Genomic DNA, 72,089 nt, shown 5'->3' with positions numbered 1-72,089 from the left:
GGGTGAGTACCTTGGTCAGGGAGTTCACAGAAGACTCTCTGGGAAAGTGACAATTAACATATGAAGATAAAATGGAAGTTGATGAAATCAAGAAGAGGGGAAATACGCAGAGGGACTTCGTGTATACTAGGCCAGTGGGGAGAATGGGATTGGGAGCGAAACTAAGAAAAACTGGTGTGGCCACAGCTCAGGAAGCAAAAGTAAGACTCAAGGATGTGAGGCTGAAGCAGTGAGAAAAGGCTGGGATCACGTTTGGCCAAATGGGCTGCATTAGGGATGGTGTTCTTCATTTTCAGAGCAAAGGGGAGACGTTGACAGGTTTTATGAATGGGCCATGTAATCAGTTTTGTATTTTGAAAAGAGAACTCTGCCAATGTGTAGGAAAAAAAAAAAAAAGGGTGGTTTGCGGAGAGAGAGCAGGTGCAAGATGGTGAATTAGGAGCCATTCCTGCAGGGCTTACCTTCCACTCAGGCTTACTTTTGCTTTCTGATCTATGACCACACCAGTTTTTCCTAGGTTCATTGATGAGTCCATTCTTCCCACTGGCCCTAGTGTATGTGCAGTCCCTCTGCACGCCATGGTATAAGGTAATGAAAACTAGAATTACATGCATACCAGTGCATAGGAGCAGAGGAATGTGCATGCAGGGATTTTATAGGAGTTAAAATCGACAGAGTTGGCCATGACAAATATACAGGTCCCCTTGAATGCCATGGCACTGGTCAGGGGAAGAGAGAGTTTTGGAAATAGGGTACTAGCACTGATGCCCAATATTGAAAAAATTAAGAAAGGAAACTTTGAATTGGGTTTATTAAGATACTACTAATTATTTCTATAATAATTTTAGTGAATTGGTGGTTGTGGAAATCAGATTACAAGGGTTTTAAAAGAAAAGTTAGAAGCAATGAGTATAGTCTTCTCATAACTATATTCATTTATTTAACAAAATTGTATTAAATTCTTATGAAGTAGACACCATGCTACATGCTGTAGGTGAATTGAAATCACATGATTTCCACCCTGTAATTTATTAGCCTAAAAAGTAGTCAAGAACTCTCACTGTATTTTCAAGGTTATTTCTGCCTATAATAACCCTATGAGGTAAATATTTTAACTTATTTTTACATAGTTACGAAGAGCAAAAGAGGATAAATAATTTACCTAACCTCACTCAGCTAGTCAGTCCAAAACTAAGATCTGAACTCAAGCAAATGAAAAGCTTTGCCATGCTGGAACCCAGTAAAAGAGACAGGTGCAACAGGTCCATCACTTATGCAGTGATGGCACTAACCGAATTATGGGCAGAAGCCTAAATGGGCATCAAGGGGTCAGGCACATGTGCTGGCTGTGGGACAATCAGGATTTGTCAAAAGATCTTTAGACTCAGCAAACAGAAGCTTGAAGGGGTTGCAAGGTCAAACGATTTTGATTTTTTTTCTTTTTTTAATGAGAGGACATTTGTGGTTTGGCAAAGTTGTATAGAGCACAGGCTCTGAAATTAAATAGATTTGAATTTCAGTATCAGTGATGTCGCATATTAGCAGTGTGACCTTGTCCAAGTTCCTTAAGCTCCTAGAATCTCAGGTTTCTTTGATGTGTAAAATGAGTTACAAATGGTATTTCACAGCTCTGATGTGATGGTTGATAGTTTTGAGGGATGTTGAAATAAGAACACACACATAAATTGAATGCCCCATAACATATACTCAGTAAATCCTACTTTCTCTCCCCCGCTCTCTTTAATTATTATTAATTTTTGCTCCCTAATTCCCCAATATGTTTTAAAGCAAAGATCAGAAATAAGATATATATGTATATATATTTAAAAGGCTGGTGAATTTAGAGAAGTCAGGAGGGGAAAGAATCACAGGATGAAAAGGAATTCGCTTTAGTGGAGGTGGAGAACAAATTTTTCTCTAATGTGGGAATAGTCAGTGAAGGTCTAGAGAATATTGGAGAAGTAGACTCCTGATACATGTTCTATGCCTCTCCCTCTGTTTCTCCTTCCCGTGTGCCAGCCAGCAAGATGTACTATGTACAGGAAAGCAGTATTGTTACTGTGGCTCTCTGGTTGTAGACCTGACTAATTGCTTTATAGTAACATTTTTTCATAGCAAAAGAAAACCTGCTCACTGAAGGATCAAGCCATTGACAAAATCAATTTGTATTTTAGCCTAGTATTTATATTCTGTGAATTTGGGGATTTAAATGGAGGTTACGGAATTACAGTTGTATAAAATATCTGAATTTTCAGGTAAACCTTATCTTTCCTCAGTTACCTACTTGTATTATTATTATTATTATTATTGTCAAGAAACTCTGACTTTAAGTAAAACCAAGCAGGAAAGCTAACGTCAGAAAAAAAGACACTGAGAAAAGAGGAAAATCTAGAGCTACCTGCCCTGCAACCACCACCATCTTCTGATCAGTGTGATCCCTATGCTTCTGTTACTGAACATGGAATATAGGGGCCAACTTAATCTTGGGACCAGGGAAGAAACACGTCCCTTAGACTTTAGGACCAAGGTCTTCACTTCCTCCTTGGGCCCCAAAGATGTGGGGAAATGAGACATGGCTAGTCTTGTTCCCAAGATATCATTAGGGAAAGGGAGCAGAAAACTCAAAATGAACTTCTTTTTTTAATATACAAATTTATTTTATTTTAATTTTACCACAGTTTTTCTTTGCTTGTTTTTTATGTCCTCATTTAATAAAATAAAAAACAAAATTCCATTTTCTTATTTAAACCTACAATTATGCTCACATTGAGCATAATTAAATAAAATTATAAATTTAAGCCAGGTACAATTATACCTGGTTTAAGTAAAATTCCCTTTCTTTGCAAATTTTGGTCAAAAATATTCATGCTAAAGTAAAAGACAGGTCTTCAAGCAGCTTTTCTAAATTACCTTGAGGCAATTAAACCCATCAATCTAGTTCCCATATCATAGGTCGTAGCTAAGGTCTCATGCCTAATTGAAAGTTCCAGCACAGGGATGTCCAAAGAACATACTGTAAGGTAGATACCCTGCTTTCCACGCTTGCAGCACACCCTGTGTGCTCTGCCTTCACCATTCCTTCCTTCTTGGGTCGTTGGCTCTGGGAAAACAGTGTTTGCACTCTTCCCTTTACAACCCTGCCCCTGACAAAACTGTTATTGAAAATTTGGAAACATGAAAACCTGCACAACACCAAATATCACTACTAGTGGTATTTCACTACTATGAAAGTGGTAAACATAATACTATATTTTAAAGGAGAAAATAAATCATTATCTGATTTTTGGAAAAGGTGGATCTCTCAGCTTTGAAGCAAAAATAATAATTGTGTAGGAATAGCCTGACCAATTCAAAGTATATTTGAAATATACTTGAAATCTACAACTTCTGCTAAAATGAAAAAATAGTAAAACTTAAGTTAAAATCCTTCTATCAAGTACAGTAGACCAAAAGTCGTCTTTGTGTGAAATGGTATCAAAATGTAGAGACAAAACAAATAACAAAGAAAAATTGCTTCGCCCAATAGGTAATGATAAAATACAAATAGAAAACAAACGTGGATCCTCCTTAACTTAGGATGGGTTTCCTGATAAACACTGTACGTGAGTTGAAAATGCATTCAATACCCCATAAAGCCAGAATAAAATTGAAAAATCGTAAGTTGAACCATTGTCTAAGTCAGGGATCTTCTGTACATGGGGGAATATTTTCATGCTTCTACATAGTAAGAAAATAGAAATAATGTTGACAAAGCTTTGGTATGGCTTTTAACTTATATACAACTCTGTTAACGGATACAACTGATTTGTAAAATAATACAACATAAAGATATTCATATCCTTTGACCCAGTAGTCTCTCCTCTGGGAATTTATTTTAAGGCAATAATTCAACATCCACAAAGTCCAAATGAATAAAAATGTTTGTTGTGGTGATATATAAATAAACAAGACCACCAAAATATTCAACAGTTAAAAATGGCTTATTACATAACATGAGCAGGAGATACTTTAGTGAGTCATTAAAATTATAATTACAAAGGTTTTGTAACCACATAGAAACAAATTCTAATAGAAGCCACATGTCTCCACCATATACCACGATTACCTTCTGAGTAAGTGGTATTCATTCTGGGGAAGGCAGTTTGTAGCTGAACACCTGGGTGGTATTGTAGGCTCGCCAAAGAGCAGGGACTGAATAGATCTGAATGTTCTATAGAATCGAGGAAAGAGAACCGGAAGTTTGCAGGGGATTCTCAAGTTGCTGACAACTGACAGAGGTTTATGGGTGGAGGCGACACAAAGAAATGCCATGGAAGGGATAAGATTGTCAAGAAGGGATTGCGGAGAACGTACTTATCTAATATGAATGTTTATTAATAGTTGTTTGCTATTGGTGCATAGCGTAAGCCCTCCTCTGTCTTCCTGTCAAAACTGTCAGAATAATTAGTGTGGATATGTTCTTTAGGAGAACTTCAGAGGGAAAACACAGCAGGCTTAATGAGGAGTGACTAAGACAAGGGTCGGAAGCTACTTCAGACATAATATTGATAAGGCCTTAGAAATTGTCTAAGTTTTTCCAGGCCTCCTCATTTGTGAGATGGAATAGTAGTGTATCTACTTTCAAAGGGTTGCTCTGAGGATCGCATGAGATAATACATAGAAAGCACTTAAAACAGTTTGTCATCATCAGTCATCATCATCATCATTATTATCATCAGGCTTTGGAGCAGAGATGGCTTCTATAGATTCAGGATCTAGGTGGCAGAAGCTGTAATCAGGGCCGTGGACCTGAATATTGGTCAATATTTTTGTTGCATCAAATCAACTTTTTTTTTTAAAGCAGAGAAAGTTCAATTTAGTATATGGCCTAAGTATTTAGTCTTCACTTAGAGATGTTTAGTAGATGATAATTAAAGCGAAGAAATAGGAAAATCAACAAAGTTGAACTTCAAAGCAAAGCAAACAAATCACCAAAATTGAACAAATATTAAATAATGAGAACCAGTAAGATAGGAAATATATTTGATCAGAAAAAAGGCAGTGACAACAAGCACGAAAGAGAAAGAGTAATATAGTTGTGATACCTAAATTTTATTTTGATTTCATTTTATGGTTTTTTTTTTTTTTTTTTTGAAACGGAGTCTCACTCTGTCGCCCAGGCTTGAGTGCAGTGGCGCGATCTCAGCTCACTGCAAGCTCCGCCTCCCGGGTTAACGTCATTCTCCTGCCTCAGCCTCTCGAGTAGCTGGGACTACAGGCGCCCGCCACCTCGCCCAGCTAGGGTTTTTTTTTGTTTGTTTGTATTTTTTAGTAGAGACGGGGTTTCACCGTATTAGCCAGGATGGTCTCAATCTCCTGACCTCGTGATCCGCCCGTCTCGGCCTCCCAAAGTTCTGGGATTACAGGCTTGAGCCACCGCGCCCGGCCTCATTTTATTGTTTCTCATTATGGAAGATAAAGCTAACAGAAACGTGATTGTTCAGAGAGTTGATCTGAGATGCTAAGATATCAATCTGAATTTTTTCCTGGAATTATGGAAAAGTGCCTAAAGACATTCTATTAGAGAGATAGAAAAGTGATTTTTAACTTGAATTTTGGTATTTTTCAAACTTGAAACATCACAGGACTTAAGATAATGGAGGATAAAGGAAAAATTATCATCAGGTAATGTGAATGTATGATTATGATATAAATGTAATCTTGAAAAGCCTTATATATTTTCACTTTTTAAAATCCTTTTCAAATTCTCTATTATGTTTATAAATATTGCAATTATTCTGTGTAGCTATTTAAACTTGGACTTCATGGATACAATTTTTCTGAACAGTACTAATGATCAAGTTCAAATCTCTGAGCAACTGGTAAACAGGTATTAAGGGCTATCCGCTGATTCTTAAATTGTATTGTTACATATAGGTCTGTTATGGATCAATGGAAAGAAAAGAGGTAGAGCTATAGAAAAACTACAAGAAATTTAAAATAATCCAAAACCTAGCTTATCTATATAATCTTTCCACCCATCTGATGGGAAAATACCATGCATATGAGCTTTATCCTTCAGCTATGCCCAAACTGCTTCTTTCTCCAAAAAATGCTTGAGAACCACTAGGTAAGCAACCACCACAGGAAAAGAACACTTTAGCATTAAGTCAAAACTTTTGAGGTTAACAGTGAGGTACTGACCTCAGATGGAGCCAAATTCCATGTGAGCTGACAATGTTTCTTGTGTTTGATCCTCTTTACAATAAGTCATTTGGCTTCCCAGTATCAAGTAAAGTCAAAAGACATTCTCCACCACTGTATCTCAGGAGATTTCATACTGGAAATTTCCTATAAAATAATTCTAATTAGGGTAGATGTATAAATATTTCTAAGTTAAAACAGTGCCCATAGCAGTTTGGGGTCACACATCTTTTTTTAAAAAGCTATTTTTCAATGCGCACTCAAAAGGAGGCTTTTCTTCTAGATGTGTCTATCCTCATACCTTCATCTGTGTGGATATCATCTATGTCCCTCTCCAAGTGTGTCCAGGAAGGGATGGTGCTGTGAACAGCTCATTGATCCAGGATGTGAGCATTTCCTCCCTGCCCAGTAGAAGTGTCTGGACACCCAGGATGAGACTGGCTTAATGGTTGAGGCCAACTATTTGTTCTTAAATGCACGCACCCGTATGCCCTCCCCCTACCATCAACATACACACTCAGAATTTTTTTGTAGATGCATTTCTCTTCCTACTGGTCTTTTGCAAGAGACCAAAGAAGCTGCAATTCCTACTCCCACCTTCAGATCCAATCATAATCCAAGCTCTTTGCATAGCTAGGGTTATAGGCATGCAATGCACCCTGGGGCATGAAACTGATTGCTCAACTGGAAATGTATTGAAGAGAAAGAAAAAAGAAATGAGCACATTAAATGCGTTTTGGTCTGGGTTTTGTCTCACTGTGTAGAAAGCTCAGGGCCTGCTGGGTTTCCAAAGCTTTGTATAAACTAAATATTACTAGAAACAGTACATCACAGCAGTCATTGCTCAGTACTTTTTCTCTTTTTATTCAGTAGGGAAAACTTGTCACTCCATATATCATTTACAACTTGCTGCAGTGATTCCTCAAAGTTAGAAGATACTGTACACTGTGAATAAAAACACAGGGAGGAAAGGGAGTTCTGCACTATAGGATTTTCATTGCGTAGCATTTCTAAGTAAAATGTATCTGACACCAGTAACAGAAAACATGCACTGAAACAAATGCCAAGAAAATCAATAATTGCAACAGTCACATGGTTAAAAGGCATGTACTTATGTGCTTTTTCTCTTAGTGCTGATTTTTCATTTCGTTTTTAAGATGTTACATTTCGTTTTTAAGAAATAACAAAAAACTGTGTTCATAAACTGCAAAACTATGCCCCTTAATCAGAATTCAAGTGTGGGATATTCTCAGTCCTCTGTTCCACAGTTGGGGACATACAAAAAGAAGAGAGAAAAAAAATGCCAGGAGACAACTGTCAAAGAACCAGTTCCCTACACTTGTTATTTTACTCCATGAAAAGTCACTGGCCATCACTTGGAAACCTATGGACTCTTACACAATACTCATACGAATACCTGTTTTCCAGTCTCAAAAAAAAAAAAAAAAAAAAGGAAGAAAAGAAACACCAATTTCGAAGACATGGTGGAAGGGAATGAAATGAAAAAACAGAAGAGTGGGAAGATAATACTCGAAGCAGGCCCTCTGATACAAAGTCTCAACTGAAGCCTACTTTTCCACAGGGGAAGTCTGAAAACTTAAAAGCAGAAATAGAAGAGCTTGAGGTCATTAGTACAAAGGAAAGAAGTCTCACATGCTTCAAGAGCCTCTGAAGGCATCAGTTTATACAGCACAGCAAAATCATTGATGTTCTTCATGTAATGTCATTAGGGGGATAAAAAGTATATTTAGTACATCCTGCTTTAGCAGGTTAGGGGATGTAGAAGAAACTTCAGAGAGATTTTTTAAATGACATGTTTAAATTTTTAAAGAGATTTTGTACTTAGTTACATGCAAAATCCCTTTATATGAAACTTTTCCCTCTGTGACAATGCCAAGAAAGCAAATAACTACTGTATATGTTAGTTGCATAAATATGTTGTAATTATATTCTCTTTAATTAAGATAAGCGAATAACACATCCTGGTCTGCATTTATTTGCCTCTGTGGTGATGGATGAGAGTGTGGGTGGGAATGGGCGTCAGCACATCATGGAGTTTATGTTCCCAGCTAGATAGCCTGGAACTTTGTATGACCCTGAAAAGTTCATTTAGTCTTGGGGAGAGTCAGTCCTAAGAATTAGCCCTCTATTCCCCTGGTAAATAACTCCTGCGTGTTGCCCATGAAGTGCATTTACACTCTCAGAGAGCTGTACTCGTGGCTCCAATGCTGTTCCTTCCTGTGGCTCTGGCTCCATTTCGGAGTGGACTTGTTAAAACTTTAGTAAACTTTGTTTCACTTCTGAGACACCAACCACCTCAATCCTAGAAGGAGGTGTTGTAGACATCATCCAAGATCCCCACCCTGCCCCACAGCACCAAATGCAGGCATGTTATGCAGCATTGACACCCTGCCCTGGATGCCTTAGATATGACTTCCTGAGGATTAAAAACTAAAACAGAAGTCCCTCCTGAAAAGCATACACAAGTTAAAGACACTAGCAGCCTGCTTGACCCCACCAATAATATCCTCAAAACTTCATGGTCAAACCACTGATCTTCCTGAGGTGGGTAAATTCTAAGGAAAATAATTTTGGTATATATTTCAAAAATTTAAAATGTGAGATTAACTGTGATTTTTATAGAAATCCTAATCTTCTTAATTATTTTGCTTTCCTAAAAGCTGCGCACATTTTTAAGGAGTATGTAATTTATCACACCTAACATAATTTCACATCATATATATGTGTATATTCCTTGTAGGTATATCCAATTTTTATATATAGTATATATACTGTGTATATTCTGTATATCAAATTTGCATTTTTGTTTTAACTCTATTGATTTGTCATATTCCCTAGTGACATAAATGAATTAATAGCTCTAAAAAATGGTTATTGAAGCATAAAACAGTGATGGAGATAAAAACACAAACAGCAGTCCCTTCTGAATGGCTTGTTAGTAGAAATAATAAATGGGACTTCATTTGTAAAACAGAATGTGAATGGATATGTTCTCAGAAATTGGGTTTTTGTAATGAAATCAGCCAAAGAAATGTAGAACTCTAAAATACATCATTATTTAAAAATTGAATTCTGTTGGGCCATGGAACCATTTTCTCTCACTTCACAATGAGTTAGCTGTTAACAAAATTTAACAAATGCGAACATAAAGTCATTGAAGTTTTCCTAAATTTTCAAATAATTACAAAAATTTTCAATATATAATTTAAAAGGCTTTTTAGTATAAACTTGTTGACGTTTTGCCACTGAAGAAAGACGAGAGCACAAACTAAGGAAGCATTATCCAGAATTACACTGTTCAGAGTAAAAACAGATACAAATGATGGTTACACTATTGGTGAAAAGTCTACAAAACCAATAGCAAATTAAAAAGAAATATTATACCAGAAAAAAATAATAAGCTACTGGTAAAATTTATTTATGAAATGATACTGTTGGATCTCAAAGATAAAAATATGTCAAGAAAATATTAAAACATGTCTATATTGGCGTGTGGAGGTGTGGGGGGTATGTATGTGTGCACGCACATGTATGTCTGTGTGTGTGTATGCCAAGAGAGTTAATACTACAATTGAATAGAATTACTAATTCTATGTGTTTTCAGCACATGTATAGGACAGGTAGGAAAAAAACTGCGTAGTGATTCCTGTTCTGTTTTTTCACAAAACTCATGAGAATCAGAAGAAAGATTTTTGTTTTCGGAGTAGTTAATGATTATCTTCTGTGGTGTGATATAGACTGTAACAGGCACCTTTGAGACATGGCAAGAGACCTTTAGCTATGTGTGAAGCAGGAAAAACATGTGACACAGGAAAATAGTGTGTCTACAAAGTCAGTCCGAACATTATTCATTAAAAGAGAATAGATGGTGGTCAATAATATTCCTTGATCCGTTGTCCTAGAATGGCGCTGACCCAAAGAACTTTCTACAATCATGGAAATGTTCCCTATTTGCTCTGTCCCACATGGTGCCCCTACAGACATATGGCTGTTGAGCATTTGAAATGTGACTGGTGCAACTGAGAAATTAAATTCTATTTTTTAACTTAATTAATTTAAATTTAACTGTTAACATATATCTAAGGACTACAGTATTAGAAAGCACATTTCTCTGAAATAGTAAACATATTTGAGTATGATGAAATAACAACTAGAGTGAGTCCATCTTTTCATCATGCAATGTGAAGAAATGCACTTAGTCAAAGACTGCTTTCCTTATAACTTCCCTGCTCTCTGAGGGAGAAAGATTTGAGTTCATGTGTTAATAAAGTTAAAATAACTTCATTTCACTGATGATACTAGTAGAGAGCATTAGTATGATTTTACGTGGTCTGAATAGTATGACACTAAAAATTCAAAGGAAAAGATGATGATTTTAAAATTGAGAGTAGGGTACCAAGTTTCCTTTCAAAATCCAAACAGTGGTATCAATGGCTTCCTTGTGAAGGATTTAACTTTTTTCTTAATACATATTTTCACTTTTGGGAGATAGAAATTGGCAATAGATGATTGAGATTATTATTTATCACCCAAAGCAAGTAGAATGGATTAGGAAACCAATTGCTGCTGTGGTCTAAGTTGAAACATTTGAGGTCAAACTTTACAGTGTGATATATTCATTTATTTTACATCTGATGTAGCTCTGAAAATAGTCTTTAATGAGATATATTAGTTTTTGTCTCATAATATCTATGCACACATTTGAAAATAATGCACATAGCCGATGAAGCTGTAAATAGTTGCTCCTATTTCCACATAATATATAGTTGAAAGTCAGAGGGTTTTAACTCAATAGAAACCCACTACATGTAGAATGTGGCCACTTGGCTACATTGTCCATCACTGAGCCACATATACATTGTAGTAAAGCTTTAAAATGAATAGGATATCTGGCATAGATACAAAATAAGTAATACTCTTTTTAATAATCAAGATAATGTTTACTGCGTAATTATTTTTAAAGCCATTATTACTTTAAACTTATTTAACTAAAATGTGATAACCTCAAATTGCCCTAGTCACCCACTATGTGGTTATTGGATTGCCAAAAATTTGAGAAACACTGCTTTATAACATATTTAGAAACATAAGCAGAACTAAGATTTATTGTGGATTTTTTAACCTTATCTGCCATTTCAGGAAACAGCCAGAAATCTCACAGTTAACTTAAACACCTCTTCTGCCCACGTATCCCATATTGTCAATACCCGTGTTCTACCAATTTTATTCAAACTCATTGCTTCATGCTCCATTTTCTCTAGCTTAGACAACTGCACCTTGATTCAGAAGTTTATTTTCTCCCAGTTGAGTTGCAACAATGGCCTTCTAACTGGCCTCTCAGTTCTCGTTCTCTTTTCTTTAAAATCTTTTCTCCGCATTATCACTATGTTTCTACTTAAAATTTGTTTGATGTTTCTCAGCACTGTTTACAAATCAAATGTAGTTTGGTGAAATGCCGTCTCTAGTAAAAATACAAAAAATTAGCCAGGCTTGGTGACAGGCGCCTGTAGTCTCAGCTACTCGGGAAGCTGAGGCAGGAGAACTGCGTGAACCCAGGAGGCGGAACTTGCAGTGAGGGGAGATTGCGCCACTGCACTCCAGCCTGGGCGACAGTATGAGACTCCATGTAAAAAAAAAAAAAAAACCACTGTGATTTTCTCTATGTTAGCAGTAAGCACTGAGAAATGAAAATGGTGAAACTATTCCCTTAAAAATCATAACAAAAAAGTATATAATGCTTAGGAATAAATTCAACAAGAAAGGTATAGAAGCTGAGTAAATCTGATTGAAAGAATATGAACAAAGAAAAAATTGAAATAGCATACCATGTTTTCAGATGGAAAAGATTAATACAATAAAAATGTCAATCTTCCTAATATTAATAAATGTACTTCAAGTCCCATTAAAATATTTATGGGGATTAGGATTTAAATTTGGTTTTGAAATTTGACAAAAGTCTCTTTTTAAGTTGATGAGAAAGAATAATGCCAATAAAGGCAAAAGCAATAATAGGGAATAAGAGTATACTAAATATTAAAACACATTATAAATATTCTGTGACATAAAGTTGGATGCTGACATAGAAATAGAAACCAGTGAGATCTAATGAAAAATGCAGACACAAATCACAATTGATGTGAAAATTTAATATATGACAAGGGTGATATTTTCAAAAGTGCTTACACAATGGACTGTACGTCTGAAAAGAAAAGTTGGAATGCTACCTAGAACTATAAGTAAAAGAAAAAATTCAGATAAATTGAGAACTTGAAAAAGACAACTGAAAAGAAGCTCTGAGACGATATGTATAAAAATTGAGAAAGGAGAAGACCTTTATCAAGACAGAAAATTAAGAAAGTATAAAAGCTATAAAATGATAATATTTTTCTATAAAGTGATATAAACTAGTATATGACAAATATTTACTATATAAAATCCTAGTTAAATTATACATTTGAATTCAAATACATTTGAATTTTACATGACAGAGAAAATAGTAATATTTAACATGAGACCACTTAAAAATTCACATGAAAAACTAATGAAAACAAGCAAAACTCACAAAATAGTAAACCCAAGTAACCAATAAGTGTGTCCCTAAACCCACCAGTAGTCAGATAAATGAAAAGTACAATGTCAATAAAATTTTATATATAGTTTAATTGGCACAAGTTAAAGCAATCATCAGTGTTGCTTGTTGGAATATGGGAAAAATAACCTCTTAATTTGCTGGTGAACATATGACAGTCTTTGAAGAAGTAATTTAGCAACAAAATCTAAATTTGAAAATACACATACCTTTCAACCCAGCAACTCTGCTCTGGGACCTATCTCATATAATTAAAATAGCTTGGCAAGATATGTATACAAGGAACTTTATTACAGCAGTTTTCATTGTGACATAAAACTGGAAGCAAAGATCACCATTAATAGCAGAATGGTTGAATAAATTATGGTAAATCCACATGATGGAATATTTTGAAGCCATTAAGAAGAATTAATTAAAGCTACTTGAGTTACCTTGAAAGAATCTTTGTGAAGTCTAGCAGAGAAATTGTACAATTGGACCTAATTCTTTTAATTGACCAGATGAACTTGAATAGAAGATGAATAGATGAATTTAGAAATGAATGTAGAATTATAAAAAGGTGAATGTATGTTTATACACGATTATTTCAGCATGGATAAAATTCCATAACAATACACACCAGTTGGTTAGACATGTCAACTTATTTAGTGGAAGAAAAGGTGCGAGTTGGTTGTTTATTGAATAAGTTAGTAAGTAAACTAAAGGTGGAAGAAAAAGGTGAGGAGAGAGTTTAAATAGATACCTATATAAAAGTATAGATATCAATAATTATCTGTTTTAAATCAATGACAATATGATGATAACTTCTGACCTATAAATGACATCTAATTGGTAAATTAAAAAATTGAATATAAGTAATGCATATAAAAGGAGTATATTATTTTTTTAAAAAAAGAAAAACAAAAAAATCCTATGGTGACACTCAGATACCTGCAAGAAAAAATCCAAATGGCTTACTATGCCATATAAAGTCATGCAAGAAAAGGGCCTGTTTCTCAAAATTCTCTCCTGCAATATCCCCTCTCATTTATTACATATGCCAGTAAGTCCTGAAGCACTTCTAGTAACACACAAGCACACGAAGACACAAGCACACAAAAGATAAGTCATTTTGTTAGTTTATGCCTTGATTGTGTTATCTATTATTGATCTTCATGTCTAGAATTGTGGCTAGAATAAAATAATAAATGCTTATTGAATAAGTTAGAAAAAAATTAGTGAATAAATGGATGAATGCTGTATTCTCAGCCAGGAACATCCTTCATTTATTTCTCCATTTGATTAATTCTTATGCCTTTTTAAATTTTAGCTTATGTGTCATCTCTTCCAGAGATCCTTTCCTGAACTTTCTTGAGGATTCCCTTCATATTATTTACCAGCACTTACACATTAGAGTGCTATTATCAGGTTTCATGTTTATTTCTCCCACTAGATATAAAGCAATTAAAAGTCAGTGTCTGGAAGTGAATTCATTTTTGGTTCCTTATATCCAGCACAATGCTAGTCATATAACAAATGCTCAATTAATATTTGCTTAACTAAAGTTATAAACTGAAGAAAGTAGCAGATTTCTGACTTTAGAGTTGTAAATATATTTCCATTATCTTATTTCAACATATACCTCAAAACAAATAAATTTACAATGTAGTACTTGACGTAAAAACAAAATAAATTACAGATGAAAAATTTTCAGAACTTATACAATTTCCCAGAACTCAACATTCAAGAGGCCAACCAACTAATCACGTAATTATTTTTCAGTCAATTTGAAAGAAATATGTATATACTTTTTTTCTTTCCAACTTTTATTTTTGGTTCGGGGGTATATGTGCAGGTTTCTTACATGGGTAAATTGGTGCCATGGGAGTTTGGTGTACAGATTATTTTGTCACCCAGATAATAGGCATAGAACCCAGTAGGTAGTTTTTCAATCCTCACACTCCTCCCACCTGCCATCCTGAAGTAGATCTTCATGTCTTTTTTTCCCTTCTTTGTATCTATATGTTTGCAATTGTATTAGTCTGTTCTCACACTGCTAAAAAAGACATACCTAAGGACTGGGTAATTTATAAAAGGAAGAGGTTTAATTGACTCACAGTTCAGCATGACTGGAGAGGCCTCAGGAAACTTATAGTCATAGCAGAAAGGGAAGCAAACATGTTCTTCTTCACATGGTGGCAGCAAGGAGAAGTGGCAAGCAAAAGAGGGGAAATGCCTCTTATAAAACCATCAGATCTCATGATAACTCACTATCATGAGAACAGCATAAGGGTAACTGCCCCCATGATTCAATTACCTCCCACTTGGTCCCTCCTGTGACACATGGGGATTATGGGGATAGCAATTCAAGATAACATTTGTGTGGTGACATGGCCAAAACATATCCTTCCATCCTGGGTACTTCCAAAATCTCATGTTCTCACATTTCAAAACAATCATACCTTACCAACAGTCCCATAAAGTCTCGACTCCTTCCAGCATTAACCCAAAAGTCCAAGTCCAGAGTCTCATCTGAGACAGAACAAGTCCCTTCTGTCTATGAGCCTGCAAAATGTAAAGCAAGTTAGTTACTTTCTAGACACAATAGGGGTATAATCATTGGGCAAATACACTTGCTCCAAATGGGAGAAATTGGCCAAAACAAATGGGCCACAGGGCCCATGCAAGTTTAAAATCCAATACAGCAGTTTTTAAACCTTAAAGTTCCAAAATGATCTCCTTTGATTCCATGTCACATATCCAGGTCATGCTGATGCAAGAGGTGGGCTCCCATGGCCTTGGGAAGCTCTGTCTCTGTGGCTTTTCAGGATTCAGCTCCCCTTCCAGCTGCTTTCATGGGCTAGTGTTGTCTGTGGCTTTTCCAGGCTTGCAATGCAAGCCGTCAGTGGACCTACCATGCTGGGGTCTGGAAGATGGTGGCCCTCTTCTCAAAGCTCCAGTAGGCAGTGCCCCAGAGGAGACTCTGTGTGGTAGCCCTGACCCATTTTCCTTCCACACTTCCCTAGCAGAGGTTCTCCATGAGGGCTCTACCCCTGCAGCAAACTTCTGCCTGGACATCCAGGGGTTTTCATACATCCTCTGAAATCTAATTGGAGTCTCCCAAACCTGAATTCTGGACTTCTTTGCACCTGAAGGCCCAACAGTACTTGTAATCCACCAAGACTTGGAACTTGTACCCTCTGGAGCAACAGCCTGAGCTGTATACATTGGCCCTTTTTAACCATGGCTGGAGCTAAAGCAGCTGGGGTGCAGGGTGCCAGTTCCCAAGGCTGCATAGAGCTGGTGGGCCCTGGACCCAGTCCATGAAGCCATTTTTCCCTCCTAGGCCTTAACACCTGTGATGGGAGGAGCAGCCACAAAGGTCTCTGGCTTGCTCTGGAGACATTTTCTCCATTAGCCTGTCAATTAACATTTGATTTCCCATTACTTATGTGAATTTCTGCAGCCAGCTTGAATTTCTCCCCAGAAAATGGGTTTTGCTTTTCTATCACATTATCTGACTGTAAATTTACTAGACTTTTGTGCTCTGCTTCTTTTTGAATACTTGGCTGCTTAGAAATTTCTTCTGCCCAATACCTTAAATCATCTTTCTCAAGTTCAAAGTTCCACAGATCTCTAGAGCAGGGGTAAAATGCCACCAGTCTCTTTGCTAAAGCATAACAAGAGTCACTTTTGCTCCAGTTCCCAACAAGTTCCTTATCTCTCCATCTGAGACTACCTCAGCCTGGACTTTATTGTCCATACCACTATCTGCATTTTGGTTAAAGCCATTCAACAAGTCTCTAGGAAGTTTCAAACTTTGCCACATTTTCCTTTCTTCTGAGTCCTCACAGGCTCTAGAAAATTTCAGACTTTCCCACATTTGTCTCTCCTCTTATGAGACTTCCAAATTTTTTCAACCTCTGCCTGTTTCTCAGTTTCAAAGTTGTTTCTACATTTTTTGGTGTCTTTGCAGCAGTGTCTACTACCTGGTATCAATTTAGTTTATTAATCCATTCTCATGCTGCTGATAATGACATACTTGAGACTGGGTAATTTATAAAGGAAAAAATGTTTAATTGACTAACAGTTTAGCATGGCTAGGGAGGTCTCAGGAAACTTAAAATCATGGTGGAAGGGGAAGAAAACGTGTCCTTCTTCACATGGCAGCAGTAAGTAGAAGGGGTGAGCAAAAGCAGGAAAAACCCTTCATAAAACCATCAGATCTCATGAGAATTCAGTATCATGAGACCAGCATCAAGATAACTGCCCTTATGATTCAATTACCTCCCACTGAGTCCTTCCCATGACACATGGGGATTATGGGAACTACAATTCAAGATAAGATTTGGGTGGGGACACAGCTGAACCATATTGTTGTTTGGCTCCCATTTATAAATGAGAACATGTGGTATTTGGTTTTCTTTTCCCATGCTTGTAATAATAATGTGCTTAAAATAATGGCTTACAGCTGCATTCATATTGCTGCAAAAGACAATTTCTTCCTTTTGTATGACTGTGTAGTATTCCATGCTGCATATATGCCACATTTTCTTTATCTAGAATACCACTGATGGGCATCTAGGTTGATTCCATGACTTCGCTGTTGTGAATAGTGCTGTGACAAACATACAGGTGCATGTGTCTTCGTGGTAGAACAATTCATATTTCTTTAGGTATATGCCCATTAATGGGATTGCTGGGTCAAATGGTATTTCTGTTTTCAGTTCTTAGAGAAATCTCCAAACTGCTTTCCACAGGAACTAAATTAATTTACCTTTCCACCAGCAGTGTATAAGTGTTCCCTTTTCTCTGCAACCTCACTAGCATCTGTTATTTTTTTGACTTTTTTATTACAGCCATTCTGACTGGTGTGAGATGATATTTCGTTATGGTCTTGATTTGCATTTCTCTAATGATTAGTGATATTGAGCATTTTTTTCATATGCTTGTTAGCTGTGCATATGTCTCCTTTTGAAAAGTGTCTGTTCATGTACTTTGCCTGTTTCTTTATGGGATTGTTTTTGCTTATTATTTTTTTAAGTTTCTTCTAGATTCTGGATAGTAGACATTTGTTGGATGCATAGTTTGCAAATATTTTCTCTCATTTGTAAGTTGTGCGTTGACTCTGTTGGTCATGTCCTTTCTTGTGCAGAAGTTTTTTAATTTAATTAAGTCCCACTTATCAATTTTTGTTTTTGTTGCAATTGCTTTTGGAGACTTTGTCATGAAATCTTTGCCAAGTCTTATGTACAGAATGGTATTTCCTAGGTTTTCTTCTCAGGTTTTTACAGTTTGGGGTTTAACATTTAAGTCTTTAATCTATCGTGAGTTGACTTTTATATATATATAGAAAGGAATTAGTCCACTTTTGAGCTTTTGCATATGACTAGCCAGTTATCCCAGCAAAATTTATTAAGTAGTCCTTCTCCCTATTTTTGTTCATTTATTTTTTGTTGATTTTGTTGAAGATCAGATGGATGTAGATGTGCAGCTGTACTTCTGGGTTTTCTAACCTGTTCCATTGGTCTGTGTGTCTGTTTTGTACCAATATTAAGCTGTCTTGATTACTATAGCCTTGTACTATAGTTAGAAGTCAGGAAGTGTGATACCTTTGGCTTTCTTCCTTTGCTTAGGGTTGCTTTGGCTATTCAGGCTCTTTACTGGTTCCTTATGAATTTTATAATAGTTTTTTTCTAGTTCTGTGAAAAATAACATTGGCAGTTGGATAGGAATATCCTTGAATCTATAAACTGCTTTGAGCAGTATGGTCATTTTAACAATATCGAGTCTTCCTACCCATTAGCATGGAATGTTTTTCTGTTTGTTGGTGTTGTCTGATTTTTTCAGCACTGTTTTGCACTTCTTGGTGTACAGGCCTTTCACTCCGTAGTTAGTTGTATTCCTAGGTATTTTATTTACCTTGTGACTACTGTGTTTACATTCTTGATTTAGCTCCCAGCTTGGGCATTATTGGTGTATAGAAATGCTACTGATTTTTGTACATTGATTTTATATCCTAAAACTTTGTCAAAGTTGTTTATTAGATCTAGGAGCCTTTGGGCATACACTATGAGGTTTATGAAATTTTAGAATGTCAAGGATAAGAACAAAATCCTAGAAAATTTTTTCTTCCCTGAAAGAAGAAATTAAAATGTCACATAAAAAAGCGTCAAGAATTAAAATTATTTTGGTCTGTGTCAGAGAAAAATGAAAAGCAAAATATTATACATGGGGAATATTGTAAAGGTACATTTTTGTGCCAGTAGAACTTACCAGTCATGGGTGAAGGTAAAATAAAGTTATTTGAAGACATGAAAAGTGTCTCAAAAATTTACCTTTTCAAAGGAAATTACTAAAGGATATTCTATAAACAAATAAATAAAAAAGCTAAGACGAGGAGAGCATGACATAGGGAATAGAAGATCAAAACTCATTAGAGAAAAAAGCCTTGAGAGCGATTAGTTTTAATTGTTTGGGTGAGGCTGCTGAGGGAATGAAACTGACAAATAATCAGATAGTTTCGATGATACAGAAAATTGTCCTGACCTATGAGAAGCTATGGCAGGATGTAGTCATAATTCTGAAAAATTCAGGGAACTGATATTAGCAAACCAAAGCCAGTAATACAAAGTAGGATGATGTATATCATGACTAAGGGGATTTTATCTTAGGAATAAAAGGTGGGCTGAAGATTCAAAAAATCAATCCATTAAAATTTAATACTTTAATAATTTAATCTTATTTAACCATATGAACAGGCTAAAACAAAATACATAATTATCTCAATATATCTAGAAAACAATTTGAGAAAATACAAAATACATTTCTGATAAAAAAGTCAAGAAACTAACAAAAATAGAGTAATTTCTCAATAAAGGATATTTGAGAAAAATCTACAACTAATATTATACCTAAGGCTTTGCCTTTAAGATTGGGGAAAAGGGGTTGGGTAAGGCATTGTTGTTTTTCTTTATAGAAACCTTTTAGAGTTTTTCTTTTAAAACTTTGAGTTACTTTGTACACGTATCAAAAATATTACTTTGAGAAACATGAAATTTAATTAAAATAATGCCGTGATTGATGAACATAAAGAAATACACCAAAGGAAGTGAGCTGTATTTTGCCTACATTTCAAAATGTTTCTGAGTCCAAATTATTTTTGATCCAGGATTACAATTTCAATATTGACTGCTTGCATTTAAGTACTACATACTAATAAAGCCTACTCTCCTACAAACCTCTAAGAAATCTAAGAAAAGCAAATGAGTTCCCCCAAAAACAGGATGTGAGTCCACATGAAAGGATCAGATAAAAGGCTAAACCAAAGCCTATGCCTACACAGAGGGTCTAATCTGGTTAGTGGGAAAAGATGTGAAAAATGAGGTTGCTAAAACAACATAGGAAAATAAACCTGTTCTTCCCAAGCTGTCGCTTTGGAATGGAACTGACAAGCTGATTCACACTATGTTGCTTTGATGGATTACAGTTTCATGGATTATTCTCCTCAGGAACATGTGCATTTTAACAAGCAAAAACCAGAAGTAAAGCAATAAAGATAGGATTTCAGGCACATACTCAGGCTTTTGGAAGAAACCGTCAGGGGCTTCAGGGTTTGTTGGAGTCCCCCAGATTAAACAAGTAGGTAGAGATCTCCCTGGCCTGTGCAACATCTTATGGGAAGTGTCTGAACTAGATGTGAAAACAAAGAAACAGTCCACTTACTTTCCTGTGGTCCAGCTACTAGAATTTCACCCCACTGTGAAATCCAGCATAACCAATATTTCATTTTTAATTTCAACTTGTAAATTACTTCTATAAGGGGAGTGTTATAAGAGGCAAGTGATATATTTTGAGAGTAGCTGAAAAATCTCAAGACCTAAAATTTCCAGCATCTGCAATCAAGTTTTACTTTCCTTAATCCATGCAGAACAAGGTATTTGCAGTGTAATGCAGGTAATTTCATTCATAATCATGAACCGTGTATTTAAGTAATCAGTTCTATGCATAATTATTCATTTTGGATGAAAAGCTGTGCCTAGCTTTTCTGGGGATACATGCCCATTTTTTTTTTTCAATTTCAAAACCAATCATAAATGCCTTAAAACTTTGTTCCAAACTGATTTCTGCCCATCAATAAGACTTGCTAAGTGAATATAAAATTGGTCCTTGGAAGCCAATGGTGTCGGAGGGGATAGTTTTTATGAAGTGTGGCTTTACTCTCTGTAGTACCCACAGCCTATAACCATTAATATGGCTGAATTAACAATAATGTTCATTCATTCTGTGAGATCAATGACTCATCTGCATTATTGGCAAGCCTCAGGATCCTACAAGGTACTTCCTATCCACCCCAAAAGTGTCTGGGCATCTCCAGACTGTGTCCACCTATGTCCAACAATGTGAATACAGCTTCTGCCTGCTATGGGCCCCCACCAGGCTGCTACTGGGAGTTCCCTCTGGTGGTTGGACATTTACCCCTTTTGCCAAACTCTGAAATATCCTCTGGAGCTCAGTCACACAGGCTTCTGCTATTCCTTTGAAGAGACACTGAGTGCCCTGAGTATTGAACCCTCAGGACATCTCAAAACAGCAGACGTCTAAAAAGTCAAAATGATGCTGCCTTCTTTCAGTATTCACTTCCCTGGAGCCATGCTGCATTCTGTTAAGAAAAGGCAGGTCGGTGCCATTTTCTGAGACTGTGGTCAAAGCCACAGTCCTTGGCTCAAGTAAGGATGGCCCTCATTTTGCACCAAATTCACCATACTGCCCCTCTGACCCGTGCTTCTTCTTGGGCTTTTTTTCTGAGCATTTCTATAATAACTATTACCATTCTTCCAACTACTAAGGTTCAAATTCTTTGAAATCTCTCTGTTTAAATTCTCACATAAAATCGTTCAAAAGGTGCCATTGATTGTCATTTGCATAGCCCTTCCAACTTATCATGGACTCATATGCTTACTTACTAAAAGCATATTTTTAAAAAAAGCAAATGAGATAAACACTGTTAGGAATTTAGATTCAAATTCAAATAAGATAGAACGATGATAAATAACTGCAATATGGTATGACAATACTTAATTTAGGCCCTTATTTCTCACCTGCTCTATTTAAAAATTCTTGTAATTCGTTCTCAAACATCTACACTTTCTCTAATTCAATCCAAATTGCTCCAAGCAATCAAATAATTTTCTTAAAGACTGGTTCTAAACCTATTCAATATTTTCCTTCTTAACAACCCTGGGAGTATCTACATTGTCTGTTTAATAAAGTCCTAAGTCATTTGATCAGCATTCAGAAACCACAAAATTGAAACCACTTTGCCAAATTTTTATTCATTCATTTTTCTGCAAGTAACCTTTGTTCTAGGTAACCCGGACAAGCAAGCATTACCCTAAAGATTTTGCCTTTTCTTTTTTCTTTCATTTCTTGACTACAGTGCTGTTGTTTCTTGCTTAGAATGCACTTTCTTCCTGCTCCTTTTAGAGATCCCATGTCTGTTGAATGGGGGTTACTTTATTCTGAACTCTGACATCACCTTGCTTGTCATCTGATGCTTAATACATATTATTTTATATATTGTTTATGTCCACCTCTCATCTCTCCCAATAGAATGGAAATTCTTTTTTTTTTTAAAGACTTAGCACTTATTCATCTTTGATTTCACATGCCACACAGTATATAAACCACATCACATACTCAATTTGTTGATTGCATGAAAAACTATTTTATTAGAAATAAAGCCCTTGATTTACAGCAAAGGTGACTGGATGGAAATATTTGTCATGTAAATCTTATTTTCTACTGACTTCCATTAGGTAATTAAAAAATTATGTTTCCATGGGGGAAAAAACGGTAATACACTTAGGAAGCAACTGGTCAGAAATGTGACTAGCTCCCTGAATTACCAAGTATTGCACACAAAAGACATATTAAATCTAGAGGCTATTAGCTAGTTATTTTCATTTCTTGACACCTCTTTCAATAACAATTTCTTGAATAAGTGAATCATTGAATGAAAGAGAGCCTCCCATTCAATTCTAGAAGCCTGTTTCTGTAAACTGTTACCTAACTAAAGCATCTTGCCGTTAGTATCTAATGTGGGACAACACTGACAGATCTTACATGATCCAGAGCTCCAGCAGGCTGGCTGACTCTTTCTAGTCTGCACCTGAGTTTGATTTCCCCCTCTGCCCAAGCCTGTTTCCTCCCTTTCCCTTGTGCAAGTAGGGAGGTCTGGTAAACATCCAGTGCCTTATTAATTTACTTAACATAATACATATTAATACAGCTTATTTCCCTACAACAATTGATACCAAAAATATCAACATGTAAGATGGGATTTGGAAGCTACTTCATTTGCAGCCAGCTGACAATGAGAGCCTCATCGCTGGTTATGAGTGAGGCACACACAGGTTCCGGTGCCGCGTGGCTATCCAGTTTCCTTAAACTTGCACCAGGTAATAGGGTTACCGGTTCATACGGCTTAGTCATGCTCTCAAGATTGGCTTGTGTCATTCTCAATGACACCATTTCCATCTAACAATGGGTGGCCACCTGCAGCGTTATTAGGTCTGTTGGATACATAAGACCCTAAGGGACAGAGCTGATTGCACCATAGCCTGGACCTACTCTAGTGCCCCTTATTACCCTTAGCCCTACTCAAAATGAGCAGCCTCTACGTAACTCAGATGATGGGTTATAATAGCACTCCTAGATGTAAAACATATTGCCCGCAGAGCCCAGTAAGGCCTTTCCAGCACGGTGCTGCTTATTTATGGTAGACAATGCTAGATAGAGCACTTTGCCTTTTATTTTGTTGGAAATATGTTAGCACACTGCTTACCACAGGGCTATATATTTCACTGAAGCTGTAGGAACCTGAAACTTTATAGGGTTTATCTCCCAGTCGCTGGAGGACATGTGTCTTACCCAGGTCTCTAGTATATTAGCAATCAGTTGCTTATCCTACCCAATGAGTGTTCTGTCACTGACATAATGGTCAATGTGATATTATACAGGATATGCAAACAGTTCATGTCTCTTTAGACAGTATAACAACAAGAAACTGAGTTTCAGCAATATTATGGCAGTCCAGATGTCTGTAGACATTATGACAAAGGGAAATAAAACTGCAAATGAATATCAATATCCATTCCACCTACATGCAAGTTGTTCTCATCCTCTTTTCTAATCTGAATAGCAAAGATGTATTTGCCAAATCAATGGGCATATACCACATACCTGAGGGCTTGTTAACAAAGAAATGTACCACTCCTTCTAGCATAGCAGCTGCCACAGAGCTACAACTTGTTTGTGTTTGAGGTATTTGAACAAGCCAAGGACTGTCTGTGGTGGTTATTTTAAATTCCAAGTATATTAGCCTCAGTTATACTCTTGGGGACTAGGCAATAACCACTGAGTGAGTCTGCAAACACAGTGAACCCACTATAAGCTAGATATATCCAAGATTCCATTTGTTACTTGATCCCTCATTAGAACCTCTATTGAGGGGGAAGCACAGGTCACGTGATGATGCATCTGAGTTTCAAGTATCAACTTCCATTGAGACCTTTTTCTTTTTCTTTTTTTTTGACAGAGACTTACTCTGTCACCCAGGCTAGAATGCAGTGGTACGATCTCGGCTCACTGCAACCTCTGTCTCCTGGGTTCAAGCAATTCTCCTGCCTCAGCCTCCTGAGTATCTGGGACTACAGACACCCACAACCATGCCCAGCTATTTTTTTGTATATTTAGTAGAGACAGGGTTTCACCATGTTGGCCAGGCTGGTTTTGAACTCCTGACCTCAGCTGATCTGCCAACCTCAGCCTCCCAAAGTGCTGGGATTACAGGCATGAGCCACCGTGCCTGGCCTCCAGTCATTCTTTAAATGTCAACACAACCCCCTTTCCATGAGTTAAGTCACCTTTGGTATTACTATTAGTGCAATTTTTCTGGAACAAACAAAAAACAAAACAATGACAATAAAACTCGGGTTTTTTTTATGGCCTTAAAATGTCATTATGTTGCCTTCACACTTAAAGCATGCTTTCCATAGGGAATACCATTCCTGATTGTCAATTATTTTTCTCTTTTGCTTTAAAGTTTTGATTTACATCACTAAAAACTGGCTCTATATCTTATTGTTGCTTGTTTGATGTCCCTTTTCTCTTGTTGATTTAAAAATATTCTCTTTAGTTTTAGCAGTCTGACCATGATTGCCTGGATGTGGTTTCTTTGAATTTCTTAAGCTTGATATGCTTCTAGGATACCTTTCAGAAATACAGGGCATATTAATTCCTTCCAGCACAGCCCCCCCAATATGTAGGTTATCTTGGGAGATAGCCTCATTTGAAAAGCGTCACTATGGCCAAGGTTATGTCACTTTCCCATGGAGGTCCACATCCAATAACCTATACAAATATGTATGGAGAGGTCTGAAAGCCCATTCTGTTTTCAGTTCCCCCTTCCTCACACGTACAGGGTTGGCTGAGGCATCTCACAGAGACTGCATATCAAAGCTCAACTTCTATGTCTACACAAACCTGCTTCTTTTCTTTCACTTCCTCACATAAGAATCCCAAAAGCACTCCCAAATAAACCTCCTGCAAGTCTACCAGAGAACCCAACCTTCAATAGTTAGTATGCAGAACATTCGCAAAAGCTGAAGGTATGATGTGATTTTGGAGCTGGATCACCTACTGTCTTGGTTATCAATAAGGAACTCATCCCGTGTGGTAGGTGGAGCAAAGATGGCCCCCGGAACAAGGTAGTATTCCAGTTACGTTAAAATGTTCACCAACAGTCAACTGGAATGCTATATCAGCAAAAAGAAATGCAGTTTCTGCTGTGATAGATCAGGTAATTGAGAAATAGTGGGATAGACAGTCATGGATGACAAGGGACTAACTGCCTATTCCTAAACTAGACTGATGCTTTGAAAAAAATAATAAAAGGCTAAATATGATAAATCAGTAATTAAAAGCGAATTGTGAAAGCAGTCATTCCAAATCTGTCTCTATTTTCCCTTCAAGATATTGCAACTATAACTCGGTTTAAAGTTGCAGTATAATCCATCTGGAGATGTGCTGGACCTCATACAGGAGGAAAGGAAGGGTTCGACAAAGCAACGGCGGGACTTCAGCAGGACACCTGCAGGAGCCAGGAGAGTCATGATCCTGGATTCTGAAGGTGCTTTGGTTAAAGGGCAATGAAAAATAAAGTCAGAAAGGGGAGAGTTTTTTTGATTTTCTACCACTCTCCTGGGATAGAGGACTTAAATCCCAGGCAAGGATGTCAGAGATGATATAGCCATATTGCTAGGCTAGGTTCTCGAAGTATCAAAAAAGGTGACTTCCACACAAACTGAACCAGAAATTCTAGAATTGGTATGGAGGATGGTAGAAAAAAGCATTTTCAGACTGAGAGAGAATGGCATGCTCGGGGAGATACATTGTGGAATGTAAGAAATCTTCAAAGAAGGGCCTGGAGAAGACAACATTTACCAAAGCAATATAGAATATACCAGTTTGTTCCACATCTGCGTAGGATATAGAAAGCCAAAAGAAAATGTTGCCTCTATCCTAACAACCAGGAGAAGTTGGGTAATACACAAAATCATAACAGTTTCTGAGCCCATCAGAGAATATGACAACAAGGAAGACCAAATTTCAAAGGTCAACGAGCCCCTGTGAGGAGGGACAGGACTCATGCATTCTTTTGTGTTTGTCAGGACAAGGGGAGGAAAAGTAAGAGCCATAAAAGTAAATGAGCAAAGAAACAACTAAAATATTAACTAACTCTTCAAGGCTGAGTGTGGTCTAGCATCCCTGAGAACCTCAGAAATAGCAGCGACTCCCCTGTAGGTTCTTTCCCCTGTGTCTTAACAGGATTCTCATGAAAAAGACTGGGGACAAGGTCCAGAGACAGTACCCTTTAGTGATGGAAAGCTGTAGGAGATAACTGGCTGCCCCTGAAAGACCAGCATAAAGAGCTATTGCTTCTGGTCTTGCATAGAAGCAAAGTATGTCTGTCTCTAGGAGAGGGATAAAGACTTTCCCACTATCAAGTCACAGGCAAAGATCCATTGCCTTTGGATAAATAATGTAAGAAAAAATACTCTGATCCTGACTGAGGAGCAGGAAATTCAGGATTCAAGCTGCCACAAAGCTGAGGTCTGCTTAGGCTGGACAGAGCCAGAAAATGCTCTCCTGTACCATGCCCACCATACAGTGCAGAGCAGAATTAGCCATGGGAAGGAGAAGTGAAGACACTATGAAACCCTAACCCACGAGATTTGGTTGCATAGAGCTGGCAAAAGACTGAGGTTGCACCAGGAGAACAGAGAACACCAGAGACCACAGACACTATGGGTATAGAGCCAAGTAAAAACTTACAGCAGTCTCCTGTTATGTACGAAGCAATAGTATGGGCAGACTCTAATGTCCGTATAAAGGAGGGCTAATGAGATCTAAGGTGGCTGAGAGCTGGTGACACCATAGGTTGTGTTCTAAAACAAAGGATAACAACAATTCACCACTGTCATGCATGGGAAGTGTTGATAGGAGCAACAAAGCCCAAACCAAGGTCAATCCACCACCACACACGAATGTCCTAATGGCCCATTTCCATGTGTAAATAGCCTTTACCTCAGATTCTAGTGTTCCTTTATGTACAACATGAAACATTTAATAAAAAACTATGAGACTCACAAAAAAATCGAGGAAAAAAAATACATTGTGACAAAATAAAGCATAAGAAAAAACTCAGAGATGACCCTGGTATGGTATCTAGAAGACAGGGACTTAAAAACAAAAACTATGATTAACATGTTAAAGTAATTCATGGAGTAGGTGGACAACATGCATAATAAGATATAGAATTTCAACACACAGAGAAATTACAAGAGAGACAAATGAAAATATAACAATAAAAATATTATCAAAGATGAATCTCTCAGTGTGCAGAAGTAACACCGTAGGTATCTGATAAAAGAATCATTGAACTTGAAGATAGATCAATAAAAATCATCTAAACGGAAACACAAAGGGAAATAGTGGAAAAGAGTATTCAGTAGCTGTTGTACAATATAAAACAGTTTAATCTATGTGTAACTAAAGTTGCAGAACAAGAATAGAGAATAGGACAGAAAAATATTTTAAAATATAATGACCAATTAAAAAAGAAAAAACTCTACACGTCCAAGAAGTCCAGAGAATCCCAAGGATAAAAAACCAGAAACACACACACTCATGCATATCATAATCAAACAGCTGAAAAGCAGAAACAGAAAAAAATCTTTAAGGCGACCAGGTAAAAACACACACACATACAGAAGGGTAAAAGTAAAAATTATAGCATGCTTTTCAGCATTTTTGAAAAACATGGAGTTATATCTTAAATGTTGCAGAATTTAAAAGCAAACAAACACTGTCAACCCAGAATTAAACATTTGGACAGCATAAAGACAAAATAAAGACCTTTTTTAATTGAAACAGAAGATAAGACGATTCACCACAGCAGACAAGAAATGCTGAAGAAAGCTTTTCAGGGACGAGTTGTATGAGACCAAATGACAATAAATTAGGATATATACCAAGAAACGAAGAATGCTACAAATAGTGAAAGTAAGAAAATAAATCTAAAAGATAGTTTCTTTATATTTAATAACTGTAAAAAAATAAGTGACTATACTAACGATGTATTTTGGTAATCATTTAGTTGTAAAATTTATGTTAACAGTAACAAATGAAGACAAGCTATTCTACATGCTTTACACTATATTTCATATGGCATAATATTATTGAAGATAGGCTAGGATAAGTTAAAAATGTGAATATAACCTCTAAAGCAGCAAATAAAAAGTTAGAAAGACTATAATTACTAAGCCTAGTGGAGATAGAATGGAAAATTGATAATATTCTATCCAAAATCAGGCAAGAAAAAAGTGGGACAAAATGAACAAAGAACAGATGGGACAAATAAAAAACAATAGGAATATGGCGGACTTATCGGTAATGAATTAAATATAAGTGACTAACCTTTATTTGAGATACAAAGAATGGTAGACTGGATACAAATAAAAGTAGGACAAAACTACATGGTATCTAAATAAATGCATTTTAAGTACAGAGAAAGTAAGATCTGAAAAATGGAGTAATATAAAAACACTGATTAAAGACACTTTGACTCTATTAAAATCAGAGAAAGTAAACTGCAAAGAAAGAAATATCAGGGATACAGAGGGCATCACAAATGATAAAAGTGTTAATTCACGAAGAAGATACACACAGAAGTCCTAAATATATCTGCCTCTAATAATGGATATTTAAAATGCACAAAACAAAAATCAATAGAACTGAAAGGAAGAATAGGCAAATTCACAATTATGGCTGAAAATTGCAGCATCTGCTTTCAATAAGTTAAAGAATAAAAACTCCAGGAAATAATCAGAGACATAGAGGACTCAAACCACCCTATCAACCAAACTGACATAACCGATATTTATAGAAAATCCTACGCTATAGTAAAATTCATGTTTTTTATAAGTGCATAAGGAATATTCCTCAAGAGTGACCCATATTCTGAGTCAGAAAACAAGTCTTAATAATTTTAAAATAATTGAAGTCATAGATCCCTGTTAGGCTCTTTGACATAACGGAATTAAACTAGAAATTGATTACAAAAAAGAGTTGGAAAATGTCTAAATAGTTGATAATTAACACAAGCATAAATGACAACTCTAAGTCATTTGCACTTTTCTTAGAATTGTGTAAATTCTAAGACAATTGTGTTGAATTAAAAAAAAAAAAATAGAAGGGAAGTTAGAAAATATTTGGAATGTGGCCGAGCACAGAGGCTCACACCTGTAATCCCAGCAGTTTGGGAAGCTGAGGCAGGCGAATCAAGAGGTCAGGAGATTAAGACCGTCTTGGCCAACATGGTGAAACCCCTTCTCTACTAAAAAACAAAAAATTAGCCGGGTTATGGTGGCGCTTGCCTAAAATCCTAGCTGCTTGGGAGGCTGAGGCAGGGAAATTGCTTGAACCCGGGAGGCAGAGGTTGCAGTGAGCTGAGATCGTGCCACTGCACTCCAGCCTGGCGACAGAGCAAGACTCCGTCTCAAGAAAAGAAAATATTTGGAATGCAGTAAAGATAAAAATACACATATAATTATTTGGAAGATACAGCTAAAATGTGTTCAGATAAAAATTTATAGTATTAAATGCTTACATTAAAAATAAGACTATTTGACATCAGTAATCTAAGTTTCTATTATGATAAAGTAAATTAGACTCAATAAGCAATGGGAAGAAAAAATAAAGCAGAAATCAGTGAACTGACACACATGTGCACACACATGCACACACACACGCATGCACACACAAACACACAGAGAAAGAGACTGAGACTGTCAATGAAAGAAAAATTCCAGCCAGAGAGAGTGATTGGAAAAAAATAAGATATGAATTACCGATATTATGAATGAAAGGACTCATTAAAGATCCTACAAATTAAAATGATATTAATAGAATATTTAAAATTTTATGCCTATAAATTTAACAGCTTAGATTAGTTAAAGAAATTCATTGAAAGATACAAAATCACCAATGTTCATTCAGGAAAAATAGATATCCTGCATAGCCCTGTTTCAAAGACAATGTGTGATTAAAATTGTCTCCACAAAGAGCATTTCACTGGTAAACTTTATTAAACACTTAAGGAACAAATAATACCATTTCTAAACGAGCTCTTCTAGAAGAGAAAACAGCAGGGAATCCTTTTTACATAGTGTACAAAGCTTGCATTATTACCCTGACACTGAAACCAGACAAAGATTTGTAAGTAATAAAATTCCCTATATCATTAATAAATAGGCGTAAAACAATCCTTACCAAAATAAAAGAAAATCTAGTTATGACTAAAAATATGATCAAGTATGTTGTATCCTACAATTGCAACATTGCTTTCACATTTGAAAAAATCAATGCTCAAAGCACTATATTGGCAGACTTTAAAAGAAAAAGTCATACAATTGTCTAAATCGATAAAGAAAAAATGTACAGGAAAAAATTGTAAAATTCTACATCCATTCATGAAAAAAACTCTTATCAAATGAGTACTAGAGGGAACATCTTCTGTTTCACTTGGTTTCCTGTGTTACGCTGTGAATGCTAAATTCAGGAGTTAGTAAATATCCAAAGATGAAATTACATAGTTAAATGTGGACTGCTTTCTCTTTGGTTCCTTTTTCTCTGTGATCTTGATTCTCAAGTTCTAGCTTAAGTATCAGTTTTTGCCTCCTCAGCCCAGAGTGACTGTCCCAAGCTTTAGGTCACCACTGTCTGGCTTCTATAGAGCTGGTTGTATATTGGCAAATGTCATGAAAAGAAAAAGAGCGAAGGCAAGTTACAGCATTCACATCACCTCCACAGATAGCCCCACCATGCCCGTATCTCTCCAAGATCTCCTCCCTTCAAGCCCTCACCATTTCCTTTGCTCTGTTATGCCTCCAAATATCTGTTTTCTAAATTTATTCCACATTTACAGTTTTTTTCTCAGTAGAGAGGTTAGTTTAATACAAGTTACTTACTATATCATAATTGGAAACAGAAGTCTGTCTTTACTTACATTTATAGTCCCCTATTTTTAGACATTTTTATACAGGCTTATTTTATATTATGTGTAATACTTTCAATATTCGAACTTTTAGGGGGCCTGATTTTCAAGTTGTTATTGCCGTTGTGTTTTGTTTTGTTTTTGACTGCTCTCTTTTGATCATGGAGACCTACCCCTAGACTACCCATTTATTTTCTTACTATAAGCTTGTCTTCCTTTGAGATGTAGGCTGAGGGTTGTCTACTCAACAAGTGATTGGCATGTACTTCTACCACACATCTGGAGCACTACTATGCTAGGAGGATTTGAAATTAAAATCTTTATATCTTAAAGCAACTTTTGCTGGTTTAAGTGTCAATTTGGTAACTAGTGTAAATTTGGTGTACAGATCTATGTGAGAGTTTATTGTAGTTGTAGTTTTCCAAAGCAATTTTTTTTTGTTTCCTCTGCAAAAAATAAATAAATAAATAAATGATTTGAGACAAGGGATTTTTCTAAATGGTTTCCTGGAAAGAAAAGCAGTCTGGTTTATTTCTAGATGACCTTATGCCAAAATACACCCATTGGAAGTTCTAGCCTAACGCCAAGATAGAGAGATGTTTTCTTAGATTTCCTACCTGAATTTGATCCTGGGCATTGCCTCATGTCTTCTGGGAGACTGTGAAAGCCTAGTATTAAGTTCGTTTAGATTTGGTAAGTGTCTTCAAGGTGAAACTCAAATTCACTTTCCTCTTCATCCCTCTAGGTTCTCAGGTTTACTGAGTTTTTGATTGCTTATATTCTTTTTCTTATTGACATCCCTTTACTATATTTTTTAAAGGAGAGTTTCAAATACTTTTTCCATGGTGTTTAGTTGTTTTTAAGGGAAGAGTTGGGAAGAATCTGTAGACCTCTTGACTTCAAGAAACAGATGTATATAGTCAGTTTCACATCTATTACTTTAGTTGATTGTCATGATCACTTATGTATAGATGTCATTATTATTGACATCACACAGGTAAGGACACTGTCATCCAAAGGGAGTGACTTACCCTGAATCCACTCTCAGAACGCAACAGGGCTTTTCTTCAAATCAGATTTTCTGACACTAAACCCCACATTCTTTTCATGAGACCTTAATGCATATTGTTCCGCCTGTTGGGAATAATAAGTTTAGCCTCTAAAATGTACATTAGCTCAAGACATGGAAAAATAACAAAATTTCTACCCTGGGCTCCACATAGCTCTAAAATTTCTTTTGATTCATCAAGCAATCCCAATTTAGTAAAGACGTAGACATCATCGTTTGTGCAGCTATTCAGGCTGGCATCACCAGACATTCTCCCTCAAAAGAAGATCTCTGAACAGCAGCATAATGTCGGCGTTGGCTGCCTCCCAGAAAAAATTAATCATAATACCAGGAGTTAGAAAGATCTTACACAGATTTCAGGCATATTGTATTTCTTTACCTTAACGTCCACATTCTCCCTGCTGTGTTTCATTACAAAATCCAAATACCACACAAAAGCTACACTCTTTGGTATATGTATTTTAATCAAAAATCGTTGATCCTTGTGATATTGGCCCTGCAGGCAAAAATTCCCTTTTATGTTGAAGAAATTCTACCCTATCACCGCTATGAGATCCACTCCAGTTGCTAAAAACATTTCCAGTAAAATAAAAGTGAAAATAGCATACTTAAATGAAACAAACATACCATTTGATAATTAGCAGAAGAGTTTTTAGATTAATGAAATCTTCATCCTCCTCCTCCTGAGATTTTAGAAAGTGCATAATAAATTTTGGCTACATTTGTTATATATGTGTGTGTGTGTGTGTGTGTGTGTAGATATATATATATATATATATATATATATATATATATAGTCATAAGGCTTTGTGTCTTTCCTTTGTCTGCTTTGTTTTAACTCTTCTGAGACTGGTCATTCCTGTTTGGAAACCCATATACTATATTTGTCTACAAATAATAATAATACATTGCTGGCTTTGGAAATTCTTGTAAATATTGGTTGCTGTTTTTCTGTTTTGTTTTGTTTTGTTGCTGAATTACATTTGTCTAACATCTTGTACATTTGTTTTGCCAGTGTCTAGATATGCACCTGTCTTATTTCATTTTCTCAGATTCTCTAGCTTTTCAGAGAGAGTCTGAGCATTAAGGAAAGTTATATCTAAGAAATATATGAAAAAAATAAAAGGAAATTTTTATTCCCATCCGGATTTATTACATTTGTGTGGGACTTGATGTTCTAATGTAAATATGGACAGCAATGCCATATATTAGTACTCAAATTTCCCTACAGTTAGGGAAAACAGCAATACGTTTTTCATGCCTCCACACCCAGATGCATAGAGAACCATAGATAAGGCATTGCTGCTGTTGTTGTTTTCCTAATTTTCTTTTTTAAAGTCTACAGGAATAGTGATCAGTTAAGAAACTCTCAAATACACACAGCTCCAGAAGAATTCAGACCTTCTTCATTGTGGCAGGATGTTTGATTTTATAATGCTGAGTGTAATTGTGTCTTTTGAATCTTTTTGATAGAATTGAGGAAAAAACATGTGCAGTTCTAAAAACGGCTGTCATGTCCCTTGCCTCTTCTCTCCACGCTCAATCTAGTTGATCTCCTTCTGCATTCTGGCACCAAATCATTTCATTATTTAGTTGGCTTATTATCAAGCAAAACTTGTTGCCGGTATGATTCTAACCTTCTGATCTATTTTGAGTAATTGGTCCTTTTTGCTTAATAATAGTATATGATAAGTGTATGCCTATTGAATAGCTAGGCTCGAGTCTCAAGTCTACTAATTTTAGAGGTGTGACTAAGAACAAGTTACTTAACCTTTCTGGTTCTTCATTTCTCCCCTTTTTAAATTCTATAAAATGAGGCTAACTATTCATACACTGCAGGGTATTTGTGATAAGAAAATAAAATAATGTATGTTAAAGTGTTTGGGACATAATAGATACTCAGTAAATGTTAATTCCTTTGTCACTCAGAGTTCTGGTACAATATAGACTATGTACACAAAAACTAATTAGTTATAACTTAATTAAGGTGCTTTATACAGAAGTTAAGAAATGAAAAGCAGATGGTGACACACACAGGAACTACCAGCAAGTGTTATCAACACTAGACCTAAAGGGATAGAAGGTCCCTGTCCCCGAAGAGAGTGTGAGAGGCTGCTTGACAGGATCCATGGCCTTCAGTAGAAGAAAGCAGCCACTGCTGAAATCCTCCCACCAGGAGGTATAGGAAGGGTAGTTGAAGGCAGAAATAATAACCCAGTCTCTCTGTCTTCATACCCTCTGATGTACCGCTGGATTCTTTCATTGATTGATCCCAACTGGAAGTTAGAGGGCAAGGAAACCCAAATAATGCTGCCAATAGCCACCACATCACTGGAACAGAGAGCAGGAGGAGAGGGCTGAATGATGAATCTAAAGGAGCAAATGAAGAACTGTTGGCACCGCTTCTTTCCTTCACCTTCTACTTCTATTACTCTAGTGTTCTATTTATCTACACTGATCACTTTTTCCACTATTGGCTTTCAATAGAAGATGAGGTCTTTGAAAGCCAGGATGGCATGTATTCATCATGCCAGCATTTCCTAAAGGATGTACCATTAAACAAGTTGTGTATGAAAAATGCAACCTACTATATATAACCCTTTGCAAAAACACATTAGCAGCATAAATGTGCTTATAAAAGCTCTTAACAGTTCTGTAGAAAATAAATAATAACAAGGAGAAATATTTACTCAGATAGTTATTTTTCAAGGACTATAACTAAGACATAACCACTAGTTCCTGGAAATGCATTTTTCAAAATTATTGCACCCCTAATGCCAAGCCCAGGTTGCAGAATATACTATACACTCAATAAACATTGAGTGAATGCATAAATCATGGAATAGCTCTATGACTGGGTCCTGAATTGATCTTGCTAAAGAATCGTCTTGCCAAATTGTTCTTGCTGAAGAACCTTCTTGTCACTTTTTCTCTTCAGAAACTGGAATCTTGCCTCTTACATGTAGTCTGATTAATTACACTCATTTTCTCAAAAGGTTCCCTACATGGCTAGCCACCCATGAATGCCCTGGCTGCATTATGAATAAACAATAAACATCATCATCAGTCATCAGAATCTCTACAATTTTCTTCTATTTAAGATTCCCATGACTATCTATGTTTGGAGAAATCTTAACACTCTTCAGAGAAATGACAAGACTACTGGGCTCAACTGGCTCTGAACTTACAAGATGCCAATTTCCAGTCATCTGCATTAATTTCCTTTCATAACTTGTATGTGAGTGTTCTTTTGGCACTGATCCTATCCCGTTGGATGAAACTAGTTTCCAGCCTCTCCCAGTGAATGCTGATCGCTACCTTCTCTTCCATACACAAAATCTTGAGCATGCAGTATCATCTGATTTATCTATTGTCTAGATCAATAAATTCATAAGGATGAGATATATTTCTGTAAAGCTACAGGCCATCTCTCCACCATCACAGCCCCTTTCTATCTTTGAGTAACTTTAAACATACAATCAAACCAAAACTGACGTAAGAGAGCCAAATTTAATGAGTGAACCAAAGAGCTGAGGAAAACAAGCTTCTAGAGGAGATTAACTGTATTTTCCCAAGACAGTTCCTAGGGAGGGGAAGAGCCAGAGAACAAGAGGCCAAGAGAATAAAGAGTACTCTTAGAGAAGAGATACAATTCTTTAATAATTGCTCAAGTTCAGCAATTACCAAGGTCCTTATTTGGTGACAATGAGAAAAGATGGTTGAGTGAAGGAAAAATGTTCATCATTATACAGAAATGTATGCACGCTTGAGATTTAGAATAGCAAAGGCAATAATCTGAGGGCAGCAGAGATTCTGATCATAATGAGACAAGATTCCATGACTTCATTTTAGAAAATGCTTTGGATGATGTGAGGCTCCTTTCTGCATTGTAAAAAGGATACATGCATGCATACATGAAGATTAAAGTTTTTCCCTTCTTTACACAGAAACATGTCAGCATATGCTGCAAAGTCATGGAGAGAAGAATGCATACTTCATGCTCCTCCCTCAGTTATCAGCTGAAAGAATCACTGACTTAGAATTCAGTCTCTATTTTTGTATTGGGGAAGCTTTGATCAGGGAAGCAGAACCACCTGGAGTTATGTGGAAAAATGAATTTATTATAGGTACTAAAAAGTACACATTGTGGAAGGTGATAAAGAAGTCTGTGATAAGCTCTTGTATGTGGTGGTGGTCATGAAGTTTTGTAAGTCAGCAAAGGGAGCACTGGGGAGAAAACTGGGACATGAAGCAAAGGAGAGTGAGAACAAACTGGAACTTGGGAGGACATAATAAAACCCACGTCTGCATCCAATCTCAATGATGTAATGTTTTGGAGAAGAAGCTGGTGTCCTTCATCTGTAAGCTGCACACATGCCTGGCTTAGGGCTCAGAGAAGATGAAGGAGTGCAGGAAGAACCCGAAAGAACTTCAAGCCAGAGTGCTCTTCCTCCGCTGTCGGGTGATGTAGTAGATTAGTGATACTGTGTGCAAGTTTCAGTGGCATGTGTCATGCTTTAGCCTTTAATGACTACTACTAATCTTCTTCCTCACAAATCTTGCACAAACTTCTCCATTGCCCAGTTTGTCCCAGAACCATATAGGGAAAGCTATTCTGGGTAAGTTGACACCATATAAAATCATGATTCTAATTTAGATAAGTTGACACTGTATAAAATCACTGCAGTTATGATACTTTTAGCAAAGTAAAAAATTTGGAAAGGTATTGCAATAGATCCTGAGGACAATGTCTCCGTTGATTGTGGGATTCAAAGTGGGTTGGAGCAGAAAGAACCTCACAGATATTGAGATCAAATAACCAGGTATTTATTTACTCTAATGTTGCTGGGAGAGTTAGCTATGCACCCCCATTTCCTGCATAAAACTAAGGAGTTCACTGATCTGCAGTCTGTCCTATACCTCAATGTCAATTGTTTAACTCAGCCATTAAATAAACTTCAAATTAGTAATGCTAAAAGCTTTCCCTGTTCAGTCTTTGCCATAGTATTTGGTTTATTTCTAAAACATTTTTAATAAGAGTTTAAAGATCTGTGATAAGAAAATAGATGAAAATAACACCAAAAATTCTGACAGTTGAAGATTAAACTGTGAATGCAAATTATCAATCTGAAAATAAAGTGTGTTTCTGCATGTAAACTTTTAAAAAGGTGTTGATTGATATTTGATTCGTGGTGTGAGTAGCTGCATTATGAATGATCAATGAACATTATCATCAGAACAATGTCACACAATTACAATTATGGTGCATCAAAAATGCAAACTTAATTGTTTAGCTCTTAATGAAATACAAAAGCCACATGTTAATAATGTTAAAGTTGTGGTTCAATCTGACAAAGTCAAAGTTAAGATGATGATAAACCATCCCAAACACTTTGATATCATAATATAAAATATATCATAGAGGTTCCATACGCTCCACCCACCACTCTCCCCACTATGAACAGCAGAGAGCATCTTTTCAAAATCTAGTTGACTGGCTTTTCGTAGAAAAGAACATGGTCCTGAATTAAGTTGACAACTCAACTTACTTTGTTTTGTCCAATCTCAAAACAGACCAACATAAAAAGTTAGGAGGCATCCAAATAAAGTAGTCCTCCTTATCTACAGTTTCACTTTCTGAGGTTTCATTTGCCTGTGGTCAACTGAGGTCTTAAAAATATTAAAATGGGAAGTTCCAGAAATAAGCTATTCATAAGTGCTAAGTCACATGCTGTGACAGGCATCATTCCTTTGTCTAGTATATCCACACTCTGTATGCTGCTTGCCCATTCGTTACTTAGCAGTCATCTCAGTTATTAGATTGACTGTTGGGGTATCACAGTACTTGTGTTCAGGTAACCCTTACTTTACTTAGTAATGGTCCTAAAGAGCAAAAGTAGTGATGCCGGCATCTTGTTATGATTTTTATATTTTATTTATATTTATTGTTGTTAATCTCTTATGCCTAATTTATATATTAAGCTTTATCATAGGTATGTATGTATAGGAAAAACATAGCATATATAGGATCTGGTACTATCGGTGGTTTCTTGCATCCACTGGGGGATCTTAGAACATATCCTCTGCAGATAACAGAGGACTACTGTACAAGTTTTTCTATAAATTCTTACAAACAAGTTACATCAGAATGTAATCATAGGTCAAATTGCACAAAGCAACACACTTTTTAGGCTATAGTGTAATGTAGTGTAGTGTAGTGTAGTGTAGTGTAGTATAGTGTAGTATGTGTTGGATAGCACTAAAAAAAAATGTGTGTATACATACACACACACACACAGACTCTGAATAGCTTTTTTTCCCCAATATTAGGGCTATAAGCCTAATCAGTCAGCTGTGGAAGAATCATCCATTCATCATATCATTGAACTCTTGAAAAAGGGGCGCCAAGATCAAATGCCTTCATTAAGGCACCAAAAACAGTTACTGAGAGAGATTCTGGGAACAACCACGAAGTAGTTGTGCTTTGTGTTCATTGCCTCCTGAATCCATTGACGTCACTACATAGTAAGAATTTCTGGTGAAGAACAGAGCTCTAAAAACCTCCAACAGACAAATCACAAGGTCCTGAGTTTACATCCCTGTTTCACTCATAAGCGTATAATAATTTCCTGGGTGTGTTTTATCTCTATAGGTTGTTCTTAAGTCAACCTTAAGATTTAGAATGAGGTTTTACTTTCATTATGTAGATAGCAGTAGTGATATTGGGGATGGTGGCATCTGAATTCATAAGTTACACATTTTATCCATCATTTCAGTGACATCACTTTACTGACTCCAGGGGATGCATCTGAGTGATATGGCTATTTATGTATACAGATTTATTTATTTTTGTATCTTTTTTCATGTGTAGAATGTCAGGAGATCTGGAAAAGCCCTGTGAGAAAACAGATAGTATCCTTAATCCTCTGACCTATTTGCTTCAAAGAATAAACTAGATGTAGGCATCTAACAACTTCAAGGAAGTTGGTAATAATGAAACCACTGAATTTTCCTGAAAATCTTCTCTCATCCCTAGAACACCTTCTACATTATAATTATCATCTCCCCTTCATATATCTTAAATAGATTTGATTACTGGCTGTCTTAGTTCATTTGTGTTGGTGCAAAGAAATAATTGAGACTGGGTAATTTATTTAATAAATGAGGTTTATTTGGCTCATGGTTCTGCAGGCTGTAGAAGCAGCAGGGGGCCAGTATCTGCTTCTGGTGAGGGCTTCAGCGAGCTTCCATCATGTCAGAAGGCAAAGAGGAAGGAAGCGCCAGAGATGGGAGGGGATTTCCTGGCTCTTTTTAACAGTCAGTTATCTCTGGGACTCATTACCTTGAGATCTACAGCAAGCCATTTATGAGGGATTCACCTCTGTGATCCAAATACCTCCCACCAAGTTCCACCTTCAATATTTGGGGATCAAATTTCAACATAAGATTTGAAGTAGACAAATATCTAAACCATATAATTGGCTTAGAATTTCTTTTGAGTTCAGGAGATTGAGACCATCCTGGCTAACATGGTGAAACCCCGTCTCTACTAAAAATACAAAAAAAATAGCCGGGTCTAGTGGCGAGCGCCTGTAGGCCCAGCTGCTCGGGAGGCTGAGGCAGGAGAATGGTGTGAACCCGGGAGACGGAGCTTGCAGTGAGCCGAGATCGCGCCACTGCGCTCCAACCTGGGCAACAGAGAAAGACTGTCTCAAAAAACAAAAAAGCAAAAAACAACAACAAAAAATTCTTAGCAAATTACTGTTTCACTCTTAGAAAATTCTGATTTCTTTATGTTAATACACTCAAAGACCTTTCATCAAAACTTTAGTAATCTTTTCCCATTTAAAGTACTCTGTTTTATTTTTTATTAATATTTAGCCAAAGAAGCATTTTATTTCAGGATCTGGTCTTTTTGAAGATTGAGTTCTATCTATTCTGGCTATGGTACTTGGGGTGCCAATTCACTCAACATTTCCTGAATCACAAAGCACTGTTTTAGCATGATCTCCTGGAATTTCATAAATTATGTATTATAGTAAATCTTTCTTTGCAATAAAAAATTAGATATTAAAATTCTAATTGTACTTTTAAACTGAAGAAATATAGAAAAAAATGAAAAAAAAATGTTAAGTAAAATACCTCAAATTCTTATGCTTCTGAAACCTTCCTTCCTGGATAAATCTCTGGGCTAGAAGGGTTAAAAGCTCTCGCTCATTTACACTGTCCACGTAAAGCATATTTTGACATAATCTTCTCAGTCCTTAACATCTTTCTCTCTATCCATAGACAAGGTTAAAATTCATTTTGGGAAACTGCCATGAATAAGATTTAGCTCATTGATTTCTTACCCCACCTTTTTGGCAGGTGGAAATTGCTGATTCTTGGTTGCTGTTTCTGCCCCTTTCCACACAATAATAGTTCTACCTATGTGTTCTGTCCCTACTCTGCTTCATTTTGATTGTCTGTTTGGCTTTGTTTTTTTTGCTTCCTCAGAATCAGGATTCAGCCCCGAACATTGCTTTCAATTTTCGTGAGACAGACTAGAAAACCTGTAACTTGTATACCCAGCTTGGATTTCTGTGATCTACCTCTCTAAATCTGGATATGTCAGATACCCTCACTTATTGAGAAAAATCACACACACACACACAAACACAGTTAAGTTCTCAATGTTATGGATAGGTTCTTGGAAACTGTGATTGTAAGCAAAATGATTATAATAATAAAACCAATTTTCCCATAGGTTAATTAATAGAAGCAGGAGTAAAGTTCCTGTGGCATATTTCTGGTCACAAAAAAATCACCAAATTTCTAAATAAAGATCCAAAATGCTTCTAATATTAAACATTGAAATGAATATGAACTATACATAAATTTTTTAAAGTTTAATAAAAACAAGTAAGATTAATCCCAACTTTTGGTGAATCAGTGAGTGACAGTGGTCATAGTGGTTGTGGCTTACATTGAGGAACAAATGTTTGTGAAGTGAAAATTGTAAACAGCACCCGCTACCACCAAACAGTTCAAAACCAACATTAACAAATATGGCAAGTTCATTAAGCTCTTCTATATTGCATTATTTATTGTCACGCATTTGTATGATTATTGTATACTTAAAAATTTTTTATTTTACAATAATTTGTATTCATTCATTCATTTTTCTAATCCAGTTATTCCAGTTCAGGGTGATGGGTGGCTACAGCCTCTCCTGGCAGTTTATGGTGGAAAGCAGAAATCAACCCTGGACAGGGCACCATTCCATTGCAGGGTGCACTCACACGAAAACCCACACTCACTCAGACTGAGACCATTTAGACACGCCAGTTCACCTAACAGGCACATCTTTGGGATGTGGGAGGAAGCCAGAGTACCTGGAGGAAACCCACAAAGGCATGGGCAGAATGTGCAAACTCCACAAAGACAGTGGTCTCAGCCAGGAATTATTTTGTTTCTCATCAATGAACCTTACAATGAAACAATGCTAGATGAACCAACATTATTTGAGGACCTGATGTATATGTCAGATATGCGTACATACATAGATGTATACATGCAAGTATACATGTCTCTTATGCATATAGGTTTATGTCTATCCAGCATCTATATGTTAGTCTATCATCTATCAAGAAAGAACATGAGGTAAAAATCCTATTCTTGGCACTAAATACTTAAAGGCTGTGCTGGGAAGTAGTAACATTTCATAGGGAACCAGCTTAGGATTTCTAATGTTTCATTTCCTGATTTACATCCATATTTAAGGTAAAAAAAACCTTCTAATAAATTCCCTACTGGTGAGAATAGAAGTAATTGTTATATAATTGCTGTTTTTCCCCCAAAGAACATGAAAAGAAATTCTAAGTTAGATCAATAATTCGGAACATTTAGAGTTGAGAAGTGCTGGTAAAAGAACAAAACAGATTGAAAAACCAACCAAAACATATTTTGTGGTATCTGAGAATTAGCACTTAAAATTATGTTTTTGCTGATTCCCCCATATTGTCAACTTATTACAGCAAACACTGTTATCAGTTACTGTTTATAGCATTTGTATGCTGTTTGATTCTATTAATAAGTGTCACTGGGCAAGCAACCTCCCTCTCTGGGACTCAATTGCCATATTGCAAAATAGGGGTCTCAAGCATGAAGACCTTCTAAAGCCCCTGCCAATTCTGACCTTTTATGATTTGTCTCCTAGCTACTCATCGTGGTCTGGAAACCCTTGCCAACAGCCCAGTCATGCAAGCTTTGCAAACTGGACACATTTTCACAGTCTAATGTGAGACAGATACATCCAGTTGTGCACCTTGCAAAATCTTTTGTTTACTAACACGTTCAACAAACTGTGTCAATACACATTGTGTGTGTGTGTACGTGTGTGAGAGAGAGAGAGAATGAGAGAATAAGGCATGATACACAAGAAACTGTTTCTCCTTTCTTCTTCTTGGTCTGATGGAACAACGCCTTGGATGCCTAACTAAAATGAAACCTCCTCTGTGAAGTCTTCCTGACTTTCCCCAGAATTATTTGCCCCTTTATGCTCTTTTGTGACATTTTGTTAGCATTATTTGTTTTTACACAGCTTTATACCTTTTTTGTATATTGGTCTTCCTACTGGACTTTGAGCAGCCTAAATTCTTTGATTTTTCTCTTAGTTCCTTATACTGAGTACATTGCCTGGCATATAGAAAATAAATAGATGTTGGTAATTAATATTCTTTGCATTTAATTTATGCTTTTTGAGATGAAACCTAGATAGTGGTTCCTCCACTTAGAAGGATACTTGACATTGCTTTACATTATTTTCCAAACAACACCATGGAAAGTTGTTATATGGATATAATCTAGAAGTTTTAGTTTATTGCTCTTACCATAAGACCCACTGAATTGTGCCATAGAGGCTTACTTTTTGACATTTATGTTATTTTTCACAGTTTGTGAATTGTCTATATATAACTACTTTCAATTAACTTCCCTCAGCCAATCAACAGACCATAAACTAAACCTAAGCAGTTCTGAACAGAGGGAGCTTTGTGATGAGAATTTGTCCTTACATTAATTGTTAGTTCATTAAAAGTCTGCACTCAGGGAATTACAGTAGCTATATTTGAGATCCTTATTTATGGGTGCATTAATATATTTAAAATAAGACTTCTCAATCAGTAAGCTCAGAATATTAAATGTTTTAAATTGCCTTTCTCAGAATTCTTAAGATGGCTCTAACAATGCAGTAAACACATTCAGAAAGATTCTGGAATTTTTTTAATGACTCAGAGTAAACCTGGGTCCCCAAAGACAAAAATCATGTTATTTTGTGTCACTTGAGCCTAGTGTGGATAACTTCATTCCCAGTTGTGCATATAGCTAGTTCATTCCTCTAGCTAAACAGTTATCTCAAGCAAATACAGTTATTGTGATATAGATCTGTGTGTGGTAGGCATTGGCAAGAAGAAAGTTACATTACCACAGAACAGAAAACATAGAGTCTTTCAGGGCTGAAGCAGAAATGTAGCCCAATGTTGGGAACTCTGACAAAATAAGAAAGAAGTGTTAAAAGGAACTGATAATACCATTCTATTGACCAGTTAAAAGCAAATGCTTATAGGACTGCAGTATGTGAGGGCTTAAAGCATACATAATGCCTTGGAAAGATTTAAGGGTTTTTTTATATAAAGGGTTAGGGAGAAAAGAGGACAGACCTCGGGGGTATCATATGAATGGAGAGGACATAGGATAGATCAGAACTGAAACAAAACCAGCTAGAGACTACCTTGGTTTCCCTGAGACTGACAATTAACTTGATAAAACCTAGAAGGTTGGAAAATGAGATCAGCTGAAGTTAATGGAAGAATCCTCTCTATGTGAGGCTAGACACAATACTGAACCTCAAACTGCAGCAACTTGAATTTTGCCATATATATGTTGGTTATTATGTTACTAGAAAGAAGAAAAGCAGGAGAAAACAAAGCAACCAAATAAAAGTCTCTCTGTATTTCCATATTTGTAGATTATTGAGAAATACCATGCTTCGCATAAAAAGAATGAACAAAGATAAGAAGGCCTATTGATTTCTCGCGAGTTGGTAGAAGTCATGAGAATAAATAATTGGGGATGTCCTCATACTTCTGAAAGGTCCCAGACCCTTATTTACATGCTTACTGCAGCCTCCACCTCCCAGGCTCAAGCAATTCTCCTACCTCAGCCTCCTGAGTAGCTGGGACCATTGGCGCGTGCCACCACACCTAGCTAATTTTTGTATTTTTTATACAGATAGGATTTCATCATATTCCCAAGGCTGGTCTTAAATTCCTGTACTCAAGCAATCTACCAGCTTCAGCCTCCTAAGTGCTAAGATTATAGGTATGAAGCACCACACATGGCCTATAATCCTCAATATTTCTATTTCTTATCCATTCCTCTGTCTCTGACCCATCTTTTTCAAGATAATTGATAAAACTGTAGACCTAAAAAGGTTCTCAGAAATTATCAAGAATGTGTCCCAGAGAGGCTAAAGATTTTTCCCACAATATAAATTTAGTGAGACAAAAAGAATAAAATACCTAGGAATATGGCTAACCAGGGAAGTGAAAGATCTCTACAATGAGAATTACAAAACACTCCTCAAAGAAATTAGAGAAGACACAAATGGAAAAACATTCTATGCACAAGGATAGGAAGAATCAACATCATAAAAATGGCCATACTGTCCAAAGCAATCTATAGAGTCTATGCTATCCCGATCAAACTATCAAGGACATTCTTGACAGAACTAGAAAAAAGTATTCTAAAATTCATACAAAACCAAACAAAGAGCTCGAATAGCTAAGGCAACCCAAAAAGAACAAAGCTGGAGGCGTCACTTTACCCAGCTTCAGTAACTAAAGTAGCATGGTACTGGTGGAAAAACAGGCACGTAGAGCAATGGAACAGAATAGAGAGCCCAGAAATAAGGCTGCTGCACACCTACAATCATCTGATCTTTGATGAAGCTAACAAAAAAGAACAATAGGGAAGACCCTATTCAATAAATGGTGCTCGGTTAACTGGCTAGCCATATGCAGAAGATTGAAGCTGAACCCCTTCCTTACTCCATATACAAAATCAACTCAAAATGGATTAAATACTTAAATGTAAAACCCAGAACTATAAAATCCATAGAAGACAATCTAGGCAATACCATTCTGGATGTAGGAATGGGCAAAAATTTCATGACAAAGAAGCCGAAAGCAATTGCAAAAAAACAAGCAAAAATTGACAAATGGGATCTAATCAAATTTAAGAGCTTCTGCACAGCAAAAGAAACTATCAACAGAGTAAATAGGCAACCTACAGAATAGGAGAAAATTTTTACAAACTATCCATCTGACAAAGATCTAATATCCAGCATCTATAAGGAATTTAGACAAATGTACAAGAGAAAAACAACCCATTAAATAGTGGGCAAAGGACAAGAAGAGACACTTTTCAAAAGAAGATAGAGATGCATCCAACACTCATATAGTAAAAGCTCAGTATCACTGATCATTAGAGAAATGCAAATCAAAACTGCAATAAGATACCATCTCACATCAACCAGAATGGCTAGTATTAAAAAGTCAAAAAAAAAACAAAAACAAAAAAAACATGCTGGTGAGGTTATGGAGAGAAGGGAACACTTATCCACTGTTGGTGGGAGTGTAAATTAGTTCAACCAAATTAGTGTGGGAAGCAGCAGATGATTCCTCAAAGAGCTAAAAGGAGAATCAGCAATGTTGTTAGTGGGTATATACCCAGAGAAATAGAAATCATTCTACCATAGAGATCCCTGCACATGAATGTTCTTTGCAGCACTATTCGCAATAGCAAAGATGTGAAATCAACCTAAATGCCAAACAGATTGTATAAGGACAATTCCATGTTTCATAGATACCATGGAATACTATGCAGCCATAATAAAGAATGAGATAATGTCTTTTGTGGGAACATGGATGGAGCTGGAGGCTATTATCCTTAGCAAATTAACACAGGAACAGAAATCCAAATAACACATGTTCTCACTTTAAGTGGGAGCTAAATGATGAGAAGTCAAGAACCACAAAGAAGGGAACAAAAGATACTTGGGTCTATTTGAGATTGGAGAATGGAAGGAGGGAGAGAAGCAGAAAAGATAAGTGTTAGGTACCAGGCTTAATACCTGGGCAATGGAATAATCTGTACAACAAACCCCTATAACATGAGTTCACCTATATAACTTTCCTATGTACCCCCAAACCTAAAATAAAAGTTTAAAATCAAAACAAATGAATAAATGCAGTGGAAAAGAGAGGCATGATAAAACACAGGCTTCGTTGTTAAACAGCCACTGCTCTAAGCACATATTCTTTAATATCTTAAAATAAATTTTGTTAATCCATAAAGGTCAAAAAATAATAAAAACAACACAGGCTTTATTTTATCTAATTCCATTTCTTTCTGGTGTAACAGTTCTTTCTACAGGGCCACGCAGTGCTTTCATTTGTAATGAACTTTCCTGTCTTTTCCATGTTGCAACCACCACCACTCTCAAATGCTTTAGTTTTCTCCATGGGGCTTATTACACTCAACATGTGATTACACATCAAGTTTTGTGGGTTTATTATCTGTGTTGGCCATTAAAATGTAAATTCCAAGAGGGCAGTTTTTTTTTAATCTTTGGAATGTTGCATTCTGAATTTTCAAAAAATTATAGACCATCAATAAATATTTTTGAGTAAATTAATAAAACAATAAATGCATTAGAGAGAGAATATTTGGGCATGAATGATATAATTTCTCAGAAGCATTGAAAGGTGAAAACTGTTTTTTATAATGAAAGTCGATATGTCTTCATTTATTTTAAGGTTACACTATAGGAGTTGTTAGGCGTGCATAGAGAGAAAATATATGTTTAGAGAGAAGAGACCTTGGAGTTTCAATCCTTAAGAAACTTTGTGATTTAAAATTTGGACTAGATGGTTTCTCCAGCAAAGAAGAGTGGAAAGAAGCAGAGGCCACTAAAATAGGAGAAAAGGCAGGAGAGGATTTCAGTATGGAGTCACTGGGCAGCAGTGTCAGTGCTGCTGGGAGGGCATGTATTATTAAGACACGGACGTGATCAATGACCTCTGGAAGTGTAGCTTTGCTCTGAAGTGGTAGGAGTGAAAGCCTGATTACAGTGGTATGAAGAGTGAGTGGGAGGTGGCATAAATGGAAACACCACTTACTTGTTGGACACCTGTTTCTGCTACACAACTACTATGTGACATTGGACCATATTATCTGTGGCCTCATTTCTTCATATATAAAATGAAGATAATAAAACATGCCTCATCTGTCTCACAGGGTAACTAGAAGAATTGAGTGCCAACAGGCAGACCTTCCTATAATGTGAAATACAACCACAGAGAATATTATATTTGGCAATAATCTTTCAACTGAGTCTTAAAAGTTAAAAAAGAAAACATATGGATATTGATTTGTGAGTTCTGCTTCCCAGTAATCCAGGCTTACCTGTAATCTAGGCTAAATCTGTTAAAAGGCTGTTATCCATTTTCTCCTTGTCTTATTTTACACTATTAGTCATTGGTAAACTGGGAGATACACATACTACATGTGTTGAACAAAGAACACACAATCCTTGACACTTAGTCTTTAAAATAATTAATTATCAAGTGAACGTGTTTGGTTCAACTTGCTCAGCCCTTTCAGCAGCACCAAATCTTCTTACACTGAAACCTATGGCCAATGCTTATTGCTCTCCAAGCTAGACCTCAGGCCCACAATCTTCAGCACTTTTTCTTAAGCATATGAATGTGTATAAAAAGTCCTAGTGCTCCTTAGGGCACTTGTAGGATCCACAAAAACACTATCAACAAAGCAAGAGTGACAGTTTCATCACAGTCAGCTTCAGCTCTGAAAGGTCCGTTGCAAAGATGACAGAATAAAACAATAAAAAACGATGGCTCTGAAAATGGTTTTCTGAAGTGTGCTGTCACCACATCCTTTATATAAGTTCAGGGAAGTGACTGTCCTCTGTGAAGAGGCTCATTAGTGGTGCCTTTCTCCTTCTGTGATTCAGAGTATGTGTGTGAGTAGGTGACAAAGTCCTCACTATTTTTTCTCATCTACAAAATAAAGTCAATGATATCTACTTAGAAGACTGCAGTGATTGAATGATGTGTGTATATTCACCATGTATTTCATACTTTTATTTTCATTTTTGTTCAGTCTAGCAATCTTTGCCCCTCAGTTGGGTTTCCCGTAATTTGAAATGCCCACTAAGCTATTGCAACAATTTATGTTCTGTATATAAAAAGCCACTTCATCTTAATAAGAGCTGCACTTCAATGGAAGCTCAGTGTTAGAATATATACTATTCAATTAGCAGGACAAGAGAAGGGGATGTGGTGAATGTGTAATTTTGACTTCTTTTGAAATTACCATTTCTGAAAATATATTGTTTATGGATTGTGTGATGAGTTATAAGAAACAAATTTTGCCTGCCCCAGAAAACGTATCAAAAGAAAGAAGCCAGCAATGTGGAAATATAGACATTTTTAATTGTGGAAGCACAGACCTAAACGCATGAATACATAAGAATAAAATGACCAGTGGTTCCAGTTCTGAATAAGATGGAATCAGAACACTCTAGCCTATCTCATGAAATGTACTTATAAACCTTGGATGGATGCATGAAGGAACTATTTGAGGACTCAGAAAAGTCAACAGTAGTAGGCATATTAGAGAAGAATAGAATTTGAAATTCCACTGAGTCAGAGATGAGTTGTTTTTTCATCCGCTAGTATCCCCTGGCCTGCTCTCAAGGTTGTTAGAAACTGAGAAGTGGTCATGGGCATGAACAGAGAGAGCTCCAAAAGGACATTATAGCTCAGGCTCAGAGAGTGAGACTGGACACTGGGTGATACACAGCTCAGGCTCAAAGAGTGAGAAATGGGGGACCTATAAGCAAAATTGGTAGCATCTGGAATCCACAGTTACCTAAAACTCTGAGGGAGATTGAACTTTAATTTCTCATCAGAAGCTATGGTCACAAATAGGTGTGGAAAATATGTCTGTGTGTGTATGTGTATGTGTATGTCTCTCTTATCCTGCTGCTTGACCTCAAGCTAAAACATACTGGTGGGAAGTCATTATAGAGTAAAATAAATAATTCATAGCTTTGTAATCACAGAACCAAGAGAAAGTCTCAGAAATTAGATAGTACTCAGGAGTTGGTAGAGCAACTTACCATATATACACAGTTGTTTATGAACTCCTAGATTGACCCTCAAATGTGCATGATGCTCCAACACAACATAACAAAGACTTTGAGGACTGAATCCAGTGATAGACCTCCACCTAGGTCCCAGATGGGACACTGGGTGATATGTACCCAGAAAAGATCCAAATAACATTGTGAGGCTTTGAAAATGAAAAAGGTCATTGAAAACGTATCCCTCAGAAGCAGCTGTTCGAAAGTTGTGATCTGAGCATAAGCTTATCTATTGCCTGATAAAACAAAAACAGAAACACTCTTCGTAAAAGTTGAACAAGACCCAAAGTCTCATAACACAGTATTCAAATACCAGAAAGTAATACAAAGTTTATTAGCATATGAAGAACCAGGAAAGTCTCAATTTGCGTGGGAGGAAAAAAGGACACTCACATAGAGATCAGCCATATGTTGGATTTATTTAATAAAATCTTTTAAAGTAGCTATCATACGAATACTCCAAGAAGTAAGGGCAAACACTCTTAAATAGAAAATTTAATAAAATGGAAGACATAAAAAAGCAAAACATTAAAATAAAAATGCAATTATAAAATAACAAGTTTAACAGCAGAATGGAAATGACAAAAAAAGATAGTTATTGAACTTGAAGATATATAAATTAAAATATCCAATCTAAAAACAGAAAAAATAGACTGAAACAAAAAAGAAATCTGTGAGACAAAACCAAATGTCTAACATTGGTATAATCAGACTGCTAAAATAAATATTTTTAAATAATAGCTAAAAGTTCCCACGTTTCATAGAAGAACTTACAGATTCAAAAAGCTCAGTAAAACTTCAAAACTATAAATCCAAATAGACTTATGCCCAGCTACATCATAATCTGTTGAAAATTAAGATTCAGAAAAAAAAATCAGAAAAATAGCCAGAGGAAAATTGATGTAGCCTGAATATTTGGCCCTCTAAATCCCCTGTTGAAATTTTATCCCTGATGTTAGAGGTGGGGCCTAGTGAGAGGTATTTGGGTCATGGGGGCAGATCCCTCATGAGTGGCTTGGTACTATTTCCCTGGTAATGAGGACTTCCTGCTCTCTTAGTTCCCATGACATCTGATTGTTACAAAGAGCCAAGCACCTCCCTCCCTCTTGTTCTTTCTCTCTCTTGCCATGTGACATGCCTGCTCTTCCTTCTTCTTCCACCAGTAATGAAATGGTCGTGAGGTCTTTACCAGAAACAGATGCTGGCACTGTGCTTCCCATAGAGCCTACAGAACCATGAGCCAAATAAACCTCTTCTTTTTTAATTAACCAGCCTCAGGTGTTCCTTTACAGCAATGCAACACAGACCAGGACAGAAAATGAAACACTACTCCAAAGGCAGTAACAATTCAAATTGCTATGGATTTTAAATAAAAAGTTATGGTTGGGTGAGTGTTCAAGATAGCTGACTAGCCACATCCAGGAATCCCCTCCTCCGCCCGGAAGGACCCAAATAGCGAGTAGATAATCACAATTTGAATAGAGAATCTAAGAACACTAGAATTCAGCAGAGACATGACAGGAAACACCTGAGGCATGAAAGAAGAGGCAAGTGAGGCAGCCAACCTGGCTGGGATTTGCTAGGAGACTGGAGAGAAGAAGTTCACATGAGGTCCCACACCCCCCGCCCCAAGAACTACGCAGCAGAAGCGCAGCACCAATTTGAGACCCCTAGATCCCACCTGGCTACATCCTGTCCTGGGGCCCAACTGATATCTCCTCACATCTACCTAGAGGGTTCCAGTGGTGCAACATTGTTTTGACCTAGCAATGTGACAGGGTCCCCAGCAGTCTAGCTCCTACAGTGTTCTATACTGTGTGGAATGAGGAATACAGTGCACTAGGGAAGCTACCCTGGGACAACGAGAGCTGAAGTTTATGCCCCAAGAGCCTGAAAGCCACCAGCTTGGTGCCACTGCTATTGATAGCAACAACCCACCCCCAGAGCCACTTGTTCGGGATAACTGAACTGAAAGCAACCCTGCCACCCAGCCCCAGCAGTAGGACCACCACACATTTGCTGAAGATATCCACACATCCCCTCTACTTTACCACCACTGCTGTTGCAACCTAGCACTCTTTCTAGGGACTTGGGGATTACCCTATCCTGCCTACAACTGATGAAAACTGCACACAACCCTTGGGGACCTTAGGATAGGTCTTCCCAGCTCCATACTGTTCCCCTTGCCAGTGTCTGAGCATGACACCTGAGGCCTGCGAACTTCCCTGTCCTGTCCACCACTGTTGGCATCTGTCCACTCCTCCTGGGGCCTCAAGATGGATCTACCCAGCCTGGCACAACCACCAAGAACCACATGCACCATCTGGGAGCCAGGGGACTGGCCTGCCCAGTCCATTGCAGCCACTGCTAACACTAGCGTGTGCTACCTGGGAGCTCAAGTGTTGTCTCACCCCTGATACTGCCATCACCTGTGTCACGCATGCTGCCCAGGGACCCAAGGACCTGTCTGCCTGCCCAGCTCACCACTGCTGCTACTGGCACAGGATCAAGCCTCCTGGTAGCCCAAGAATTGACTCACTTGAATCTGCTAAGACCAAAGCCCGTGTATGCTGCCTAGGGGAAAAGAATAGGAATGATTGATCCACCACTGCCACCACAAGGGCCTGAGGACTGGTCCCCCTGGCATCTCTGTCCTCAGAAAAGCCTGACCAAAGCCCCAGATGACAACCATAGTGTAAGCCAATGAAGAAATTTGAGACAATAGTGGTGATCTTTAAAGTTGAATAAGTGATACAGAGAATATGCTACTGCACGCAAGTAGAATTAAAGGTAAAGTTCTCTACCCAACCAACCCCAAAGCTATTTTCAAGAAAAATTCTTCCCCTATGAAAGGCAATCCAAAAGTTGGAAGAAGTGACTATTATACCAGATGCACAGATATCAATGTAAGGACATAAGAAACATGGAAGAGTAAGAAAATATGACACCTCCAATAGAACACAGTAATTATCCAACAACAAAAATTGAAAATGAAAAAAAAATTATGAAATGCCTTAAAAAAGAATACAAAATCATGATATTTTAAAAGCTCAGAGAATATAAGAGAACTCAGATAACCAGTTCAAAATATCAGGAAAATAATTCAAGATATAAGTGAGAATTTAAGCAAAGAGGTAAATATGAAAAGGAATCAAGCAAATGAAAAAAATACGCATATAGAATTGAGAGCTGCAATGATAGATGAGATCAAGCAGAAGAAATAATTGAAGACAAATCTTTTGAAATTTGAAATAGCCCAGTCAGAAAAGAATAAAAAATAGAAAAAAAGAATAAAAATGAATGAAGAAAGCCTACATGTCATTTGGGACACCATAATGACCAAATGTACAAGTTTTGCATGTTCCAGAAGGTGATGAGAAGGCCAAAGGCATAGGAAACCTATTTAACGAAATAATAACTGAAAACTTTCCAAGGGTAGCAAGAGATTTAGACAACCAGGTATAGGAATCTCAGTAGTACCTAACTAGATATATCTCAAAAAGGTCTTCTACAAGACATACTAGAGTCAACAATCAAAAGTCAAAGATCAAGAGATATTTTTTAAAACAGCAAGAAAAGTATCTAGTCACATATGAGGGAACCCACATCAGACTAACAATTTATCTTGTAGCGGAAACCTTATAGGTGAGGAGAGAATTAGATGATATATGTAAAGTGCTGAAAGGAATAACAAACAAGTATGAACAAAGAAAACTACATTCAGCAAACATATCATTCATAAATGAGGGGGAAAATGTCTTTCCCATATGAGCAAAAACTGAGGGAATTTCATCACAACTAGGCTGGCACTACAAAACAATAATAGATGAGACTTCAATGCCTTAAATGTTTTTTAAAGAAGTTATTTAGTTTTAAAAAATTATAGTCATATTTTTAAGAAACAAATATAATTCTATGACATTTCTAGAGATAGATAGATAGATACATAGATTTAAAATATGCATACTGGCTACTCCCAGTTACTGTTTCCCCAAAGGTAGACATCTTCAACACTTTTAGCTGATTATTTTGGTACTTTATAATGTGATTTTATTGCTATTTAAGAAGTGTTTAGTTGTAAAAGTTATCTTTCGGTTTTCCAACTGAAACATGATGATTTAGGATCTTCCTTGTACATGCACACACACACGTGCGCTGAAAAATTTGTACATTTCTCATATTCTCTCAAAATATGCCCAATTTTTTTTTATTATTATGGGGTACATGTGCAGAACGTGCAGGTTTGTTACATAGGTATACATGTGCCATGGTTGTTACTATTTGTAATAGCCAAGATATGAATCAACATGTGTGCATATGTCCAGTAATAGATATAAAGGCATAGACAATGTGTGTGTATTCATATTCTGTAATATATATTCCATTATATATACATATATATTCCATTTTATATACACATATATGTATAATGGAATAACATTCAGCCATATTAAAGAATGTCATTTGCAGCAATAGGGATGGAATTATAGATTGTTATGTTAAGTGAAATGAGTCAGGCACAGAAAGACAAATATTATGTTCTCACTCATGTGACCACTAAAAAAGTTAATTTTATGGAGGTAAAGAGTAGAATTGAAATAGGCCCAACTGTCCCATAGACAGTTGTTTTTGGATAAACATAGAAATTGGCTCTTCTGCTGTTAAGATTTGAAAGTTGTATTTGTTTTATCTGAGTTTCTTCCTCAGGAAAGGACCTTAAAGCCTCTCAAAAAAAGTATCAAAGAACTAAAACTCACCAAGTCACTGCTCCAAATGCTTCCTTGCCCCTGCCTAGTTTCTGTTTTCTTACACACTGTTACATTTCCCCCCTGCTACATAAACCTCTAGTTTTAGTCAGTCAGGGAGATGGATTTGAGACTGAGCTACCGTCTCTTGGCTGTAGCACCCAATTAAATCCTTCTTCCTTCACAATAGTTGTTGTCTCAATTATTGGCTTTCTGTGTGCCGAGCAGCAGAATCCAGACCAAACCCCTGGTGTTTCAGTAACAGAATGATGATTATTAGAGGCTGAGAAGGGTTATGGGGGTGGAATGAAGAAGGGATGGTTAATAGATACAAACATATAGGTAGACAGAGAGAATAAGTTCTAATATTTAATAGTAGAGGAGGGTGACTATAGTTAACAGTAATGTGTTGTATATTTCAGAACGGCTAGAAGATAAGACGTGAAATGTTCCCAACACATAAAAATGATAAACATTTGGAGGTGATGGATATCCAGTCTATCATTGATGGGCATGTGGGTTAGTTCCAAGTCTTTGCTATTGTGAATAGTGCTGCAATAAATATACATGTGTATGTGTCTTTATAGTAGAATGATTTATAATCCTTTGGGTATTATACCCAGTAATGGGATTGCTGGGTCAAATGGTATTTCTAGTTCTAGATGCTTGAGGAATCGCCAAACTGAATAGCCAAATTTTTTAAGATATTCAGTGTTCGCATTATTTTTACGTGATAAAAAACTATTATCAAATGAGCCATGTATATTGCTATAGCTATTTTTTCTTTTTTAGTATTTTTCTTTTCTGGTGTTGGCAATTGTCTCATTTTAGTTTACTTCTTTTTAAAATGTATTTGTCGTAAATCATGCCACAACCTCCTCAGCAGTGCAGATCCTCTCTCTTAATACATTTAAATCCATCAGGCATTCTGTCGCTTTTTCCCCCCCTCTTTCGAAGAATGCTTTCCCAGAGTCACCTTACCTGCTTCAGTGTTGCCTGGTACAACTCTAGGCCTGCTGAACATTAGTCTTTAAGAACATATTTTCATCGTCCCCTTGAAGATTCACTTTGCCTTTGTCTTCTGTTTGATATGCCATAACCTTGATCAAATATTTTCAAATGCTCTCATTTAATAATGCCCTTTTGAATCATGGTTTGTTTTTTTTTCTTTAATGACACTCTCTACCAAAAGAAATACCTAATAGTCCTGCGTACTAAGTACTTAGGTCTCAACAAGTACTAGTGGTAATTCATGTGATGTCCAACAAATGTCACTGTATATCCTTTGATGACTGAAACGTTCTGTGGTACCCTTTATGGCTTTCCAGGGCATGTTGGTGCAATTTAAGAAATACGATCCTAGCTCCTAAGACTTTCTTTTTCATGTTTACTTCTTTATTTTGGTGGCATATATCCCCTAGAAGCTTCCTGCTAAAGAGTATATCAGAGTTAGTTTTTTGAAATATTGATGTTTAAAAATGTCTTTATACATCCCTGACACTCAGTTGATATTTTTACTAAATATATATTTGAGCAAATCTGATATTATAGGCATATTTTGGAGTTTTATGTATAATAAACTCAATGAGGACAGTGACTTTTTCTATATTATTTCCAAATACTTGGCAGATGGTAGGTGGTGAGAGAATGAATAAAGTGAGTCCCATATGAACCTAATGATTACCAAATTCACCAATGATACATCAACATGATTAGGTCTGTCTGTAATTTTTTTTAATGACTAGAAAATACTATTGTCTGAAAAAGTATAAAATTCAATTATCTTACACAGTGGTACAAAAATAGATTAAAATGCTTAACTTTACCAAGTAGAAATGGAAATGTAGTTTTGATCTGAATTATGTTATCTAATTATAACATTGTCACCCATCCTTTAAATGAATAAAATATTGCTTCTACTTTTAATGATGTCGTTAATAACACAGTCAGCTTGAGCTCAATAGGTAAGCTAGTGTATCATAACTCAAAAGTCATCCTGTATTTATGGTATATTAAATACATGAGCCAATAATTCTGAGCCTGGAATAGTGCATCAATTCATAAAGAGAATTGCCTTTAATTTAGTCATTGGTAGGTAAAGAATAACTGAATATTCATCTTCTATGAAGGCTATTTTAATGATGACTTAATTGTCCTTTTTCAGTAATAAAATCAACTACTCAAGCAAGTTTGCCATGTTCTGATCCCAGTTAAAATGAGTGTGTCTCAGTCCTGTGACAGCAGTGCTAATGGAGACAGTCTCAGAGCCTTGAGTCCTTCATGAGTTCCATGGCCTCATACTTCATGACATTCTAAAGCAAAATCCATGCAGTTGCAAATAGGGGAATTAAATGGGCAGTCTATCAATGCAAACATCATTACCACAATAAAACAATTTAAATCAGCACCATCATCTTGTATACAAGGACAGAGTACAATAAGTTCATTTCATTAACTTTGAGTCCATGTCATGAATTCATACCTTTTCAAATTGAAAGTTCTACCCACCTACAGGCTGTATGACCTTTGGCACATCTCATTTCCTTCTATATATTATTATCATAACCTCCCATCTATTTAGGCGGAAGTGGAGTCATAGGTAACTTCAAAGCAGTTGTCATATTACCATTTAATCCTCAACAGAAAAACTGGAGACTTCAATGCAAAACTTTTTAGTTTTGAAAACAACTATTTTAACTTCAACCCTCATTACACACCCCAGCAATCTCCACATCTCCAGTTTGAATATACCCAGTTGTTCATAATGCTACTGTTTGTCCAGTCTGTCTTAGAGTATGCTGTGTTAATGTGAATACAATCCTTCAGACATGGTATGACCAATGGCACATGTAGGAGTTTTAAAACCCTTCCCCTGAATGCATTTCTCCACCAGCACAGGAGCTTTTGCTACAACAACAGAGTAGCCTGGTTCACACTTAGTTTACTGTTGACTGAAACTCCGGGAAGTTTGTTGTGAGTGTTCTTAGTTGTGTCTTTGGCTATCCATTCAGTTCTCCTCCCAATTGTTTTCTTTTTCTTTTTTTTTTTTTTTTAAATCCAAGTACTGGACGCTGCATTTATTCCTGAACACTTGTACTGACATTAGTGCCACCAAGCAAGTGGCCCTGTAAGACCACTTTGAATCACTTCCTGATGAAATTCCACAATCGCTCTCTGTGGTTTCAGGTGCAAGTTTTCGTAACCCTATTTGCCTTCATGTAGCCAATCTTGCATTGGCTCCTATTACACCATCAAAAAGACTTTTCAATAGAGTTTACCCTCCATATTTGAAGGGTAGGAAGACACAAGGGGGTTTTTCAATGCCTCCTTCATTCACCTCACTTTCGATTCGCTCTGTGTTTCCCCACTATTCAGGAAGCACCAAATACACCCTGACTTTTCTATTCTGAACTGCCACTGAAGCTGTGTGTGTGTTATTTATAATTCTTTTATTATTTTAAAGAAGCTTCAGCAATTTCTTTTTTGTAGGCTACTTAGATTTCAGCATAGAAAGCTAGATGCAGTTTTATAGCTATGCTTGAGAGGTTCTATTTGAAACTGTTTTAAGATGGAGAAGTTTTAAGTTATAGAGCCGAAGTGTTACAGTAAAGAGAAAAGATTTTATCACACACGTAATGACATAATCAATCTAAATATACACATACAAAAAAGATGGAACTAGCTGAAATTCCTAGTCTTCCTCAAAATAGAAATAAGACCCTTAGTATTTATGTTTTAAAATGCTTTCTATAATTCATAAATAATAATTGAACTATTATGTTCTCTGCACTGAAAATGTTTACAATATATTTGGAGAGACATTTAAACTTTCTAGAAACATCAGATTAAGCAATAATACCAACCACTTTCAAACATATGATTTTATTTTAATGCTCACAACCATATGATTTAAGCCCATCTAATATTATAATCTGCATTTCAGAAATGAGAAATCTGTGGCTGAGGGAAGAAAGGAGATGTGTGAAGGTTACATAGCCTGTTAAGTGGGCAGAATTTAGTTGAACTTTAAGTCTGCTAACTCATAACCTGGTGCTCTTTCTACTTCAGTTCTAACATAATTTTTGTTCCATTGCTCTTTTTCAAATTTAGAATGAGAATCTAATTAGAAAGTATTTTTTATTCAATCTTTCAGTCCGTGTATTTCCCATTTTATTATACAATTCTTAAAAGTTGAGGTAAGCACATAACTATAAATATTGGACATAAAGTATATATGTTATAGATTATACTAGTCAGTAGTTTGCTAGTAAATGTTTAACAACAGGTACTTAGAGGAATAGAGGTAGGTACAAAAAATTAAGATTTGTCTATTTCCATGGTGTATATACTCCTACCATGGCTAGTTTTAATCTACCAATACAATGTCATTGACTGTCTATTGCCTGTGCAGTTAGGAAAAGATGCCCACAATCAACTCTCATGAGATGCCACCAGCTCTCACTGATTATTCATCCCTCTAAGACATGTTGTCTGAATTAGTCACACACTGAGCTGTCATCCATTGTTTTTATTTTTCCCTCATGAGCTTTATTTAGAGATAATTTACATACAATGAACTGCATTCAGTTCAAGTGTACAATTCAGCGATTTTTAACAATTGTATAAATTAGCAACTACACTAAAGATAGATCACCTCCACTGTGTACCATTTTCAAAACACTCCTTCCTCACTCTGTCTTCCTCACTCTATCCCTGACAAACACTGATCTAATCAGATTAGTTCACATTTCATGTAAATGCAATTATACAGGAAGTAGGCTTTTGTATCTAGCTTTTATTCACTCTGAAAATAGTGATTTTGTGATTTACTCAAGGTGTAGCTTATGTCAATAATTCACATTTTATTGCTGAACAGTATTCTGTATGACTGTAACACCATTTGCCTTTCCATTCATTTGTTGATGTGCAGTGAAATTGTTGCTGGTCTTTAGCTATTAGAAATAAAGCTGTTACAAACATTAACATGTAAATCTTTGTGGAGACCTATGTTTTAATTTCTCTTGGGTAAATATATAGGAGTGTAATGGCTGATAAGAATATACTAAACTTCTACAAAATGGCCAAAAGTTTCCAAAGTGGTCATACCATTTAGATTCCCAACAGTAGTGTCTCTTTTGAATTTTAGCTGCACTGATGTGTTAATAGTAGTATCTCGTTGTGGTTCTAATTTATATTTCTCTGATTCTTAATGATGTTGATCATGTTTCCATGTGTGTATTGACCATTCATACACATTCTTTTTCAAAATGTCTTTTCAAATTTTTGGCACAGTAAAAAAAATCAGGCTGCCTGTCTTATTATTTAATTGTAAGAATTCTTTATATATATAAGATACTAGTAAAACATTTAGTTTTCATTTTTCACAGGTAGGTGAATATTAGATGGAGTTTAAAATGAATTGTGGAAAAAATGATAATCCCATACATCTACCAGTACATTTCAAGCATGATCATATATCTTTTTTATTTTTATAAGCACAACAGTTCTGTGAGGAAAGTAGGATAGTTATAATTCTCCTCACTTTCAGAACAAAGAGACCAAGTTTTAGATAGGAAATAGAGCACTCGTTAGGCATGTGGGCTTTGGAACCAGATGACCTCTGTTCAAACTGTGACTCATTCACTAACTGAGGACCCTCTAGCAAGTTGATAGGGAGTCTCTAAAGTTCAGTTTCATTACTGCTCAAATGTGAGGAATAATAGTACTTAAATAAAGAGTCCTTGTAAGAATTAAATAAGATGTTAAGATGTTGGGAGGCCAAGGTAGGCGGATCACCTGAGTTGAGGAGTTCAAGACCAGCCTGACCAACATAGTAAAACCTTGTCTCTACTAAAAATACAAAAATTAGCCGAGTGTGGTGGCACACACCTGTAATACCAGTTATTTGGGAAGCTGAGGAGCTTGAATCCAGGAGGCAGAGGCTGCAGTGAGCCGAGATCACACCACTGCACTCCAGCCTAGGCGACAGAGCAAGACTCTGTCTCAAAAATAAATAAATAAATAAGATCAAGGCTGTATAATAACTAGTTTACACAACTATAATTAAAGAAATAATATAAGTTCCATAAAAGCTGCCCAAACAGACTGGTATGGGGGTTAAAGTCAGAGATGACTATATTTAGTTGATGGAATTGTGAAGATAAAATATGACAGCCTAAAGCTTCTTTTGTTATTGTTTTTTGTTTGTTCATTTTGTTTTATAATCAGAGAGGGAAACCTATCTAAAACAAAGTCAAAAAAAAGGGAAGCAGTGTCAACAAATGGAGAGAGATCCCTACAGACATAGTCTGTATATCTGGATTCAGCAATCCTTGAATTTTGATCACCCCAGACTGTCAGTAAAAATCTATATGTACATCATCTTTGATTCAGTATTATTTGGAGAGCAGAAGGGCGGTAACATGGGTGTCCTGTGATGATGTGGTGCAGGAGTGGGACACACCCAAGATGGACATTGATGTGATCTAAGCAAAATTAATCTGAATGGTTTTGGACCATATCTAACTGTCTTCCCTTTGGGTCTGGCATTCTGTCACAAACACAAATTAACTTTGTTTAGTTAAACATAGTATGTGTGTTGCACACCAGCATACACAAGCATCTTTTTTTGTGAGGTTTGGGTTTGTCAGGGTAGTATTTGTGTATATATCACACAAACACAGTAGTTTGTGTTATAAATCAATATCACTGCCACTACCTCTCAGAAACTAAATCCTTCTAGTGTTCATGTTATTTATATCCATGAAGGGCTATTTTGTTGACTGAGAGGATGACATATTTTTATGACTATCTCAAAGAATATTGCCAGGCAGCTATGGAAACCTAGACATGTAACCAGAAGAAGGAGCAAAGACATCAAGAGACAAACGTGCAAGAAGTAGAAAGCCTTCCATTGTGGCTAATTCATAGTGGATTAATAGGCAAGTAGGAGAGTATAAAGGCTGGTTATGGCAAAGATGTGAAGATGTAGAGAACCCCAGATGGCCGGCTGAGGAGTCAGGACGTCCCTTCTTAAATAAGGGAGAGCCAGAGAGTGGGTTTGCGGAGCAATGCCTTCTTCCCGGGTGTGAGTCAGCATAGGATGGCTTAATGGGGAGAAACAAGCGAGAAGGATCCATAGAGAAGAGGCTGACAATAGTTGAAACAGTAAATAAGAAAAGTCTGACCCAGAGTCACAGCAGGAGAAGAGGCATTTTGGGGAACAGAACCTACAGATTTTGTCACATGACTGCTCCAGAGGGATCAGGAGAAGTCACAGATTTCTGGTTTTGGAGAGAACACAGACTCCCAGTTTTGGACCAAGTCTGATTCAGAGATGTCTCTTACTGCTTTTCCCAGAGCAAGAACCTGGAAAACAGGAAGAAATGGGTAGTTTTTTGAGGGGTGGGATCAGCAATGATGATAACTTAATTGTGAATAGTTTGAGCATATATGTACCAGAAAACCATACAAATAGCAGACAATTGTAAATAAGTATGAATCAAGAGGCAAAGACCTGAAATAGAAAATTGGGAACCACATCCCCAGAGGCTTCATTTAGAAAGGAAATGAGAATAGTACTGCTGTATGGCAGGACGCAGCAGACTCCAGCCCGAAGGTATTATTTGACCTGGCACCTGTTTATTATCTTTAGTAATCTTTTTATTTTCCAAGAATTGTATATTCACATTCAGTTATAAAATAGGTTTGTGTAACCTTCACTGAGTTTTCCACAACAGTAACATCTTACAGAAGTCTAGTACAATATCATAACCAGAATGTTGACATGAAAGAGCCTCTCAGTCTTATTCAAACATCCTCAGTTTTCCTTGTATTCCTGTGTGTGTTTCAGTGTGTGTGAGTGGGAGAGAGAGAGAGAGAGTTCTGTGCAATTTTATCACACGTGTAGGTTCATATATTTACCACTAGGGTCAAGACTCAAAACAGTTCCCTCACCATAAGGAACTTTTGTGTTGCTGCTTCATAACCACATTCACCTCCTTCCCTCCCAATCCCAACCCCCAGCAACCACTAATCAGTTCTCTACATTTATCATTTTGTAACTTCAGGAAAGTTTTATAAATGTAATTATATAGTTTATAACCTTTTGGAACTGCCTTTTTCACTGGGTGCTATTCCCTGGAGATTTGTCCTAATTGTTGCCTGTATCTAAAAGTTCATGTCGTTTCTTGCTCAGTAGTATTCCATGGACTAGATCTACCACAGTTTAACCATTCATCTGTTGAAGGACATCTGGGTTGTTTCTCGGTTTTGGTTGTTGTGATTAAAGTGATAATGAACATTTGTATATAGGCTTTTGTGTGAATATAAGTTTTAATTTTTTCTGGGAAAAATGCCCAAGAGTGCAATTGCTAGGTCATAGGGTAATTGCATGTTTAATTCCATAAGAACTATTAAATTATTTTACAGAGTAGCTATATCATTTTATGTTCCTACCACTAATGTGTGAGTGATACCCTGCCACTTGTTTTTGTAAATCAAATTTTATCAAAACACAGCCACACTTATTTGTTAACATATTCTCCATAGCTAGTTTCACATTGCAATGACAGAGTTGAATGGCTGTTAAAGTCACTATATGGACCAGAAAGACTGAAATATTTACTATCTGATCATTTTTATGTCAGAAATATTTACTTTCTGGCAGAAAAAGATTTCTGACTTCCTCTCTAAGGATTGGTATCTGACTGTAGAATGGAACTCAGATGCCTGGGCTGGGTGTGGCAGGCCTAGAGCAGCAGAGTTAAGCATAAAGGAATGAAGCCCTGTCAAGGTAGGCCAGGGCTGCTGAAGGCAAAGAGATCTCTTGCATTTGCACTGAGTTGGATACAGTGGGCCTTGAGAGAAATTCTGAATAGCGTGTCTATAGAATGGGAGGAATCCAGGATTGAATGAGAGAAATGCACTGAGGAGATGCCTGGAACCATCTTCTGAGCAGCAGCTGGCAATGAGAGGATGTTATCAATGAGGTGCTGTAAACATGAAGTGAGGAAAAGATGGTAAAAATGTCAGCTAAGGCAAAGAGAATGATCACATTTCCTTAGTTCTAAGAGGCTATCAATTATACAAAGCATAATTATCTAAATAGCAAGATTTTAAGAGGAATAAGTGATTGAAACTTTGAAAAATCCGTTGTAAAATACACCCACCTACAATTTACACATTTGAAAGATGTATGTCTGAAAATGAAAGAAATGCGGGTATACAGAGGTTGAATACAGTATTGTGACTAGGCAGTTATAATGGTTCTCTAGAACCGTCACATGATATAGAAGTCCTGGAGGATGATTTAAAAGATAGACTGGGAAAGAAGACTGAAATCGATTCTAAAATCTTGAGAAATTTTCTAATTTTGACAGCCTTGTCAATAGCCACAAAGTATTATATTGTCCAGGAAGTTACAGTAAAGTTTATTTCACATTAGATTATTGTTTTCAACATTCTCTTAAGATAGGTGTCATTATCTCCATTTTACAGACACATAAACTGGTGAGACATTTCCAGTTATTTGCCTAAGGTCAAAAAGACAGAAAAGTAGCAGAGCTGATACATGAATTCAAGTGATCCCAGGTTCCTGCAAGAATGCCTTTGAATTGCAGGTAAAGATAGTGAGGAAGAATGTGTCATATGGATGGCATGGACTTCACCTTACTACCTTTATGAAATTTTGTCATTTGAATACCCTGGTAGAGGCAGTGAAGAACAAGAACACTGGTGTCCCTTACTCCTTCGTCTCCATGCATCAATGTTACAGGAATAGAGAAGGCACCACCATCAAGGAAAAGCCAGGACTTACAAGTCCAGATAATGTATGAGTGAAAGACCAAGAGCCCTCAAAGGTAGACGAATCTGTTCCCAGTTGCACAGGGCCTGCTAAGATACAGTGCAAGAGGCCCAGTAGGTGACAGGAAGGAGAGAGGGCCTTGGGGACACTGAGCCTCTCCAGATGGAAACCCCACATCCCTCAGAGTTTTCTCAACTTTCTTCCTCTTCAGTTCTTATTACTGATTTTTCATTTGTTTGTTTGTTTGTTTGTTTTGAGACAAGACAAGGTCTCGCTGTGTCACCCAGGCTGGAGTACAGTGGCATGATGTCAGCTCACTGGGTTTCACCATGTTGGCCAGGCTGGTCTCAAACTCCTAGACTCAAGTAATCCACCTGACTCAGCTTCCAAAAGTGCTGAGATTACAGGCATGAGCCACTGTGACCGGCCTTATTACTGATTGAAGTAATAAATCAGTACTTAGCTGCTCCATTGTCTTAGCTGCTCCATTGTCTGTCAACTCCTGGGGCTCTCCTTGGGGTGTTTCTGATGCCACAGGGTCTCTAAAACCTCATATGACTTTATTTTTTCTTACTGAACCCCATCAGCTTGCATAAGCAACATGGAGATCAGGTACTCTGGGTACATTTGCTGATGAGCATCTATTCAATTTCTCTAACCTGCAGCATTAAAACAAAACAATAGCACTGTGTTCTTTTCATCTATCACCAATTTCTCTATTACCTTCTTTCAATTCACAGTTACTTTGGGGAAAGGTCTGTTCTGTTTTTTCTCTTTTTTAATCCTTTTGGCACATTCACAACCTGATTTCTTTACAAGCCTCTCACAAGTTCTTTCAGGCCCTCAGTCCATGGTTTTTGAACCTGTGTAGTTTCATCACATGGCCCAGGAAACACAAAAGAGCAGACAACAAAACGGAATATGAACCTGCAGACAATCAAATGAGGGTACTTAAGTGCTTACGTAGCAACCAAAAGCTCTCCAAGGGGCTCTGGGTCCACGAAGGATGACCTCAGGTAAATATAGCATGTAGCCAAATACGAAGAACTGAGCAGGCATTTTGGTGTCTTTTTTTTCCCTCTTCTTATTTGTTCAATGGATTTCAAATAACATATGAATGATTGATTCAGCCTCATGAGGCTGGCTGTGATCTAATTCCCTGAGGCTGTCTGCACAGCAAAAGAGAAACAAAATCAGAGGAATCTGGGGATTCTAGCAAAGCTAAAATAAAATAGCATGTTTGTTTGATTACTCCCTTTGTTTTCTCAATTACTAATATCTGAACTATTTAAAGAGATCCCCCAATGCCTTGGAAATAGAAAGTGATAGCAATAGTAAAATGATGGTGGCTTTGAGGATATGAAGCTTTTATTCTTACTTTAGCTAAAACCACTGCTATCATTTTTTCAGACATGATTAAGACCACCAAAGCAATTTTACCATCATTCCTTTTGGCCTTTGCTACTTGACTTGCTAGCAATAAGTAATAGGTGCAGTAATCCCAATTCTACGATTAGTAAAGACAAGAAGTGAAAGGGACTAAATGCCCTTTCAGCTAAATCCCCTTTCTTTTGTTTTTTTCTTCTTTCTTTTCCCTTCCTTCTCCCTTCCTCCCTTTTTCCCTCCCTCCCTCCCTCCCTCCCTTTGTCCCTTTCTCCATTCCTTCCCTTCCTTTCCTTCTTTCCTTTTTTCTGTCTTTTCTTGTGGTCCGGGAAAAGGTGGGTATTCTAAGAGTTTCCTAAAACAAATTTGTGCTGTGACTTCCCAGTGTGGGGCCTACCCATATGAAAATGTCAGCTGTTAGGGACACATATATCTTGAACCAGGAGAAAACAAACAAAGGACAGAGTGACCCAGATCTAAGCTTCACCGATCCTACTATATAAAAAAAAAGAGGTTGAAATCACAATTTAAGAACTAATAAGCAAATGACACTAGCAAACAGAGGTATTAAAAAAGCTATTTTTAGATGCAAAAATGTATGTTGTTAGATTATATAACAATTTTAATATTACTCTGTATTTTGTGTTTCTCAGAATTTACTGCCCGCATTTTCTGGCTTATAAATAGTTTAATTATGAATATTTAAAATTTTCTATGTAAACTAAATAAACTACACAAATTCTGTACACATTTGAAATAAGTTATTGATATTACCTGCTTCATCAGTTTGAGGAATAAAATTTTTAAAAATCTTTTTATATTCAAATTACAAGGACACTGAACCCCTTTCTCCTTCTTCTGGGCTTCTTCTTGGGTGATCCTCAGGATATTTATAGCCCTTCACAAGGCTAAGCTTCAACAACCTGCTGAACCCATAGGCCCAGATGAAGCTATTCTTAAGACAAAAGAAAGAGTGAAAATGCAATGCTTCTCTTGATTTTCCTGTGGCTATTGACATTATGTGTTAAGCAACACCTTCCCATTAGAACTGTAAACATCCCCAGGAATATAAGGGCATTCAGTATTTGGCCACAAAGATACCGGTTAAAACCATCCTTGTTTTCTCCTACAGTCAGCATTTCTGTATTAAGACAATATTAATATTGTTAGTAGCCTATAAAAGAGCATTGTACAAATAAATAGGAGAAAGTTGAAGGATTCAGCATGATTTATAGGTAACAATATAGAGGCTGTTACAGACATTTTCTGGGGGTAGGGGGAGTGAAAGGCTCAAATGCAAACTCTTCAGGTGTTGCACTGCAAAGAAAGATACATAAGCAAGCAACTCTCACAGGAGGCCTGACTCATTTCGGTAGGGAAAGCTCACAGCAGCAGTGACAGGTGTACAGGTCCTCAGTGACCGATTGCATTCTGCAACAGCCCACAGAAATTTTGCTTGACTGGATATTGGGCTCCAGAAAATGGATCCTTACTCTTGGGTTGCGGGGCTTCCAGGTGGTATGATTAGACATAAGTAGACTCTTTTCTGCTGTGATCCAGGGCAGATGCACAAGCCTTGACACTAGCCATATGGCTTGGCCAATTACTTTGGCAACCTAGCAGGAAGATGTCACCACGACAGCGCTAACCCTGTCTAGACATAATGTCAAAGGCAGCGTGGAGGACTGGATTCAAGCATGTTTGTTAATCAGGAAGCTTGGGCTGTATCTAGTCTCCACTGAACTTTGAAGGAATTCAAAGTTCAGTCCAGGAAGAGAGCCTGCAGGCACTCAGTCTTAAATAACTGCCTTCTTAATAACTTGGTTCACCTCCCAAAGATGGCCTCTAACCATGTGGCATGCTTCACTGTGTTAGCAACGTGTACCATTTCAACCTAGGAGCAGTGCAACTTATTGTTATGGGAGACTCTAAAAACTGTTGATTATTGACCAATTCACTAGTCACAGTGTGCAGATTATATTTTCCCAGGGCAAACAGGGCACCATCATTTGTAAGGATAGCCTGGGAGGGTCACATCTTCAAGTCCAGAAAAATTAATAAGGCTGGCATCTTTGCTTGTGACTGAAAGATCAAGTAGAGGTTAACCACAGCTTGCATCATTGCTTCCAGGACTTTTCCAGTGGCTGAGGAAATCATGTATTCTTGGAGGGAGGAAGAGCTACACTGTATGACTGACTTAGCCTCTCTCCCTTTTTTTGTTTTTTTTTTTTTTTTTGAGACGGAGTCTCACTCTGTCGCCCAGGCTGGAGTGCAGTGGTGCAATCTCGGCTCACTGCAACCTTCCACCTCCCAGGTTCAAGCAATTCTCCTGCCTCAGCCTCTTGAGTAGCTGGGATTACAGGCACACACCACCACGCCCAGCTAATTTTTGTATTTTTAGTAGAGATGGGGTTTCACCATGTTGGTCAGGCTGGTCTCGAACTCCTGACCTCGTGATCTGCCTGCCTCAGCCTCCCAAAGTGCTGGGATTACAGGTATGACCACCACGCCCGGCCAACTTCTTTTCTTAGGACCCATTGTTGGCAGTCACTTTTATTGGCATGTACTGATGATATGTCTTGATGGAGGTGGGCAAACGAGTGAGAGGACCTGGGAGCACAGTAGTTTCATTAGCAAACACTAAAATGGCCACCAATTCTCCCTTTAACACTTCTGGCACTGGGTGGCAAGTCCCTCATCATGACTCATTAGCTGAAGAAGCTCATCACTGTGGGGCTGCACAGTGCTGTGTTTTCTGGTGTTTCACCATCTAATTGAATAATAAATCAAGTTTTCTATCCAACACAATAATTTATGGAGGCATTTGAAGTTAGACAGCCTGTGTTTCTGTATCAACATCTGAGTCACTGGATAACCCTGGAATTTCAAAGAAATGGTCACCTAGTTCCCCTCTCATGGATTATATTTTGAAGACATCTTTATTTTTGTCTTACAGGTGTTTTGTGCTGCTCCCTAATAGCATTGCTCCCTTGTACAACTAGTCAGACTTTCAGCAAATATCCAGTGGTCCTTATACTCCATTGTTCATGTGTTTGTATGTGGAGGGGTTGGGGAGGGAGACAGAGAGTGTTTGTGCATGGTTTATCAGGGAATACAGTTCAATATTCACCTCAGTGGAGCTCACTCCTTTCTAAGTGACTCTCCAAGGCCCTTATTAACAACCTAGGAATTCATTCCAACTTTTATCATTTTCTGAAAAGATGCCATTTCTTAGGACCTCCATGGGACTAATTTTTATAAACAATGACCAGCGATGCCAATAGTTAGTTGTGCAGCCCAAAGTAGACACCCCCAAGACTGATCCCATCCGCAAGGCAGAACGTTGATTTCTAATCCTTTGATTTACACCAAACAGTCCATGGTGGGTTCTTGGTAAAATTTCCAGTACCAGCTGTTATGGAAACAAGGGAAAATAGCCAAGGGGCACTCTCATAAAGCCTGTTTATGGAGAAAAATTAAGGAAAGAAGTAGCGGGTGTGTACGTTCTTATTACCTATTATGTGCTAGGTCCAAGCACAGAGATCTAGCAACATGAAACCTCAGACTCTGCACAGAAGACCCTAACCCTTGGGCTCTTGAGCTTCTTAGTTTCATGATAAGAAAAATATCAGCCCATGCTGATTTGGTGAAGGGCCACAATGCAGTAGTAACATAGCATGGTAGAATTATGCCTTTGGCCATATCTTGCCGACTGAACTTTCATGGTTAATGGTGAGAACTAACCCCTTTCCTGGAATGATTAAGAAGCTAGTCTCAAGCTTTGCAGTTGCAGTTATGTGACATGGCATGCTAACAGCAGAATTCATCATGTAAGTATCCATGGTTGAGGAAGCACCACTCTTGTTTTTCAGTGTTTGAGAGATAGACTAGAATTTTTTCAGTCGAGAGATAGACTAGAATTCAGACTAGGATTGGTTGCCACGATCACTGGACTATACTCAGTTTCTATGGAGCTTGAGAAGGCCAGGTTGCAAGGGATAAGTCCTGAACAAGTTACCTTTCACCTCTCAGAAGGTTTAAGGCAGAAATTGCAAATGCCTTCAGAGTTCAACTGTATTACATAAATGAATTATTAAGTGAAATAATTTAAGAGATAGTAGATACTATGGTAAAATAGACAAGAACCTATCCAAATGAGAAAGTCATTGCCCAACAATAACCATTGTTGCCCTGTGGAAATGTGGACCTGGTATTGCCAGGTCTTTCTTTTATCAAGAAAATAAGAAAAAATGAAAAGTATGGAGTTTGACATAAAAAATTATATATTATAAAACAAAACCTCTGTTTGGACTGGCTTGAGTTCTTGGATCAAAGACAATATAGCTTGTTACTAAGTTCTAAAGAGCCTAAAAGGGAAATGGGGCGGGGGGTGGAAATAAGGAGAATGCAGACTAAAGCTTGTTTCAACTCTCCAGACCTCTTTACTTTGAGAGATTGCTCAGTAAAGCACTCCATGATTCCCTCTGAGTAGTCCCCTTCGTAAACCTAATCAGCAGCTGCTAACCCTGTAATTCTGTCGTTTCTTTGAGGGATGACTTTACATCTTCTTGGAAGGCTGAGTACGTTTTATTGCTGCCAAGATACCCTATGATATTTCAAAGATATCATTTGCTGCCTTCTTGTTGCTTCTGCAGGTGTTTTATGCTACCATAAACATGAGCATGGGACAAAAGAACTTATTTAGATAAAGTTCAGCTCTCTGGAGCTAAATCTAAAATGTTATTGAAAAAAATACCATAAATAGTGTCATTTCATCCTAGAGATGGAAGACGGGGGTGTGGCAGTGGGCGTGCTTGAGTGGCAGCTCAATCTTTTCTCATCAGTTTATCAGTTTCCTGTGGGTTATCCATGGGGTAAAGCAGAAGAATGGCTTTGAAGAAGAATTAGGTCTCAAAATCTAACCAGGAGATTTGAAGTGTGTGGTTATTTGACCAGACATTAATAATATTTTTCATTTTGAATTTTAATCAAGCTAAAATAGAGAATACAAGACAGAAATATAGAAATAGACACAAGAGAACAAAATATGAAAGATCCTTTATAAAAAGCATGTAGTAGAAAAATGAGAATTCAGGGATCATTACCCTGAGGCAGGAGATGTTATGAATTTAGGGATCATTATCTTGCAGTGGGGAAAAGTAAGAAGAGATAGTTGAGAGAAAGAAAACATGTGAGATTGTCTACACTATGATCCTGACAAACTTGTTTGAAAAATGTGTCCCACCATTCATAGAATTGTAATAACATTCATTTCAGAGATGGGCAGAAGATGAGCTTATATTGGGATTTGTGGTCAACTCTTCCTGGATTCTGAGTGGACCAACCTTAGCCAGGTAAAGTTAAATTATTTAGTTGCTCAAATTATCAACAAGAATTTATTGAGGACTTCTTGGTTCCCATCATAATGCCTGGCACTCAAAGTAAAAAACAAAAACAACCAAACAAGAAATTTACATTATCATCTCTGTCTCTAAGAATTTTGCAAGCTACTTATAATGTGATTCTTTATATAGTATATCTTTATGGCACATAAACAAGAAATTTATGTTATCATTTCTGTCTCTAGAAGTTTGCAAGGTACTTATAATGTGATTATGTAGTATATCTTTATAGCATATACAGTGTATAGGATATATACACACATATCTTTATATAATATTTTCCTTTACATTATAATATATATAGACCTTTTTACTTATTAGACAGAAGGGATTAGTATAAAGCACATATGAAGTTCCTGATTTTCACAGTATTTGCTCTGGAAGACCTATACAATTTTAGTATTGCCTTATTTATTTGAAGTGAATCACGGGGTCGGGGGGAAAAAGTTAATATGCCCCAGGACAATATTCTTTGCCAGAAATACAGTGTTCTTTGCCAGAAAAATCCAGAATGGAAAAAAAAAAAAAAAAAAAGCCTTACTAGAGAGTAGAGTTGTGAGTGTTAGAGGATAAGAAAGGTAGCGGGAAGGGGAGGATGAAGAAAGGTTAATTAACAGACACAAAATTACAGCTAGGTGGGAGAAATGAGTTCTGATGCTCCGCAGCACTGTAGGGTATTAACTATAATTTATTGTATATTTTTGAAAGCTAGATTTTGACTGTTCACAGCACAAATAATAAATGTTTGAGGATATGCTAATTACCCTGATTTAATCATTATACACTATATATATGTATTAAAATATCACTCTGTATCTCATAAATATGTACAATTTAATAAAAGGTCTTGAAATTCTGAGTGTCCAGAAGCACTGGCCTCAGGCTTGTGCAAGATCACTAGACAAGATAACCCCCAGACACAGTGTGGAGCTTATAGACCCCACGTCCTCTGCTGTGATATGAGTAGAGTCAAGATGTTAGGGTATAACTCATAGAGGACTATGAATGATATATAGTATGGAAAG

This window comes from Chlorocebus sabaeus, chromosome 26 (genome assembly GCF_047675955.1).
Source record: "Chlorocebus sabaeus isolate Y175 chromosome 26, mChlSab1.0.hap1, whole genome shotgun sequence".
NCBI lineage: Eukaryota > Metazoa > Chordata > Mammalia > Primates > Cercopithecidae > Chlorocebus > Chlorocebus sabaeus.
The sequence above is the reverse complement of the archived record's forward strand: the minus strand, read 5'-3'. Positions refer to the sequence as shown.